Below are 72,089 nucleotides of genomic sequence, written 5' to 3'. Positions count from 1 at the left end.
TAGTAATATTAGAGTCCAATAATAATAATAATAATAATAGCAACACAGGTTTGTAAAACAATTATCTTTTTATAAGAAAATTCTACATCCATCACCTAATTTGAACCTCAGAAAATTTATTTAAATTTGATGTGATTTCCACTCTATAAAAAAGAAAAATGGCCGTTTGACCAGTTCAGAGATCTGACAGGACCACACAGAGGCAAGTGCCTGGATAAAGACGTGGCATCTACGTGCCTTCCTGGTACGGTTCCAGCTTTACTTGATACCAGAAGTCATGGCAGCTCCAGATTGAAGGAAGTGCTGTGATTCTTCAGGCACTTGGTTCATTTCTTCAAACCTTTTTAAGGCCAAACTCATATGATTGTTAACAATTATTTTCTGTTTCCCTTTAACATCTAAACATGTCTGTATTTTATACTTTTTATCAGCTTGTATGTGCTGTTCTTCTTCATGTTATGTTGTTTTCTTAAATAAGCTTTGAGCTCCTCGTAGGCTCACATGAAATCCATTCCTGTCCTTCAACACCCAGAAGTTACTATCGTGCTAAGAACAAAGAAGATTTTAATGCTTATAAAAGAGACTCATATTCACATGTTTACTGATGAACTCCTCTCCTCCAAAATTTTTTTCTGGAAAATGACAGACTGATACACGCTTGAGGTGCCTAATGTTTGCACAATTGCTCTCTGCTGCTAAGTGTGTTGTGGGTGATAAGATTAATTTTTAGAGAAAATACTTCCTAAATTACAGCATCTAACTTTGTTGAAATAAGGATGAAATAAAAGTCCTACTGGATGTGAATAGGGGTAGAATTATATGAGAGAAATTGTAGCTTAAAGGACAAATGGAAGCTGTTTGCTAATCTCCCGACTGTGTTTCAATGGAGTTATGTCTCCGCTCGCCAGTCTTTTCTTCTTCTTTTTTTAAAAGATATTTTGTTTATTTGTTTGAGAGACAGAGAGTGAGCAAGAGAGAGAACACAAGCTGGAGGAGGGGCAGAGGGAGAAGGAGAAGCAGGCTTCCCGCTGAGCAGAGAGCCCAATGAGGGGCTGGTTCCCAGAAACCTGGAATCTTGACCTGAGCCAAGGCAGTCGCTTAACCAACAGAGCCACCCAGGCGCCCCTCCACTCGCCAGTCTTACACTAAAGATTTCAATCCTGAAAATCTGTTGAAGAGCATTAGATCCATATGAGGAAGATATTTTTTCCTGTAGTACTTCTCTAAAGCTGATTTGTGACGATTAAGTGGTTATACAGAATTTCTAAGATGTTTCTTGGTTTCTGTTTATCTTCCCTCGACCTAATGTATGTTCCATGGGGATGGTTTCTGATGGAGTTTTACAGTTAGCTGTTAATTCTTCCATGTTGCTTAGGAAGCTTGTTTTCTTTTCAGTCTTTCTTTTGTTAATTATGAGAATTGGGATAAAAACCAGCCTTTTAAAGTGCTCTGGGTTGGGTCAATATGCAAGGAATGTGTTCAAAACGAATGTGAGATATAAGGTATCCTCTCATCGTATTGAAATAAGCCCTCTATTTGCTCATGCGTCTGTGATAGGTCTCGTGTTACTGAACCACTACCATCATAAAAAAGTGAAATAAAAAAAAAAAAAAATGAAGGCAGCAATGACAGGTTTCCAGATGAGTAAAGCAGAAAGCCTAGGGATCTGGGCTGGGGAAAGGAAAAGAGAGGAGAAAGCCTTTGTCCTCAGTTTCTCCATGTTGAAATAAGCCCCATGTCCTTGCCTCTGGCCCTTGCCTATCCCTGCTTAACTCAAGCCCCTGAAGAAAACCTTCCCTGTCAGTTACTAGAAGTCTCCTTGGGGGATATCAGCTGTGCTTGGACATCGGATCTCAGCAGCACCAAGTGGGGCCACAAGGGATCAGAGCCTCCCTTGGTGGCTTCTACCACGTCGTCGGGACCCTAAGCACTTGTGCTATGTCAGCCTGGGACCAGCATTTCTACTAAGTGCCAGGACTTCTGCTAGGAGGGTTTCTACTCAGGACTGCTGCCTCTGGAGCCCTTGGGGGCCATGGCATAGTGGTCTGAGGTAAAAGGAGAGAGCTCTTTTCCTTTTCCAGACTAAAATACTATAAAGAGATGGAACAGTACTATTTATGACCCCAGTGACATTTTGTGTGCTCTATTCCTTTCTGTTCCTCTCACCCAAACCAGGGGGTATTATTAGGACCTGGGGTAAACCCAAGTAACAGACATTGTGATGGGAAAGAATTAGTCTTTCTCTGGCCTGGCTTCTCTCTGGTGTGTTCTCTTCCGTGAGGCTTCTCTATCTTTCCTGTGAAAAGGATTGTTGTCATTAGGTGTTGGTCTCACGTGTACCAGTCACAGCTTGCTGATCTAAGCCTTGAAATAACACCATGTTTAGGCTCCTGTGCGACGAAGGGCAATGTTTCTGTTAAGGCAGGAAATGCTGGTTAAAATCATTCCACCTAAAAAAAATTGTTCTTTTTAGCTCAGGCTCGGAGGTCAAGGAGACCCACAGTTCATAACTTCTCTGACACAAACTAGCTACGCGGCCAGACATGAGTTATATAACTTCTCTTAATGAGTATTTCTCGGTTTGGGTTTTTTTTTTTTTTTTAAGAGATTTCATTTATTTATTTGATAGAGAAAGAGAGAGCACAAGTAGGCAGAGCAGCAGACACAGGGGCTGGCGGAGGGACAGGAGAAGCAGGCTCCCTGCTGAGCAAGAAGCCTGATGTGGGACTCGATCCCAGGACCCCGAGATCAGGACCCGAGCCAAAGGCAGATGCCTAACCGACTGAGCCACCCAGGCGTCCCTGTGTGGTTCTCATCTGTACACCAGGCTTCAAGATCCTACCCACCCAACAGGGTGACTTTTCAGATTAGAAGACACAATGACTGCATAGTGGCAGTGCCCATTTCACAGTGACCAGAGTATCATGAGATTTAATACTAGATTTAGCAGAAATTATAGTCAAAGTAGTATTTTATTGAATAGAAAACCATTAACTGAAGAAATGGACAGTATTCTTAACCACTAAAACATTAATATCCATATTTGGATAAGAAGCAAACAGAATTTTCAAATCTGCCTCCTAAAAATATCTCAAGGCTGTATTAAGGGTAAGACGGATGGGGACATCTGCTCAGTTCTCTCGTTTGTGCCTGGCTCTTGTGGCAGGTACCCCTTAGCCTCCATGGAGAGAACTTCCCACGTTGCCTTCGCTCTCTTACTGCTTGACTTCAAGTTGATTTCCTTATGCTCTCTTCTTCCTCTTTTTAAATTGTGTTATTTATATATATATATATATATATATACACACACAATCTTATTTCTAATAACTATATTATAATCCCTTACAAAATTCAAATAATTCAGAAGCCAAAATATAGTAATCCCTACTAAACCCCATTCCAATTCCATCTATCTGAGGTTTAATTTTTAAGGGTTTGGGTGTCTCCCTCACAATATTTTCTATGCTTATATAAATATTTGTTCCCCTTTGACATAAATATCCTTGTATTTTACCTATGAGCCTTTAACTTGTTTACATCAGCCAAACATTTATCAGGCATCATTTCCAGATCCACCTAGTTCTTCTAACGCAGCATTTTCATAACTATGTAATATTCTATCATGTAGTTACGTCGTAATTTACTGAAAAGTTTTGTACGGATTGATATTTAGTCTTATTTTATGTAAGGATGTAATAATGAATGTATGAGTATTCTTCTTTGGTATTATATTCGTTGATAGGACTTTTCTCTCAAAGGTATTAATTACCATTGAATATTTTTAATTGATAAGGCCATGTGACTTTTCTAAGGGTTGACAGAAATTTGAAACTCTAGTAACCTTGTGTAATGCCCACGTCTCTACACCATTAGAAGAGTGACAGTATGTCCCTGATATTTCCTTGTCATTTTCTTTTTCACTGAGGTCCCTACTGACATTGTGTGTCTTCTTCAGGAGAACTCATTGTTTGTGTTTCCTTTTCTGTGAATTGTGTGTTCCCATCTTTTAATTTTTATCTAATAAGTATTTTTCTAATAAGCCGTTTGCCATTTTTATTGTTATATGCATGATTTTGGTACTAACAATATTAAAACTTCTTGTTTGTGGTGTCTTTGTTAAGTTCACGTGTGTTAAGTAGAGGCCAGGGAAAGTGAAAAAGAGGCGTTCATTACTCATGAGTTGCAGGAGGGACTTGGCCTGATTCAAGGGGCCAGACTGGGAGGTCAAGGAAAAGTGCGGACACAGAGAGCCTAGGACCTAGGCATATGCCTCTGTGAGGGTCTGTGGGTAGAGTGCTTTGGGGTTCCTGGGCCACATGGGTTAATTCACATAAAAAAGCACGGTTTTGATTAGCTTCCTGGGGGGGTGGGGTTCTTATCTAAGGGACACAAAGGGGAGTACTTATCTCAAGGGTAGTCCAGAGATTCAGATCAAAAACTTAACATTCACTGTGATTTTGCTGGCTGTGACTGAGGGCGTGTACCCCTGGGAGGGGCTGGTGTCAACAAAGTTTACAAGTTAAAAAGGCCCTGGAGCTTTTACAAGTTCAAGGCCCTGGAGGTCACTTGTCCTCACAAAGTGATGCCGAGGCCGCACTACTATGGAGTAGTCAGATCTCCGGAGTGTTTCATGAGCCCTGCAAACATTGTCTCACCTTTGATTGTTAATCTTTTTTTCTTTTTCTTTTTAAGATTTTATTTGTTTAGTTGTGAGAGAGAACGGAAGCGGGGGGGGGGGGGGTGGGGGTGGGGGGTGGGGGAGGGACAGAGGAAGAAGCAGGCTCTCCGCTAAGCAGGGAGCCCAGTGCTGGGCTTGATCCCAAGATCCTGAGATCATGACCTGAGCCAAAGTCAGATGCTTAGACTGCCCACCGAGGCACCCTAATTGTTTATCTTTTAATTTTGTTTTTGGTGTATCTATTCCCAAATCAACCTTTTTATTTTTATTTATCTTCCTTTCTTTCTTTTTTGAGAAAGAGTGAGAGAGAGAGAGCGCACACGAACAGGTGAGGGGGGCGAAGGGGACTAAGGGAGAGCGAGAGAGGTAGTCTTAAGCAGGTTCGTGCCCAGTGGGGAGCCGGTGGCATGGCGCCATCTCAGGCCCCTGAGATCACAACCTGAGCCAATATCAAGAATTGGAGACTTAATGGACGGAGACACCTAGGCGCCCCCCCAACTTTTTAATTTTGATACAGCAGGTCTGTAACTCTTTGCTTTGGTGTCAAAGTTTTCTATGTTAAGATGGCCTATGTCAGTTTGAACTTTGCACGTCTTTTCCTGTATGTTCTTAAGGCTTTTAATATACATTTAATGTAGGGTGAATTTTTAAATCCATATGGAATTATTTTGTAAAATATATGATGCAATGGAGAAAAAAAATAGCTCTGAAAATTTATTTGAAAGAATATATGTGATAGAATTCCCAGTAAATTTTTGAAGTTAAAAAAATAAAAACTCATGCACTCTTCTACAACTGCTTTCAAAGTTGCACGTTTTCCACGTGCATTTTCCACCTTCACCCTAAAAAGAACAGAGGCCACACAGGCAGAAGGGAAGAGGCCACACAGGCAGAAGGGACCATCCCTGGGCAAGGATTCAGTCATTTCACAGATAGTAGCTCTGTGTCCCGCTATGCTGAGAACTGGTCTGTGTTGGCCACGCTTACTTATAAAATTCTGCTTTGCCTTACTCCTCACTCGCCATCTGCAGCATTACATTATTTTCCAGATTCTGGTCTACAAAATAAAAATTACATTTGGGTCTTGGTAAAGGGCTAAGAATATGATTTCCTAAAAAACAGAGATATTTCTTTTCTACTCTCTTTATTTTGTTTTATTTTATCATTTTATACTTGGAAAAGAAACTAGCCAAGATGAAAATTACATTTCTCAAATATTAATACCATCTCAGTCCCTGAAGCTGAGAACTGCAGAGGGAGCTTTTATGATTTTGAACTTCCTAAATGTCCCTATATAGGAATTTCAAAAGTACAGCCTCTCTATCCTCACTAAGCATGATTAACTATTTAACCTCCATGCTATTGGTTTATGGGACTCAAATTATTAACAACAACAACCAAACTCTAGAAACAAACAGCAAAAAGAACAAACAAGTCATCACCATCGCCACCACCTGCCATTTTGCTCGTTTGTGAATGAGAGGAAAGTCAGATTTCAGTTTTGGCAGAACCAACTAGATTTGAGAAAATCTGAAAATACAGAATCATTGATGTATTAATGGCTCTGGCATTCAATTGGCTACTTATTGAAAATATAATCATCACTTTCAGCAAGTTTCTTGGATGCTGTTCTTTTAATTACACTGTAGAAAAAAATTACCATTTCTATTTATAGACTAGGAGTTTCTTAGAAGGGAAATGTAGAAAGGTATTTGAACTGCAAGCTGAGGAGTCAGCCAGGCCGGTCAGTTTTGGAACATCGCTATCCTACGGCTGTTCTACTTGATAGCTCTGCGACTAGGAATAAACTCAACCTTCTAGAACCTCAGTCTCTTCATCTATAAAATGGTAATTGATGCCTAGACCAGAGGCTCTGCTTCTACTAAGATGTGTCACTAGCTTGACTGCTGGCTGCCTCTGCCAGGTCAGCCGTAGAAGGGCTATAAAGGGGAAATGTGAAAGTATTGAGGGGAAAATGATAAGACATCCTGGTATCGATGGGGGGCTCTTTTGGATTGACGCACATGTGTGGATTTGAGGTGGTGGCTTTCACCTCCAATGAGGAAGCAGTCCAGTAAGTCTGTTGCGAAGTCTACCCAGATTCCTACCATTGCCTTGGAACACACAGCACCTTCTCTTACTCCCGAGTAGACACAAACCTTCAACCAAACGTCTCTGGAGTGAAAGCAGGGCAGCAGCAGGAACCCCGGGCCTGAGAGGAGATGAGAAATAATCCAGGAGTCACTTTCTCATACTTTCCTCTCGAAAATATCAGAGCTGATAAATGTTAATCAAATGAGCATCTCCTCTCACTGATACTTGTTCTAGAATCCAAAGATTGAAGCCTTTGCCTGAGACCTCTGTGGGGTAAAGAGCAGCAGACAGCAAGTTTTTGTTGTCTAGGGCTCTTACCTTCTGAGCTACTCATCCCCAATAAACAGTGCTTGAAAAGTAGCTGATACAGGGGTGGGTCTATGGCAAACAAACAAATAACCCCCCCTCAAAAAAACCCGAAAACCGAAACAAAACAAAAACCTTCCCCCAAACAAAAACAAAACAAAAAAAGTCACTCAAAGAGCAAATTACCTCAAAAGGTAGTTACTGTGCTGGACTGTGAACCTCACCAGAAACAAAACTATCAGGACCAAGACTGAGAATGAGCGTAACAATCCTGGTAAAAGAGGAAGAGGTTAGCTGTCTGGATAAAGAGCAATGTGAACAATGGAATAGGAGCAGCAGTCAAAACACTGCTCCAATTCATGGAATTTTGATATATAGCAAAAGTGGTATGTCATTTATTTAGAAAAAGTGAATCTATTCAGTAGTTGGAGATGGGAGAAATAGTTATTTATAGATAAATGATATAACCAAATTCCTACTTCATACCATGTACAAAAATAGAATCCAGACATCTAAAAAATGAAAAAAAATTGGTGGACAATAAAGATAAATATATTTTAGTCTTAGATAAATAGCCTTTTTAGTCAGTAGAGTAGGGAGAGCTTTTTAAACAAGATGCAAAAAGTGTTGACAATACATAAAAAATAAAATGATACATAGGACCATATGAAATTATGAAATATTGCTTATCGAAAGACACTTTAAAAGAAAGTAAAAAAGCAAATTATCAATCAAAATACGTCTGTGACATAGAAAAAACAAATACATAAAAAATAATTTCTACAAGTGGATTTTTTAAAAGCTCAGAATTCCATAGAGAAATAAGAAAACTTATGAATAAATGTCTCACAAAAAGGAAACATATCTGGCTTCTAAGCATGTGAAGAGATGCTGATGATTGTTAACGATCAGGGAAATGCACATCTGAACCATACTGAGGTACCATTGTTATCTATTTGATGGACAAACAAAGTCTGAATACCAAGTGTTCATGTGCGGGGACTTGGTTTCTGTGGAAGCACATATAAGAGCAATCACTTCAGAAAATCATTTCTTAAATTCAGACATTTAAATATCATATTGCTGGGAATTCTCTGCCAAGTCGTGTGATAATTTCAATGTATAAAACTCGGTAAATGGAAAAGAATAGTAATAGCAACACTACTCACAATAGCAAAAACCTAGAAACAACTAGAATGCCCACCAAAAGGGGAATTGATGAGAAAGCTGTTTATATTTATTTATTGGGCTATTATACAAAATCATTGACTACACATTAATATGCAACAATATGGATGAATCTTAACATCCTAATGGTAAAGTGGAAAAAAATAATTTTAACAAGTGATAGGATGATACATTTTATTGACTATAAAAACATATAACATATTGGGGGAATTTTTTATTTTAGAGATGCATATTGAAATAGTAAATATATATATATATATATATATACAATTTATTATTATTTTTTAAGTAGGCTCCACACCCAGCATGGAACCCACCTCAGGACTTGAACTCATGACCCTGAGATCAAGAGTCAGACACAGGGGTGCCTGGGTGGCTCAGTCAGTTAAGCATCTGACTCTTTTTCTTTCCCTCTTTCCTTCTTTTCCTCTTCCTTTCTTCCTTTCTTCCTTTTAGTAGGCTCCATGCTCAGCCTGGGGCCCAGCTCAGGGCTTGAACTCATGGCTCTGAGATCAAGACCTGTGTTGGGGTCCCGAGTCTAACACTTAACTGACTGAGCCACCCAGGCACCCCTGAAACAATAAGTATATTTTTAAAAAGCAAATGGGTGATTGACATAGAATTTGGGAGGGTGTTTGCTTCTGAAAGGGGGTAGATAGGGTGGAGGGCATGTGTGTATAGATGTGGAGATTATTTTCAGGGTATTATATCTTATTTGCAGTGGTGAGTTTGTGGTGCTTATTACACTATTAATGAATAACTAAATATCATGTAAACTAAAAAAAAGGCTATGTGTGTGCGTGAGTCAATGATCATAATTAATCAAAATTTGTGCACATGAAATATTTTTGCAAATCAAATAAAAACTAACAATAACCTAATTAATAAAAGCACCATTGAAGATTAAACAGGATTGCATGTAGAAGGCACTGGCATAGAGTGAACACTCAATATATTTTTTTATATATTTTGCTCATGTTTTTGCTATCTCTTAATTGTGCGAGATTATAAATATAAGTATAAATCAATTTGTTTTGGAGTTAGTACTCTTACACTCATTCTCTATAGTCTTGAAAGAATTGTGTAACATATGCATCAGTCAGCACAGAATTGTACATATAAGTGGATGAAATTTATCACGTCAATATAATCACAACTGTGCAGTAACAAACCTCCCCCATAATTGCTGCGTGGTTGGAGGACGGGTGCTTAATTCTTGTTCACGCATGGCAATGATATTGTTGGACAATTACAAATTACTGCTAGTGAAGAACCCCATTTGTAATGAATAGATGGTTGTATATATTACTACATATCAAATTTTCATCATTTTGACAAACTTGTGAATTTGGCATAAACCATATGAAGACCCAGAGAATTGAGTTGGTGGCCCAATGACACACAACTAATTCAGGGAGATGAGTTAGAATTCAGATCTTCCTACTTTCCTTATACTTCCCATGTTTCATCTTACATCAGCTAGGAGTGAAGAAGTAAGATGCCTGTCTCAATATACAGGAATGTTCTGGAACATATGGTATGGATATATTTCACATCTTTTTGATATATCCATTGTTTGGGGTATGAGAGAGGTCTGCTCTATAATATTATTTTTAAATATGTGTATATGTAAAATGTATATCCAGATAGCAAGCCAGCTCTGTGTCTACCCTGTATTAGCACAAAAATCAGGATGTAAAAGTAAATTGCATGGATAAAGCTGTTCCATTTAGACAGTCACCTCCAAATGTACCACTTTGAAAATAATGCAATATAAACATAGGGTACTCAGGACATTAGCACTCAAAATATTAACTTTTAACAAAGACAAAATATGAGTGATAATGGTGTCCACGTTTGGTATAGTCTAGTATTGCTTAGAGGTGAAGCTAAATTAATCATGATAATTTGCTTTAGATTCTCAAAAGTTCCCATTACCATTTCTTTAGCTTTTAGCATTAATATTTTATATGCATTTTATATTGGGAAATTCTGTCAGAGAAACTGTTACTATGAAAAATATTTTTTTTACTTTGAAAATTAACTTATATAGTGAGTAATGTGAAGACCACTCTTTTAATTTTTCTTCATAATTACTTCTTAAATTTTAAATTGCCCTTAAATTGCTATTGAACAGCTAAGGGAACAGAATAACTGTTCATAACAGGCAATAGATCTCTTAGAAGGAAAATGTTGAGGCTTGGAAGATAATCATAGGGAAAGTTAGCAATTATTAAGTGATTTCTAAAAAAACATTTCATGCTGTATTAAGAGTGTGTACATATTCTCATGCTCTAGGAATGGACGGCAAAATTACCTAAGTAATGCACTTTTTGTGTATTTGTGCCATTTTATTTAAGAAAAAAAAAACAGCTTAGAGTATAAACCTTGAGATGTCTTGTAAGACCTTTCTTACCTCAAAAGCATTTTCCAGAAAAAAACTTAAGTGAATCAAAAAAAGAGCGAACATGTTCTAAAAATCTCTAATATCGCTGAAATTTACATATAATCTCGTCAAAGACCCTCTTCCCCCGAAACATCGATTCCTAGAGGGAACTAAAGTAATGGTGGTGGTCAGGGGTTAACCTTACTGCCTGGAGGAGAGAATCCCTGAAAACGTTCCTCTCAGTTCTGCACACTTACCAATTCCCCTCATGGCAGAAGAGTCAAAGTTTTGGTTTAAATTTACGGAGTTTTCTTCAAGGTAAAAATGTCCCTGATACCACTTAGCCCTTTTTCCTTATCAGTGCTTTATAGTAAATGCATCTTGGACTTGTCTTTAAAAATGAATTTTTTTAGGGAGAGCTTACTAAGACAACAAATCCTGGGAAATAGAAGTGATGAGGACAACTTTTGCTTCTTCACCAGCGTCGGTCACGTAAAATGGGGTAAGTGAACGTGTTTCTGTTTAGAAAGGTGTTGTTACAAAGGCTTGTCTATGGACGGAGTGTTTGGTTTTCAGGGCTCTTTGGGAGAGTCAGCAAGCTGTCAAATGCAAAATGATGTCCCCTCATTCATGGTGGGTGGTTGTTTCTAGGAGGCTGTCCAGCTGTCAGGTCAGGGGCGGTTTTTACAGGATTTGTCTGGCTCTTAGACCGCGGAGTATAAGACACAGCTGTGTCTTCTCTACTCTCCCATCCTGCATCTGCCAGACCGAGTTTCCAAGGAAAGTGGGAACCACATGTTGAAAGAACTTGTGTGCTTTCATTGCTAGATGTAGGAAGTCTGCCTGCCTACAAGGAATACCTGTCTGTTTTGGGTCTTTATTTGAACAAAATGTCAAATTTTATGACATTGTGATGCTGAATTGGGGGAAGGAGTGTTTTTTGCTTTTTTTTTTTTAAAGCTGTCAGTTGTAGACAAATTAATATAAACCCTATTTTAGATTCTTTTGTGAGTATGTGGAAGTTATAGGCATTGAGTAGAGTATCTTCAGTTGGCATTTGGACAGGTAATAATTGCGTGCTCCTGTGTGTTGGCCAAGCCCACACGTTCCTCCACAAGTGTGTCTTCCTAACACAGACCAGCCTTACTCTTCATGGACGTCTGGAGACTTGATTCTTCTTTGGGGCTTCGAATTCCTTTAATGTTTTCTCCTTTCTTCTAGAGATATTTATCAACTTAAATTTTTACCTGTGTTTGTATGCTTTCAGGCTTTAGTTCATTTGTATTAACAACCCAACCAAAATTCCATAACTAAATAAGACATCATATGTTAAATTAGCCAATAAAATCAACAACTGAAATAAGAATTCACTCCAGAAAAAGTTCATTCTCTGAATCAATCTGACAAAGCCTTAAAACAACTAAATTGGGGAAGCTCAATGAGATATGTGAAAGAACAGAATCTCTTAAAAAGTAAATAAAATCCTGTGAAAGAATCAGGTACAATGAAACAAAACTATGTAAAACTAGAAAAGCCCAAGCTAAAAGAAATAATTGTACAAGAAATCATATAAGTTAGTCAGTTAAACTAACTCTTTACTTAAAAATAATTTTGTAGTGTAGTTTTTATGGTTATGAAAGTGAAAGAAAATTCTGGACCACAGTAACAGATGCCTACCTAAGAGAAATAAATGGAGAATATTAAGTTTGGGTAGATTATTTTGTAGGAGAAAAAAAACTCAGTCAAAAAATATGTCCTTAGACTTTTATACTACAAAAACAATCTAGAGATTTCAAAAGAGTAGGAGGTAAATAAGAGGTGATATAAAAACTTATTGGAAAATATCTTTAGGCATTTACATGACAAATGCAATCTAGAAATATTAAAGAAGCAGTGGGTAAATAACAGGCAATATACAAAAATGAGAGAAGAAAAACATAAAACAAAAAAGTTAAGCAGAAAAAAATATGATAGCAAAATTAGATTAAATATATATGTTAATAATAAATTTAAGATGCATATTTGCAAACTGGATAAAAAATTCCCAGTGTATGTGTTCTGCTCATTAACACCTCCACATAATAGTACAGTGTACTATACTCTATAACAAAAATAGAGGAATGAGAAATATATATAATTAAGTGGCATGAAAATTTAACTCTAGAGAACAAACAGATGGTCACCAGAGGGGAGGTAGGTGGTAGGGGGAGTGAAACAGGTGATGGGGATTAAGGAGCACACTTGTGATGAGCACCAGGTGTTGTATGTAAGTGTTGAATCACTAAATTCTATACCTGAAACTAGTATTATACTGTATGTTAACTAACTGAAATTTAAATAAAAATTTGGAGGGGAAAAAAAACCCCCCAAAACTAAAACAAACAAACAAAAAAACTCAGACGAACAAACAAAATAAAATAAATGGCGTGAAAATACTATCTAAAAAGCCATGAGGACATTATTGCCATTAGAAAATACTGTATTTTCCAGATGTTGTGAGTATGACTATTTCTTGTTGAATAGCTTTTATTAGAGTGAGTCCTCCTTTATCCAATTTAATGCTTTTTATTTTGTGTATCTTATTATTTATTTATTTTTATTGGGGGGAACGGGGTAGAGGGCGGGGGAGAGAATCTTAAGCAGGCTCCATGCCCAGCACAGAGTCCAATGAACAGGGCTCTATCTCATAACCCTGAGATCATGACCTGAGTTGAAATCAAGAGTACGACCTTTAACCAACTGAGCCACCCAGGTGCCCTGATGCTTTTTATTTTAAACAATAAAAACATAGAAGCAAATATGGTGAAGCAAAATCTTACATCTACAAAATAAATTGACAAATTTATAATTATTGTGGATGTTTTAAACACAGTTTCATAAGAAAAAATCAGAAAAAAAATAATGTTCAATCTTACAATAAAACTATCCAGATTTAAATAACATATGTTACTGAGCCCAATGAATAGACATTTTTTAAAAATCAACCTAAAACTAATATATATTTTAATTTTTAATTCACACACCTTTATGTTAGGGCACTATAAGCTCTCAGAAAGGTCTTAACAAATTTGACAAAGTATGATTCAGAACATAGCCTCTTATTAAACCAATTAACTTAATTTTGAAATAAGAATTTAAAAATCTTAAAAAATCTAAATGTTTGTCTAAAAGTCTTGGGTTAAAGAAAAAATACCTTTTCTGGAGCAATGGAAGTACTAAATAGCAAAAAGTTGTGCAATGCAGTTAAAGTCTTATATCGAAGTATATTTATATCTAGATATGCATTTATTTAAAATGAATAAGAGAGATTGAAAATAAATGTTAGAAGTTCAACATAAAGTAGCTAAAAAGGTAGAGTAAATATTTTAAAAAGTATGAAAAAAGGAATACTGTTTTCAAGAATAGAAATTAATAAACCATAAAAAAGACCTAACCAAAAAACCAAATACTGTTTTTTGGGAGAAAATGCCAATACAATGGACTCAGCCGAGAGCAGGATAATTAGAAAAGAAAGGAGAAAGGATCAAATAGCAGTAATAGGAATGGAAAGAGAGACATAACCCTGAATAGAAATATTGTGAATCATAAGAGAATAGTATAAGCAATGTTATCACAATGTATTTGGATGCTCTTAAGAACTTTCTGAACTTACTCCAGATTTTAACGGTGGCTCCTGCTGGGTAATGATATGCATTGATTTATTTTTAATATAATTTTATGTATTACAAATCATTTTTACCATTAGAAAAACGTAACTGTTCAATCAAGAAAAATCTCAAAATGCAAATTCCTTTAGAAATGTAATAACGAAATAAAGTATCTCAAGAAAAGATTCTATGGTCCAACAAATGTGGTTATTTTTATCTTTTGTCATTCTTTAGTAATGTAGAAATCCAGTTACTGAAGTTATAAACCCTTATAAATCATTTATACTCTCTTTCATTCAACTGTAATCATGTGCAAAGAAAACAAGGGAGAATCTTTTTTTACTCCATTGCACAGTCTGATTCAATTACACTTATTAAAATTTTAAGTGACAAATAATATAGCTCCTTTCTTAAGAGCTTATGCCATAATCCCATCACAGAGTAGAACAGATATAATTCATGGAGCTGCTAGAAAAAAATTATATCTATTCAATTTTAGGGAGAATACTCATGCTCAATGTTCAGAAGAGGGGTGTCGTAACATCTCCAGCACTTATTTTGTTTCAGCAAGCATTAATATTAAACAGTGAACTAATATTTTTCCTCAAGTCAATGTTCTCGCATCCACTCTAGGATTTTGAAAATTGAATTAGCTGTCTTGGTATAAGGAAAAATCTTTTTCTTTATCTATAAAGGAGTTTGTTTTATTGCCTGAATGATGAGAAAAGTTTGCTTGAGGTGCTATGTGGATGGGGAATGGAAAATATCTTACTCCAAAGGTAAGAGCTTGAACATCTTTGCGACCAAATTAAATGTCCTGATTAGGAAGTTCCTCATTTTTGTAGCTCCAACCGTAAATCAGTATCTCTGAGAGTCCAGAAAATGAATCAAAATATGCCTCTAGTAGGTAGAGTTCCCTTTCACAGGCTGTTCTTCAATAACTGACTGAGTTTCTCAGGAGAAAAGGTGGAGCAACACTTAGTTTTAAGTGTAGAATTTTTTACAGTTGATGTTCAATCCCTTAATAAAAACCTGATGTCCCCTTATCTAAATGACCTTAATGCTTTTTTTTTTCCCCAATCAAGGGGCCAGCAAACTAGACCTGAGCCCTCTGTACACTTGCAGATTGATCTGTGCTTCTTCATGATATTTATCAAAACTCTGTTTATAGAGTCCATTTTGTAATCAGTTTAAAATGGGTCTTCATACCTAGTGTTCAATTTCATAAGGGTCGGTTTTGCCAACTTTGCGTCTTCTATACTTAGCAGAGTGCTGTGTTGATGACTAATGACTATTACTTTTTAAAATTTAATTTTAGCACACCTGTTAGGTGCCCCAACACAACGTATTTTTTCTCATGCAACATCTATTGGAAGATAGTTATTACCATCTCCATTGTTTTAATAAATAAAGAAATTGACGCTCAAAGAGATTAATTAACAAGGTCCCAGTAGAAGTGACAAAGCCAGCATTTGAACCATTTTGGCTGCCTGTCAAGCTTGGAGTCATTCTACTAAAACTTTATACATTTGCCCCTAAGGCCTGGCAAGTGCTTCTGTGTCGTAGCCACTCAGGAAATGAGAGAGACGATGTTAGTGGGTTAGTAGCCTTGTCTGGAACCAACCAGACCGGGAGCTAAATCCTAACCCTGCCGCTTTTCTGCCCTAAGACTTGAGTAAGGTAAAAAACTTCTCTGAGCTTTAATATCCGCATCTGGAAATGAGATGCATTGATGAAGACAATAATTACTTTGTAGGGCTTTGGGGCAAATTAAATGAGTTTATTTGTAAGATAATATTTACTTGCACTTACTAAGCGCAGGGCCTGTTCTATATGTTTTATGCATAGTGTTTGAATTAATCATTGCAAGAATCCTATAAACTACGAGGAAATAATTACTTATTCTTTTAGATTTAACAGCAAGGAAACAGGCATGGAGACATTCAGGTCCAACCCAAAGTCATGCAACTTGTAATTAGAAGATAAGGGTCTTAACAATGGCTGAATATTCATTAAAAGTTAGCCATTATTTGGTAAAGGAAAAGATGGCAAAATAAGTGGATGGATTTAATATCCACAGCCTCAATCCCTCTGAGAACTTAGAATCTTATTGGCAACTATTCAGGAAAATAAATGATTACAATGACAAAGCCTATTGGAAGATCATTTTATGTTATGAGGAGCTTACGTATGCCTCTTCTGTTCTCCAACTTCCCTACTTTCCATTAGATGCAATCATTTTTGGTTTTTTTTCACCCAACTCTTTTTTTCTCTAGCAATAGAAGTGCTAAATTGTAACTGTGTCTTAGGTAAAGGTATACATTATAAAAATGTATTATGATTATAATGAAGGCAGTGCCCTCTATTACTCTCATATTTGTTTAAAAAGAGGAAGTATATCACAGCTCAACCCACTCACCTTTGAAAATAAGTATCGCTTTACCTCTCTATTGTGGTGAGAACTACTAGTCGAAGAGTATAGGAAATTACTGTGATATTATATGGTATTTTTCATCAGAGCAAAACCTATTTTTCAAAAGACAGAGCTCCTTTAATGGACTATTATGTTACCCTTGTAGGCAACAGCACAAGAAAATGTTGGCTAAACTTTTCACAAAAGCAAAGGTGAAAATGGGAGAATGGAAATTCCTACAAAGAGCTGTTTAAATTGTATAACAATTTTCAGTTCCATTGTAGTAAGAAGTACTTAAGAAACAGACATGACAGAGAATGGAAGCTGAGTTTCCAAACTGCAGTTTCAAATTTCAACAGTTGGAAGGTAAAAGACTCCAGAAGTGATTCAGAATAGCGCCAAAGAGAGCCTTGACCCAGGAGATACCTATGGGGGCGATTGTCACAGGTCACAGGGACAGACAGATTGGGGGAGCTTAGGGAAACAGCATGTTTCTCTTACAGGCAAGAGCAGAGGCTATTCATGGCAAGACACGTACCTCCATACTTTATCTAAGGGATGACAGACTACTCTCAGGCTTGAAGATTTCTTTTATTTCCATATTTAGAACATATTACCTAAGAATTTAGTTACTTGTAAATGACAGCCAAAGGGACTCCTCTCTTGTGGATGCTTACAGTTTTGCAAACAACAATTTGAACAAGAAAAAGTCAATAACAGAGAGGTAACTGCCTCATGATCATATCTATGATCCCCACACCGAGTAACAGATCTGTGATGAAAAAATAATGCAGATGAGGATCATTGTGATATTTTGCTGAGAAAAGTGAGGTATAAACTTCAATACCACAACATGATAATTGGCTGAGAGCTATCGTAAGAAGCCCCAAAGAACGGAGATGGGGTTATCTGAGATATTACAGATCTTACATAGTTTCTGGGAAAACTATGTAAGGAACGATAAAAAAAAACCGCAAAAAACTGGACACACACATTACACACAATCATCTACAGGAAGGAAAAAAGGGGGAAGAAAGAGAAGGTTTTCAAATGTATATTTCGTGTAATCTTAACAAACGTTAAATTGACAGCGAGAGGGCCTATAGGTTTCTACATAGAGCGAAGGTATCTGTTTACTAATAACGTGGAGTAGTATTTTGACAAAACTGCTTATTTTACTCCGTTAAGATCCTGCTTTTAGTTACTCTGCCAATCCTTCAACCAAGTGCCGTTCTTATAAGGTGAATTTTCATAGTTCTAGACTGTGGATCCTATGAATGTATCTTCTCTCTCCCTCTTCCTCTCTTTCTCTTTCTCATGTCTTTTTAATATGCTTGAAGGCAAGATACTATTTCTTTATATGTCTTCATATCTTCAATTGCTTAGCAACTAAATAAATGGTGGCTGAGTAGAAAGAAATGACATATTCCTGAATAAGTAAAAATATCTCTGAATCCATCTGTTATAACTACAAGTTAGTAGTGTGTGTATGCTTTGACTTTACAATCATTTATATTTTAAACTGTAATTTCAAGGACCCTTATTTGATGACAGACTCTCAATTATCCATGCTCAGCTCACTGAATAGTAGCAAGGCACTAACAAATGAAAAAGATAAATAACCCCAAAGTTCTATTAGTTTTTATTAGCTCCTAGTTTCAACCTTTCCTCCGTTCTCACTTTCAGGAAAAGCTGCTAATAATAAATGCCATTACATGTATTCATTATACATCCTCCTCCTTTCTGGGCCTATATTTTTATGGAAATGTTAATGAGCGGCGGAATGATCAGAAGGTGAGTAATGACATACACATAGAGGAGGAAAGAAGAGGAAGGTGTCATGAAATCGACAATGTTGTACTCCCATAAATTGTGATTACACGAGCAGGGAATATGTTTCATTTCTGCCTATAATCTTTCTACCTGGAATGGTTAGAACTTAAGTTTAGAAATTTCTCCCCGGTGATTGGAAACATGATAAGCTTCTGTCAAATCTATTTCTTAGAGTTATTTCTGGCTTTTCATGCAAGCAAAGTGGAAAGCAAACTTATGGGGAGGCCCCCTTGTTAGCCGAATCTCTAAAGATAGAAGAAGAAAAACACAAACTACAAAAGGAATGCTAAGGAAAAGAACAAAACAAAAAAAATCCCTGAATTATAGACTCTTAGATCAGGAAGACGGTAACAGATCAGTGTTGGTCAGTGATTATTAAATGTTTATGTTTTTAAAAGCAGATTTTTTTTTTGAAGTGTATAAAAGCCGGTCAATGAAACAGACATTGGTTGGCTTTCTCTGGTTGAAGCTGTGCTTGAAGTCTTGCTCTCACAACACCCTCCCCAGTGGCCTCTGATGCTTCTGTACAAAACCTCAAGACTTCATAGGATAAAGTTCACAAACAAATGGTGTATCTGCATAGATGAAGAGGCCAAAGCATGGAGAATTTATATGACTTTCTACAGATGCAAGGTGCAAAAATAGGATTGTCTAGGTCCAACAAGACCTAGGATTTGAATTTTTCCGTTCATTGTCTTGTGTTCTTTCTGCTGATCCACCAGGCCCCATGGAAGGACATGGTGCTTGGGTTTTCCCATCAGGTTTCTTTTATCATCAAGAAACCTCCAGGAAGAGTGGAAAATTCCTCTTTTGTTCCTCCACTCTATCTATGCCCTATACTAGCACCCATAATCTATTATTTATTTACTTATCCATGTCTCTGTTCTAAAAGTGCAAAGCTCTCTGAGGAGAAGAATTCAGAATTCTTCATCTCTATATCCACACTATAGGGCACAGGGCCTGCCTCCCCATGTACTCAATTATATAAGCTTCCTTCCCTGCTATCTGCCCTGTTGTGACCTAAATGAGAGATAATGCACATAGCTCAAACTTTGTAACATTTGACTTGAGACCTTTTAATGGGAGAAGAGTTCTTTAGCCATTCTAAGCTGGATATAAATTATGTGTTATGAATGTAAGGCTATTATAATTTTCTCACAGCTATTATAATTTCTATTTGAGCCAGAGACTAAAAATAGCTTGTATTATAAGCTATTAAGCCTTTTAAATAAATTTTAACAATGTTACAAAGTAGGTTTGTGAGAAATAAAGAAAAAAAAAGGAAAAGGAAAAAAAATAATAGTTCAGAGCTCTCACCTGATAGTTAAATTATTTTCTGGTCTTACGAGAAACAAAATCCCCATTATGACATCATTACACAAAAAGGAGCTTTCCAGTTCTTACCAAGTAAATCAGATGTTAACAGGCATCACTGTGTTGTAAGATACACTAGGACCCCAATATAAACTGCTGAGCTGTAGAAGATAATGTCACCCCTTGCTGAAAACACATTCCCACAGTGTAAATTCTAAACTCCGTACGATGGTTTAGATAGTCTTTAATGATCTGACCCCTCTTACCTCTTTAGAGCCATTTTTCTCCACCGTGCTTGTGTTCTACCCCCTGATCTGATTCTACACTGTCCCAGGAGGGCTTCACTTAATTTAAGTCCTAAGTCATGCTATGTTCTCTGGCTGCCTGCCCATGACCATACTGAGTAGAGCTTTCCCACCCCCCTTGCTAACTCCTATTCATTTTCCCACTTTCCTTCATATTTGCTTAGATATCATCCTCTACTTGAATCAAAGTCTACTTCTATACTTCTCCTACGTAAGTTCATCATAACACTTTCTTTCCAGTTTTTAATAATAATCACACTGCTTCTAATTGAGATATTTGACCACATCCACCACTAGACCCTAGATTACGATGATAGGAATTTTATTTTTAAAAGATCTTATTTATTTATTCGACAGAGATAGACAGCCAGCGAGAGAGGGAACACAAGCAGGGGGAGTGGGAGAGGAAGAAGCAGGCTCATAGCAGAGGAGCCTGATGTGGGACTCGATCCCAGAACTCCGGGATCACGCCCTGAGCCGAAGGCAGACGCTTAACCGCTGTGCCACCCAGGCGCCCCACGATGATAGGAATTTTATTTATCTTGTGCAATCATTCTATTAATATTCTTTTGCTGCTTTAACACATTAACACAAACTTAGTTGCTTAAATAATGTAAATTTATTATTTTACAATTCTGTAGGTCAGAAGTCTGACAACAGACTCACTGGTCTGCAATCAAGGTGTGGGTAACACTTTCTTTCTGGAGGGTCCAGGAGAGCATCTGTTTTCTTGTCTTTCTCAGTATCTACTGGCCTATACATTCTTTAACACGTGGTCCGTTTCTCCATATTCAAAGCCAGAAATGTTGGGTCGAGTCCTTCCTTCTTTGCATTTAGCTCTCATCTCCACTGGAAAAGGTCATCAGCTTCTAAGGACCCATGTGATTACATTACACCTTTGGATAATTAGCATAATGTCCTCATCTTCAAGGCATACACGTATATTTGAGTATAGTTGACACAGGATGTTACATTCATTTCAGGTATACGACATAGTAATTGGATAACTTCATACATTGTGTTTTCTCCCCACAAATGTAGCAGCCACCTGTCACCATTAAATGCTATTATACCATTGACTATACTTGCTATGCCATACCTTTTATTTCCCTTGTTCATTCTGTAACTAGAAGCCTATATCTCCCAATCCCCTTCACCCATTTTTCCCATCCCCCTTCCCCCTCCCCAAGGTTTATACTTTTAGTTGTTATTCTGCCTACCATAGTGGCATAGCCTATGGTGTCAGGAAGCTCAGTTAATGTTGTGTGTTTTCGCCATCACAGTAGACTATAAAAATAGTTTATAAATTGATATTTGGGAATATGCCACAAAAGTATAATGCCAAGATTTTCGTTTGTGTTTAATGTTTTGGTTCCAAGTTAGTCACAAGGTGTTACAATAACAATCTGCAAAGTTGTCTCCGTAGTTCGTGTAGAAGCAAGGGGAGAAGTGACCCATGACAGGGTCCACGGTAGAGTACGTCTGACTGCAATGTAACGCCACCGTACTAAGTACAGGGTGCGTAGACCCTACATGTCTATTTTGTACCAAGGTCTGTGATGAATAATTTATCTTTACACTTTTATTTTAATATCACATAAAGGATAACTTATTAACTTTTTGGATCTGCCAAAATAATAAAAGATAACAAGATAAGTAAAAAAAGACAAACACAATGATAATTCTAAAAATGATGACTCCAATGATTCATCATGTTCAATTTGAAAAGGATCAAGTTGATATAAAACAAGCTATTACATCCATTGCTATCAAAGCCGCTATCGCAAATTTAGTTTATAAAATGTTATCATCAATCACATAATACTAACGCTGCTAATTAGACTTTTATTGGTTATAGCTTTCGATTGATTTAATCTGTAAATTGATTTGGTCTTTAGGGTAGTAAAAGATCTATAAGTAGAAGGATGTATTAACCAGTTTTAGTTTAAACGTATTTACGGAAACTTGCAATTTTGCCCTTAAAAGTTCTTGAGAATGATTAGTAGTACTCTCCTACAGTCTTCAGATCTCTTGTTTGGATGTACTCTTATCTGTTCTCTTATCCACAAGACTGAGGCTCAGGTATTATTGTTAAAATGCTAAATGTTATTTTTACATGCATTATATATGAGAACTGTTGCATTCATTTTTTAAAAATTTTGTGACTGTTTCACCTATCTATTCTTTTTTTATCTAATTGAAACTCATCACAGTTACATAAATTATAGCCCACAGTGCCTAATGAAATGCAAACTGTATTTACCCATTCTAAGAAACAGAAGATAAATAAAAATTTCGGTTATATTTTTTCCTGGGCAGGAATTCTCTCTCCTAGTATATCTGTGTCTCAAAAGAACATGTAAATTAATTTTTTTTTTGCAAAAATCTTAACTATACTACCACTACACTTAATTCAATCCTGAAAACAGTAGCTATCATTATTGAGTCTTACCGTGTACTGGTGTAATGCCGATCATTTTACAACCAAATTGACTGGCAGAAGAGGCAGTGTGTGTGGGTTTAAAGTGTTTTCAGCTGAGTCAAAGTTATTTTTTTTAGGTTGGTTCCTAAAATCTGACTAATTTTTCACATATGCCATATTGTAGGTGATTTAGAATCTCCAAAACACCGAGTGACAGTTCTCTGGACTCTTCTCCATTTTCCCTGATGCGTGGTACACAAGCAGATTCAAAACCCCTCCATTTATTAGCAGCATAGAGCCATCGGAGACAATTTCAAGCCTTATGTAACGCTATTATTCAGTTGTGCAGTCCTCTCATTTGCTCTCGGTAACATAACCGTAAGCATTTGCAACATTTGCATGCCACCTTTCCGGTACAGCAGAGATATCAAATGTTCTGATAGCTGGGCTTTTGCCAACTCAAAGAGCGTCTCATGCAAAATTATTTTGTAAATTAGATCAGGTCTCTGTAGAGTAGTTTTCTGAATGTTGAGTTTCTCACATTTAATCCTGGTGATCCATCATAAAACATTTTTATTACCTTGCAAAATTTTCCTTTTTAAATCTCATTTGGTATTTCCTGTTGTAGTGCTTTGAAAGAAATTTACCACCTAGGCATGTTTCCCAGAACCTGGGCTGAAGCTATGATTATCAGTTTCAAGTTGTGACCTATCTTTTAGGTGCAGAAAATTACAATGTGCTTCATCATTTTCGTCTGGGCTTTGGATCATTAACCTTATGGACATTAATATCTTTCTGAGTCCTTGTAGATCTAGCTTCCCTGTGGTGTTTCAGTTGTTGTAGGTTGAGACCAAGAAGGGAAAAACTTTGGCTTATATAACTCTTTAACTTTCTTATCTTTTTGGATTCATCTCTATATTATCAGGGGATTAAAAGACAAGTTGTTTAAGCTCCTTCTATTTCTAACACTGACAGTTTCCATATCCAGTAGGTCTCAACAGCATTATCTCTATCTGTTATCCATGGCAACTTGGTGTTTCTCAGATTTGAAAGCAACTATTTAGTATTTTTCTTAATGTGTGGTAGTCATTTGTTTACTGGAGGCTGAATTCATCAAAAGTTCTTTTTTCATCTCCATAAACCCAAGCAATGAAAACTTACGTTAGATCTGTTAAATATCTAACATTGAATTTACCCAAAGGATACCGAATGAATGGATATAGAAAGTAGGCATGTATTTAGTGGAGATAGTCAAACGGGGTGGGGGAAGGGCAAGTCTACTCTTACCCTTACTGATCTGTCTTCTTGCTCCCACAGCTCAGGGATCAAGGGCTACTCCCATTCCATATATCGAGGAAATCAGGAAGGTGTATTCTTCAAGCCAAATCAAGGAACACATCAAGAAACAAACTTTGACTTCACTCCCTACTCACCTCCTACAGAGAAGAGAGTCCTCAAACATAAATTTACTCCTATTACCACATGATTCTCTGCTCTGAGTTGTATGCCCACTTGTTTTCTTCATTTCCTCATAACAGGAGTTAAGTGATTGTCCTTCCTTCCCACAGTACCCTGCAAGGCTCATTGTCTCTCTTCCCTGATTCCTTTCATCTGGTGTCTTTCTCAGTTATGTATCTGACCCCGATACCTTTGACTTCTCCCTTTCTACTATTATTTCCCCTACCTATGAGACATTTTTAACTTTTCCAATTTAAAACATTTAAAAATTAAAAAATAAAGAATATCCTACAGCTTCTTCTAGTTAACAAGCTACTGACTTTCCCTTTATAGTAAGTTGTTATCTATAGTTACTTTTCCATGTGCTAAGCAAATGCCCTTGCCTTAAATCCAACATATTATCCATCCGCTAGTATTTTATAAAATGTTTTAAGATAATTAGTGACCTATTAAGTTCCAAATTAAGTGGTTTTTTTTTTTTTTTTAGTCTATTTAATGAACCTGAGGGTTTGGTTTTATTGAATATGTTTCTTGAAGTTTTTAACTTTTGAAAATAATTGTTTAAAAATCCTCCAATAGGGACTCCTGGGTGGCGCAGTGGGTTGGGCATCCAGCTCTTGGGTTTGGCTCAGGTGTGATCTCAGGGTCCTGAGATTGAGCCCTCTGCCCCTCCCCCATCACCCATAAGCTCTCTCTCTCTTAAAAAAATAAATAAATCTTTTAAAAAAAAGAAGAAATTGGGTGGATTGTATTACTATTAATCGGGATGAAAACACAAGGGAAGAGATAATAATCGCAGACACAACATGGTTGTGAATACTATTTTAACCTCTTTGAGTTTGAGGTACTGGTTAGCAATCTCAGTGGAGCGGTCTGGAGGGAAATAGGGTATGGAGTTTTCAGCTTTCAAAGAAGTAGATGGGCTGGTGATTCTGATGTAGAAGTTAATAATATCAGCTGAAACACAAATATCAGCTGAAAAAAATTAATTTATGATAAGGAAACAGCAGAAAACAACAGTTTATTTTTAAAAACCCAACTGCAAATTCTAAGTGATGAAAATATATCCATATCTATAGAGATAATATTGCTGTGACTTCAACAAAATAGTAATATCATTAACCATCAATTATGTTCCCCTTCTGAGATATCATAGTCAATGTTGACTTTTGCAATCCTTTGATATTAATTCAAGTCATTTCCTAAAAATAAATTATTTTATTCAAATCCTATTTTAATGAAAACAAAATGGATTACTGAATGTCAACCCAGAAAAAACAAATATAAGAACCATTTCAGGAAATTCAGAGCATCAGGATAGTGGGAACAGAAAAGTCTTGAAGAATATGAAGTATTTCTTCTTCCACAGATAGGGCCAGGACAAGGCTGGGGCTGTCCGAGATCCTAGCTTTCACTGGGTTTGTTCCAGGACAGAGAGAGAGCTGTCTGGGGATATCCATAGTCACATATGATAAGCGTCCATTTGGGAAACAAGCAGCCATTACACACCTTACTTACACTGAAATCTGAAATTAGCAGTACAGTGTTCCATTCAGGAGACTGCCATGAAGTCAGGCAAAATGGCAAGCATGTCGCACTGACTGCATCAAATTTAGGCATTACACTTGCTGCTCCTTCTGAAATTCATTTTCCATGTGCTGCTTATCAGCCTGAAGCAGAAAGCTGGTGAATATAGAGAATCATCATCATTACTATTAGTAGTAGTAGTAGTAGTATTTTTTGGTTGAAGGTTCAACTTGGACAGCAAGAGTTGCGACTGAAAGATACATTTTTCAGGAGCAGAGCTCTTCCTAAAGGTAAAGCCACGGGAGTGTCCGCTTAGGAACAGAGCTACTGTTGTGCTTGTGTAAAGGGGATCTAAAGATTCCTCTACATTTCAGAAGAAAGCTCAGAGGTCAATCTTGACCACTTTGTACCCAAATCAGCAGTCATGGGGAAATCTGTGCTAAAAACCTGAGCAGGTGCAAGGCTGAGAAGGTAGGGAGATAGACGCCATTGGTGTTGAGTAGTAATGGTGGAACACACTTTTTAAGAATCTGTTTGGGCCCCTGGGTGGCTCAGTTGGTTAAGCGTCTGACTCTTGATTTAGGTTGATCTCAGGTTCGTGAGCTCGAGCCCCGCATAGGGCTCCATGCTGAGCGTGTGGTCCGCTTGAGATTCTTGCTCTGCCCCTCCCAACCCCTGCTCTCTCTCTCTCTCTCAAATGCATAAATAAATAAAATCTTAAAAAAAAATAAAAATAAAATAGAATAAATATGTTGAGGTCAAAGAGGAAAAAAGTGCTTTTCCCTTCTTTTCATATTACCTCCACCTTCCTATATTCTCTGATCCCCACCCCGCACCCCCAGCAATGGTCTCGAGTGTCCGAATGAAAACAAGACAGGAAAAACGGTGAAACAGAGGAAGGATGTGGCACTACCCTCTGAGAAGGCTGGTGATTTTAAGGTGGAGTCCATGAGACGCAGTAGGGCCAACATTTGGAGGGTACAGTTTGTGACCAGCTTTGTGTTCCCTTAAACTGTTAATAATACGGGTTAACTGAATGCTAATATGTTTCAGACATTGTACTAAGGGCTTTATGAACATCATCTCGTTTATTTCTTACTCCCACTGAAGTAATATGTCTGTTTAACAAATGAGCAAACGCAGTTTATGAGGCTTCATGGACAAATGGCACGAGATCTCACTCCAGGGAAAGGACTGGGCATGAGAATCTATAATTTCCATTCTACTCCCAAGCCTCTGTTCCTGCGTGCTCAGTTACACGGCTTACTAACTCTGCCATGTGCCTTGTCGGTGTCTTCACACGCAATTCTAAAGCTGAAACCAAACACGCCTGAGCCACTCCCTTGGACAACACTGAGTAAGAAAGAACATGAAGTTCAGAAGGGATATTAAAGATGAGGAAAAGAAATATCAGGACTTTTAGTAAAAGGATGTAAAAGGACATGTCTACGTTCTCTGGGGCTGAAATGCTCTCATCAAGAAATAAGAGACTTGATGTCTCAATCTAACAAATTTCCCAGTACTTCAAAAATCAAAGTCCCAATTTATGTCATTTTGCCTCTCTGACAATATCCTTATTGTGGAAAAAGAAGGGAGCATACGTTAGGCCCCGGTACTTCTTTTCTAATGAAGGCCGTGGTGAGTGGGGAATACTTTTGTCTGGGGGCAAGTGGCTTTTGGTCCACGGGTTTTAGGCACTAGTACTCACCCCCTCCGTGTACACATTAGTGATTAAATACTACACATGGTTCCTGCCCCTATACGCTTGGAGCTGTCAGCAGCTGCTATTGTTCCTTTTTTTTTTTTTTAATCCCATGTGGAATTATAAAGAGAACAGTCATGCCCTGGCCACGTAACCTTCTGCCACATACTATTGATAGAGACAGTTGGATACGTTTCTTAATGTTCCCACTTTATATCACCATTGACGTGTTCAACTGAGCAAATGGGGAAAGTATTATTAAGACACAATACAATGATGCTTTCAAGATTTCTGGAAAGTATCCTGAATGCATGGTACTTTAGTATCCATGTTTCCGCTAGAGAGAAAAAGGTATAGGCACTTTGTCAGCCACTTGGGAAACTAGAATATCAACAAGAAGAAATATCACCTCAAGAATCAGTCCATGGAAGTACTCAGAGGGGCTTTTAATCAGGATTTCATAAAGCTAATAGAAGTATCTAAAGAAAAAATTGACTCCTTAGTATGAAAAAAACTATGTCCTGATAGTTGAACCACTTATTAAACTTGACTCTACTCAACTTTGTACAATATGTGGATAATGTATCTTCGAGAACATCTTACTGTCTCTGTCCTTTGCTTCAAAGTTAATCTTCAGGTACTCTATCTACAATCTCTCCAAATAAGTGGATGTTTATATTTATATATTCTTTTATATATATATTCTTTAATAATACCACTTTGATTTTACTTCTGCATAGAGCCATACAAATAATAAAAATATGACTTTCAGTGGGATATTCTGGAAAGTGTTTGCTTTAATTTATCTGCCCTATGGTAGTAGTAGTGGTTTTTTTGATAAATTTACCTGAATTTTGTTGAGACAAGCATCATCTCTATGTTTAGTGTTTTCCTAAAATATTTCTTTACTCCAAATTAACCCTTGGCTTAATGGTTAACTCCTGGTTTGTGAAATCAAATATTAAACCCAGCAATTCAGCTACAGGTAAAGACTTGCTTTCTTGATAAAATTTTACTGCTTTACCTGGAAAGAATTGCTTGTAAGGAAATAGAAAATGTATGCTTTGAGAATCATCACTTCAAATAATACGTTCATGAGGAATACTTATATATTTTTTTAATTCCCCCAGGAATGGCAAGCTGTTATTGAGAGTTATTACTGAAATGATATCTTGCCTTATTCTCCTTGAAAATTATAGTCCATATTAGAAATGTAAAACTGAAAAGAATTGACCTCTCTTCAGGCAAGAAGGCTCCTTTTCTTTATATATTATCTTCATTGAGAATAGTTTATGCAGACAAATAAAAAATCCCCAATTGTCTCCTTGAAGATTATACATCTTGCTAGAAGGAGTTTCATGGGTGCAGTCTTATAAGCTCTGGTTAACGTCTCAGCCGGAAGAGCCTTCAGCAGTCACGGGAATTTTCTATCTGGGTCATTGCCTTCAAACAAAGGGCTGAGTTTATCCTGATTTTGTCATACCAAAAACTACCTTAAAAGAGAGAAATAAAGGATATCATACGACTCTTAACCATCAAATGACTTTATTTTGCAAAGTCAGGATGACCCCTGTCCGTCCTGACCCACCTTAAGGTGGTCCTGGCTAGTGCCCAGTGTCCTGGACTGATGATTAGTAGTGCCCACTCTCACTCCCAAATATAGGTCGGGGTGTGTGTGCTGGACAATGTATTGTATGGTCACCTACCCAAAGGGACACAAAAAAAGGATTTAGTTAGTAAAAAAGAGGTAGAACACTTGCTTTCATTAGCTGTCACTTAATAAATGGACTAAATCGAATGTTCTTCTACAAATGTGACTTCTTTTCTAAGTTCATTCTAATAAAGATTCTATAATGAAAGGAGATGACTTCTCTGCCCATTGCGGTTTGGGGCCATGTTGCAGACACCAAAAGAACCTAACATTAAAAAAGAAGGAGACAGCACAAGAGAGACCCCGTTTTGAGCTCCGACTCCTGTCTTGTCGCAATTTCTCTCGAGCACATGTTGTATTTATTACAGTTGCAGCTTTTCAGTCTCCGTCCAAGAAAAGCATTTCGGTTGTAAAGCATTTAAGAATAGAAATGGAAAATGATTCAGAGTTGAACCAGAAAAGAAGCAAACTAGAACAACCTTACCATCCCCCTGATGATTTTATTTCTAGAAGGAAGATTCTGGAATACGCCAGACAGTGGGGGTCTGAAGCATCCGTAAGACGAAACCTCCCGGGACGTCATGGGTTTGCAGCCTGCAGGATCCTATCCTTTCAACGCACGTTATCCTAAATAGCCGCAGAATGGCGTTGCTGTTTCGTGTGACTTTAGGGGACAGGGGCACGCGGACCGGGGTCCATAGTGTGAGGCCAGGTGGGCAGGAGAATGCTCTGAAAGCAAGCATTTTTCTCTTCCTTGATACTGACATTTCTCAGTTGAAGTTACAGGGAGGCCTTTTGGCATCAGGACGGGCATAAAAGTCTTCTTAAACAATGCTAGTCATAAAGATTTTACAAGGAAAAAAAAAGTTGAAAAAAATTAGAATAGCAGCCAAGTCGTATCTGATTTGCTGTGGCACAGAGTGTCCTTCGTCTGTCACTTGAGTCTCCGGTCACTTTAAATTAGAACTGAAGCATATTGCTACACTCAGAGTCTAGAGCTGAAATATCTCTTGGTGACACTAGACTTTATAAATTGAATTCATAATTAAGCTTAATCTTTTCATAGATGGTAAAATTCGCTCTTGCTAAATGGGTCTCATAATTCCTTTTTCTTGCCAATAGGTGATATTGGCCTGAGAGGAAATCTAAAACCTTCATCATTTCTGACAAGGGGAGCCACAGATTTTTTTCTTTCTTTCTTTCTTTTTTTTTTTTTTGATGAACTTTCTCGGTCAGCAAAAGCTGTCTCTAAGGATGCCACCGGGGCTTCTGAACTAGACAGTAAACATGTTTCTATTCTCTATGCTCTCTATGCACATCTAGACACAAACTAAAAATGATCAGAATTATTTTGTTTATATTATTAAAAGAATTGTAAATATAGGGTTTAAAGACATCTGTTTAAATCTCTGCGTTTTTCAAATAACAATTTCAGAAATGATGATGATTGATTGTAGTGACTGGTGGTGTTGATGGAAGCCAGAACCAAATTTTCCCCCAAGTATCTTTTACTCATTAATAGTGATTGCATTTGGATTATCTCAAAGACTAAGGAACTAAGTCTCAAAATCTATATGAGAGAGAGTGCAATGTATTGCAAGATGAAAAGATGTATTATCATCAAGTCCCTAGCTTTCACGTATTAATGATAAGTAGAGGTGCCCTTAATGGTGAGAAAATGTGTGTTTTGTAATCTAGAACACTTGCCAGAAACAAAGGTCTATGAATAAGTCACTGCGATGTCCAGTGATTGTTCTTTTATTTTTTTTTTTAAAGATTTTATTTATTTATTTGACAGAGATGGAGACAGCCAGCGAGAGAGGGAACACAAGCAGGGGGAGTGGGAGAGGAAGAAGCAGGCTCCTAGCAGAGGAGCCTGATGTGGGGCTCGATCCCGTAACGCCGGGATCACGCCCTGAGCCGAAGGCAGACGCTGAACCGCTGTGCCACCCAGGCGCCCCTGATGGTTCTTGATCTCATTAATTATGAAGCTTCGTCAATTAAATGATCCTTATCTTTCAAACTCTTGAAATAAGTGAAGAGCCCCTTTTGTGTCAATTTCTAGTAATAAACAATTCTGGTGGAAACGTCATCAAACAAATACATAAAATAATTAAATTAACCATAATAATAACACCAATTGCCATTTACCAAGGGTCTGATGTGCACCAGGCACTGTTCTATCGCTTTGCATCCATTATTATCACTAAGTAAGCCTTCTAACTTCTGTGTAAGTTACAATCCTCCCATTTTACAGATAAGGATTTAGAGTATTCCGATTAGTAAAAATACAATTTTATTTTATTGTGAAGATGATGGACTTTTGCTATAGGAATGTGTCACCTCAGAGAATTCTGCTTTTCAAACCTCAAACCTTGTGGCTAAGAAAAAATTAGCAGTTCTTATTAAACAATTTTTATATAACTTTTGTTAGATCCTACTGCTTTATCGATATTTACTGATTTTAACTTTTTGAAGTGGTGGGCCTTTTTTGTTTTGTTTTGTTTTTTTCTGATGCCCTATTTAGGGACAAACATCTCTCCTACCCTTACTTCAGCAGTGGGGCTGCCCCCTTCTCCAGTGTCACGGGTCACCTCACCTGATCAGTCTGTGCCCTGATCAGTGACGATGGTTCAATTTCACCGAAGGACACAAATTATAAATGTGCACATAGATAGAGCATAAGACTAAGTGCGTAATGTGGTTAAGGGACACATAAAACTAAAAATAATGATGATAATAAGACAAAACCCCTCAGTAAAAGTAAGCAAGGCATGAGTCCTAGTCACTGCTTTACTTATCCTGCGAAAGTGTGTTAACTTCTATCCCCAGGTTCTCTCTAAGGATACTTACCTCTTTCCCCTCGAAAGCTTTTCCTTCCTCCTTTTGTTGGAATCATCAGACCAGGAGAAGTAGGACCTAAACTCTGCATTTGGTCACTTTCTGAACAGTCCTTGGAAGTCTAACACCCAAAAATCTGATATGAGTACTTAGTACCAAGACCTTTCCCTGACTGCCAGCTTCCCCAATGGCCCCATATGTACCTGTGACTTTAGGGAACAGTGACATAAAGCAAGGGAACTATTGGCCATTTGCTTTGGCAAGAAAAGAATCCCTTGCTGTCATTTTTCTGGATTCCAAGCAAGAGGTGTTTTTTTTTTTTTTTTTTTAAGATTTTATTTATTTATTTGACAGAGAGAGAGACAGCCAGCGAGAGAGGGAACACAAGCAGGGGGAGTGGGAGAGGAAGAAGCAGGCTCCCAGCAGAAGAGCCCAACATGGGGCTTGATCCCAGAACTCGGGGATCATGTCCTGAGCCAAAGGCAGACACTTAATGACTGACCCACCCAGGTGCCCCAGCAAGAGGTGTTAACATGAAAAACTTACATAAAGTAAATTCTTATTGAGAAAGGCTTTTGCATAGAGACACCCCCCCCACTTTTATTCTTTCGATAACTCAGTTCTCATCACCATGAGCGCACTCAGTGCCCTTCACCTCTTTCACCCATCCCCCCACCGTCCTTGTGGCCACCAGTTTGTGCTCTATGCTTAAGAGTCTGTTTTTTGTTTTCCTCTCTTTTTGTTTGTTTATTTTGTTTCTTAAATTTCACATATGAGTGAAATCATATGGTATTTACATTAACGTTCAAAACTTGTATAAAATGAATTCTAGTTGAGAAAGTCTTTTCCAGCTGCTTTCGCGTAAAGACAGCTCCCACCCCTCCTTTTTTAATGCTCAGTTATCATCCCGCTTGCTTCTGGGCAATTGCCCGCGTGCTTCGGTGCTGTTTTTCCTGCTGAAGTCAGTGGGAGGAACATCTCGCATTGTGCTGAGTCACAACGGCCCCCAAGACGTTCTCCTGTGTTGTGTCAGGTTGGGTGAGGACAAGGACTGAACAGAGGCGGCAAGCCCATCTTTGGGGAGGCTGACAAGCTGACTCTGAAACCAAGGTCGCCCTAAGTTCCGATTTCAATCACAGGACTGTGAGGGAGGGGCAGTGCCAAGCCTGCTCCGCACGGCTGCGACATTTGGACCCACCGCAGATGCCATTTACTGGAAAGTGCATTTAGTGTCCTCCTCAAGCCATACTTAACAACTAGTGACAAGACAATATGGTCCTGGCGCCTTGCCAACCCCCAGCACTGGCCCAGTCTTTGTCAGAACATCACTTTGCAGGGCAGGAAGCGTGAGGGGAGCAGCTGACAGGAAGGGGTGATGAGGCTGTCAAGTCTGCTCTTGAAGAGGTTGAATGCTACCAAGGAGGGCAGAAGGGACGCCTCAGAAATAGACCGAAGCCCAGCTCCAAATGCTGGAGCTGAGTCACGGGTGGCTGACCTGCGGCAACCGGACGGAAACACTGGCCGACACTTGACAGCGAGGAATACATAAGGCTTTGGGAGGGAAGCATTTGGGACCATGGAGCCTGAATCTTCCACCGTCTCTGACCTTCACGGCTTAGGCAACGCCTACACTGTCCTTGTACTTGTAACAAGCGAGCACCTCCGGCGGGGATCCCGCTCTGCAGGCTCTGCTCTTTAGGGCGTCTGTGTGTGGCTCGCCTGGGTGTCCCCATCTGGGAAACGGCATGTGCTGTTTTGAGCCTCACATTCTGGAATGAATGAAAGGAAATAGAAACAATTTCTTAACATGTCCTGAGCGTGTTGTGATTACGAATCAGTATGCAAACAGGTGTGTTCAAATGGTCCAACTTTTATTTATGTATTTTTGACAAAACGAAGTTCCTTGCAGGTGCTCATGGAGCAGGGAAATAGAAAGGAGACATCAGGTTGGCCAGATAAACTGGTCAAAATACCTTTAGCAGCAAAGAGAGTCATTTCACAGCCAGATTATTCCCATAGCCTGCAGGTATCCAGAGGCTTTAAGAGGCACTTACAGAAAGTCCTGTAAACTCTTGGGTCAGTAACGCCTAGGGAAACGTCTGACTGATTTGTCCCAGAAAACTGCAGTTTAACAAACAGCCTTAAGCACATGCCTTGTGATTCTCATAGCAGCATTGAAGTTTTATTATTGTAAGCAGTTCTATTAATTTTAAATTGTTAATTTCATAAATTATTATTTCATATTTGTTATTATTCTAAAGGACAACACATAGATTTCCCAGAGTTGCGTTGTTCTGTACAGAGTTTTGTTCTCGGGCTCCTGGGCTCGGGTGGGCAACTGTGGCATCACCCAGCTTCTTTGAGATGCTTTCTGTTCATTGGGGTTTACTCTGGGTCCTCTTCTCTTGGGCACAATTAATTGTTACTGATCCATTTTTGCCTTGACTATTAATTTTTGAGGTTTTGCATTACATCAGCTACTTCTATGGTTCAAACTGATCTTATGATACCTCTTTCAATCACTAACAACCAAATATGTGCAGTACTGGGCGCCTGGGTGGCTCAGTTGGTTGGGCATCTGACTCTTGATTTTGGCTCAGGTCATGATCTTAGGGTGGTGGGACTGAGCCCAGCATTCAGTTCTGTGCTTGGCATGGAGTCTTTGTCCCTCTCCCTCTGCTCCTCCTTCCACTCTCCCTCTCTCTTTCTCTTTCTCTCTCTCAAATAAATAAATAAGTACATAAATAAATAAATAAAATCTTAATGTGTAGTAAAAAAATCATTTCTCTTTATTTCCATTATATTTCACATATACAATATTATATATCATAGAAGATATATGTGTCCATATATGTGTACCGTCTGTGCAGACATAGTATATGAAACGAGCTTCCAAAGAAAAAACTTATATAAAACAACTAATGGATCAATTCCGTGGTTATGGGGTGGAGAATATAAAATCTCTCTTTGGTGTTGGATGACTGTCTAGCTGAGTTATATCTTAAAGAAACTTCATTACCCACAAGCTTAGTCTAGGATACTTTTCAATGTCTCATTACAAAGCCCAACCTTCTCCACTTGACTTCTTATCTAATTGTACCTTCCAGGACCATAATGTGTTTGCAGCATCACCGAAGTTTAGCTGATTAATTTTCTCATGTGCACTTACAGACAAATCAGACTTTCCCATTGAAGAGCACCCAAAGTAGCTACGGGGTGGGAGTAACTCCTACTCCCTTGATAGAGGCAGCTAGCAATAAAAAAAATCTCCCTCCCTTTACGTAAAGTATCTAATGGGAGTTTTTCCAAGTCCCACCTCTCAAAAAACAATCTCAGTCTTGCCAAATTATAACTCCACTCCTTCCATACGGAATTAACCTGCTGCCCTTTCTGTGCTCCCTTAGACCTGCTCCTAGTGCACCACAGAGAGTCAACAGCAGGATAACATTATTAGAGCTCTGATGTCCTTCTGGAAGAGTCACGGGCAAGACTGTCCTTCTCCCGTTTGTTTTCCTGCCTCCAGCATTCTACTCCAGGAGCAACCTTCTCTCTTCGCTTGTCTAGGATCAATAAGCAGATAGGAAGCTATGTATTATGTCTTTGGTTTTACCTACCCAGTTTCGTTAATTGACTTTAAGCTCTAGGAGGCCTGGATTGCTATGTCTTCATTCTCGATCTTGCTCAGCATTGCTCAGCATCTACCACTGTGTCTGATGAATATGAGACTCAACAGAAATTTAATATATGGGTTAAAGAATTACCAGTAGGAATATTTGTAAATATTAATGGTCTTGAAAAGCCAAAGAGTACTTAAAACTCTTTTTTTTTTTAAAGATTTATTTATTTAACAGAGAGACAGCCAGCGAGAAGGGGAACACAAGCAGGGGGAGTGGGAGAGGAAGAAGCAGGCTCCCAGCAGAGGAGGGAGCCCAATGCGGGGCTCAATGCGGGGCTCGATCCCAGGACCCTGGGATCACGCCCTGAGCCAAAGGCAGATGCTTAACGACTGAGCCACCCAGGTGCCCCATAAAACTCTCTTTTTCTGTGTTAGGTGCATTCTTTCTTCGATTGTTTTCAGAGGCCAGAGCACTTTCTTTAACACTTGCTTTTCTGGGTGTGGGAGTCTCAGAATTTACAAAGTGTGTTTCCAAGAAGCACGGTCTTCATCAACTACCCCTTATCTATGAACTGAAAGGTGTTCTGCACCCAGAGGAAATGCTCCCCTGACTACTAATCTGGTAGCTCCTGCTTCTCCTTGGTCTCCAGGCTTTGGCATCTCTGACTCTGGTATATCTGAAGCCTGGTTCCCCTCGCGATCTCTACACTTTGGACTTCGTATATCTTGGAGCCTTATCTAAGACAACATTTTCTAGTAGAGAAAGTTTTCTTCAGTTTTTTCTTCTTTGTTCTCTAAAATACAACCATGAGAGTTAGCTCTTTTGAAGAGAGATCGGCAGATACGTAGGTAAATAGTTTGCAGTAAGAATTTGCATAAAGCTACTATCTAGGGATGTTAATATGACATATTGCTTAATTAGGATAGTAAGCCTTTAGCAGTAAAAGCTCATCTCTACAATTACTTCTTTGAATCAAATATGCTCACATACAGTTCAAGGACTTGATATACCATGCCGTTTCTGAAACATTAAAATGTGTTCATTTCATCTTTTATTATTAGTGTTTTATATTAGTGCCCCAATGTACATATGCTTGCCTCCTAAGGAGAGGAATTTTTAATATAACATAACTTAAATATAAACCACACACATGTGGCCCTTGTCTTATTGCCCCCCTATATTTTGAGAAAGAAATAAAAGATGCTTTCCCTGTATCATTTCCTGTTTCCCATACTTGCTTTTCTACATCCCTCTCTCCTCTCCTATTTTCTCCCTACTTTGAGACAGCAATTTCTGTTGATAGGATAGATTTTTCTAAGGAAAATGTGTTTAGTAGTTAGGACTATGTTTTGTGTTTAGTGCTGCCAGGGCTGATAAAAGGTTAAATTAAATTTGGCTCTAGAGCTTGAATTGGGTCAGGGTAGTAGGAAGTTTTCTACCTGTTGCAAAAGCTTAATTTCCTTCTCCTTTCTTCTTCTTCCCAAAATTATAGGCATTCAAGAATTGCTAGGCTGTTTTTCTCTAATAATCCACGATTCCCAGGGAAATCGCTGGGGTAGAGCTATATAATCTGGCTCGGCTTCTTGCCAAAAGTCAGGATACTTCATTCTCAGAACGCAAAGAGAATGACAAACATGCATATAACACGGGTTTTTTTTTTTTCTTTCAAACTAAGTATGATATTTAACGTCAAAGAATGTAAGTACCGTGTATGGCCAAGGACATTGAACGATGTAGTCATTTAACATGGTGGATGTGTGTAATGCTTTTCTTCTTGAGGAAGGACATGAGTGAAGAGTAGTTTTTCAGTATTTCAGAAAGTAGGAAAGTAAGTGTAAAAAGTTAATGAGACAGCTCCCATTTCTGGAAATATGACTAACTGAATATCCTGAAAAAGCTATTTTAGCCATATATATATATATGAAATATATCTAAAATATATCCTGCTGGGTGAGCTACAAATAAGAGAAATAGCAAAGGACAGAATCCATTAGGTTATCCAAGAGAAATAAACAGGTGCTAAAGTTGATGACTATCTGGGGTCATCGACAGACTTCTAGCATACTAGAACTTTCATTTAATAGACTTAAGGATGGGAAGGATGAGACAGTTGACAAGGCCTGTGACCCATCTAATGTGATGAGCTATATCGAAGGCACCATATAAAGTGGCGTCCTCCCCAAAAGCCAAACCTACTGTACGTGCACTGGAGCAAAACCAACGCACCAAAGGGGGATAATATGAAAACATGCTTGTTTCAATCTGTATTCTCGGTGGAGGGAAAAATATCTGCCATGTGATATTTTCATCACAAGCAGCCGACCTCATGCATGTATGCAACCCATAATCACCATCTCTGTGGAACTCAACAAACCCCAGAGCACAGCTAAATGGGAAGCAGTCATCACCCAGTGGCGATGCTGGCACTTGGGTGGGACAAATACATCTATTCTCTGGAAGAGTATTCTTAGATATTCTTAAAGCGAAGACATGAAGCATTCCCCCAAATGAAATGTCAAGAGATATGAGTTCAGGACAACAGTGAATCACAAAACACATGACCAAAGAAACCGCTGACAGTGTCAGGGCCACCAATAAAAAGCAGAATCAACCATGCCAGTGATACACTTTGCAATTAATGGGTAAATAATAAACATGAATATACGTAGCTACGTATTAAATATTTAAACTTATTTTATTTTTACAGAATTTATTTTTGAAAGTACCATAAGGATAGTAAGTTTGGGGATACTGCTGCTGTGAACTAAATATTTGTCTCCTCAAAATTCAAGTGTTGAAGCCCTAATCCCCAGCGTGTTGGTGTTCAGAGATATGGCTTTTGGGAGGTAATAAGAGTTAGATGAGGTCAAGGGGACAAGGCCTTAGTCTGATGGGATTCGTGCTCCTAGCAGAAAAGACAGCAGAGAGCTTGTTCCCTGTCTCCCTCTCCACCATGTGAGGACGTGGCAAGAAGGCAACTGTCAACTAGCTAGGAAGAAGGCCTTCACCAGACCTCAACCACACTGGCCCCTTGAACTTGGACTTCCAGCCAACTGTCTGTTGGTTAAGCCATGTAGCCTGTTGTATTTTGTTACAGCGGCCCATGGAGACTAATACAGCTGCAAAGACTGTTTCCTTCCAAAGAGGATTTGTGTTTACTTTTACTGGAATCCTTGGCAACAATTTTTACTTTCTTATTTTCTGGTCCATATTTGCTTTATATAAACATCCTAGGCCCAATTCCCCATATTTTGACAATCATAGCTTTATCTTCTGACCTCCACACGGCTCTTAAGGTAACAAACCCTTAATGAGATCATCACTTCTCACTTCTCCATGTAGCCAGATCCCCAGCACAAGGCCTCCACCTCTGGTTTCTATCAACTTCTGTATTTTAGTACCTAAAGGTTGGCTTTGCTTTCTTAAGAGCTCAATAACACATTTTAAATAATTCTTCATTCATTCATTCATTCACTCACTCATTCACTTATCACATAATCACACATTTAACCAATATTTAAATATTTAAAGTCCAAACTATGTAGCAGACACTTAGGGTATGTCAGTTGACTACCACTGCCACCACCACCACCACTGCCACAAAGATATCCCTGCACCTGCTCCCCCCCGCCCCGTCTTGTGGTTATATCATTATTTTACATTATAATTCAGGGAGATGTGCAATATAGAATAACCTTAGCAACTAGTAAATGAATTTTCAAACATCCTAGAAAGTGAAATGCAGCATAAGAAAATTATACTGGGCATGTCATAATTTTAGTAATTTGAGTTGATCATAATAGATCTCATTAGGAAGATGACATTTGAACAGAGACCAAAAAGAGGCAAGGGAGTTGTCTTGCCCGTTTCTGGGAGAAGAGTGCAGCCAGCAAAGCAAATAGTCCTTGCAAGGGCCCTCAGGCGGGAGCATGCCTAGAATGTTCAAAGAACACTATCAAGGCCGTTGTGTTTGGAGGCTGAGCAGAATGTGCAAAAAGAACAGCGTGAGGAATAAGAGCAGAGAAAAGTAGCAGGGACAGGCAGAGGAGAGAGAGTTATCAGGGCTGGGTCGAAGAGTCAGACAGGTGTTTTGTTTGTTTGTTTGTTGTTTTGTCCATTGCTAGGGTTTTTGTTATATTTCACCGGCATTTCTAGTTGCTTCTAGGTGGAAGTCTCCATGATGGTTATTGTTGCCCTAAAACATTTCTCCCGTTTTTCAAGAAGGCATCTAGTTTATGGTCCACAGTTCAGTAAATATTAATTCATGACAATATTGTTCTGTTACATTTAAGAGGGTGATATCAGGATAGGTTAAGTAACTTGGCTACCACATCTTATTAGGACAGGAGTGAGTGCAGTGATCTTTCCATGTGAACATAATACATCTTTACAATTACATTTTCAGTCTCCTGTGGGAAGGGATAGGATGGAGTGTCAGCAGAGATAAGTAACTGACACAGAGAAAATGAATATATTGGAAACTGAGCAGACTTTCTGGCATTTCTATTTTTCTGGAGCCATAGAGAGTAAATCTTATCTCTGAAAGATATAACAAATGTTTCATTATACACTCTCATCATTTTCTATTTACCTTAAGGTTGCGTGATTTAAATAATATTCTCATTCTCCTCTATGCTCTCACTGTTAATGGATCTTTTCTGTGATACAAAACTGCTTTGTGCAACAGTTTACATGACTTCCTCATCCAACCATAAGCACCTTGAGAGCATTAATGGTACCTCGTTGCTATGGACTGAATATTTGTATTCCCCCAACATTCTTATGTTGAAACCCTAATTCCCAATAGGGTCGTATTTAGAGGTGAGGCCTTGGGAAGTAATTAGACTTAGATATGGTTTTGAGGCTGGCGTCTCCATGATGAGATTAATGCCCTTATAAGAAGAGGAAGAGATCAGAGCCCCAGATAGAAGGATGCAGCAAGAAGCCACCCATTTGCAAGCCAAAAAGAGAGTTTTCACCAGAACCCCACCATGCTGGCACTCTGGTCTTGGACTTTGCAGCCTCCAGAACTGTAAGAAATAAATGTCTATTGAAGCCACTCATTCTACGCGATTTGGTTATAGCTGCAGATATTAATTATTGTTTTCCTGTACTTCATGCGGTATCTGGCTGTAAGTATCTACCCAGTACTGTGTGTTTTAATGAACGATGCTGTATTGAAACCAAGTCGTAACTCTAACACTTGATGGATCTGGGGAGGGAGTTCAATGAAATGAAAGGAGGTAGTTGCATTGAAGACATGTTTCCTTTTGTACATTTGGCTTAATATCATTCTGAATACCACATTTTAGACATAACTGAATGAAAACTACTAAAAATGGAAAATCTTCAAGACAAATATATTTTGGGTGATTACTTTTCTTCTAAGATAGAATTTGCATTTATTTCGTAAGTTTTTTGATGTGATTAAATTTTTTTACAAAAAGATTAACAGAATTTATGCCAAAGTTACTACTTAAAAAACAATCTAACAATGACAATCTTTAAATGAAAAGGTTAAGACAAAGTAGCATTCATTCATATATTCAAATAGCAAAAATATCTGTAAAATGAAATTTTCTCAAAGGAAAAATTTTACTAGAAAGCTTATAAATGAACACTTAAAAAATAAAAAGTACTCATTATTTTCTTCTAGATGTTTTATTAGACATTTTGAAAAGGATAGCTATCTTTTATTACCCCCCACAGCTTTATATAATATATTGGAATTTTGTCAAAAGAAGATGACATCCTATACTTACTTATTTTAGCCACCACACTAATATCAGTCTATTTCTAGGTCTCCTGTAGTATTATATGACCGGAGAGAGAGGCATTCTTTTTTTAATGACATACGATTATGACGATCCCATCACCACTGTTTTGGGGACAATTATAATGTTAAGTATTTTGTCCTACCGTCACTATAAATACGTGTCCTCTCATTAGACTGATAGTTTAACATAGGGTCAGACAATATGGTAAAATGTTTGATATAAAGAAGCAAAGTAATCCTAACTCCAGTGGTATTCATTTTGGATTATCACCAGAAAACTCAAGCTTAACTTGTCTTCTCTCTCTGGCCACCTACCCCCCCCTTTAACAGAGCAATTTTCAAAGCCGGGAATTTTCCTGAGAAATTGAAGCATTGAGTTAAGACGATTCCTCTGAACACCTTTTGCAGAACTTTTTGAAATCAAGAAAGAATAAAATTCTCACATTTTGTTACGTGGAACTTGAGGTTTCCTTAAAAATCAGGCATACTGGATGCTCATGATTTAGGCTTCGCTTGCAAAAATTGCTCTGGACATTTCAAATATTTTAGAACAGAGATAAAGGAAATCACCAGTAGACAGTATTTATTTATTTATTTTTCACGTAGCAGCATAAACGTTCTCCTTTACTATCACTGAGCACAATACAAATAGACTTTTTAAAAATGCTTCGCTAACTAAGGGACTATGAGCATTGTACTAGCTTAGTTTTTCTTCCTCTTTCTCTGTTTTCTTTCTGATCTGATACATGATGGCATGTTTTTTAGTACAAATTCTGAATCAGGATTTTTCTCACTAATGTGTAGCTATGATTCAGTTCTCCAAATTTCAAATTGTTCTGTCTGTGGAGAGTTAGCGAAGTACTCCATGGTATTGCTGTTGCGGTGTCCATGCGGTGTCCATGTTGACTGGCCAAACAGCCTGCAGAGACCTTAAACTTATAGGGGCCCCCTATAAGTGCATGTGCAAGAGCATGCCCTGGAGAGCGACCACAGTCCCATGCAAATACAAGCTCCTGCTAGGACTTCTCAACAGCCCTTGAGAGCAATAGTCGCCCCCCTGCCCAGTGCCTGCATGCCTTAGATGCCCCTACATAAGACCTCTGTAGAGCTTACAAAACCCCACTCTTTGGGTTTGAATTGACCAATCTGGCCAGCACTCCACCCACAAACCCTAATCAAAGCATGTGCCCTGGTCCTACACTCCCTCTGCACTCTGCTCTGACGCCCCTGTGTGGCCTGCCAGGTATTTTCTCCAGGACCTGTGAGTAATAAACCACTCCATTCCAATTTCTCTTGTGGTCTTTTGTTGAATGGAGACTTACCATCCAGCACCCATTTGGCCCCACCCAACAAACACCAATATGACAGAGTCATGACACCATCAGAACAATTTCAGTATATGCAGTGATTAACATTACAATAAATAGATGTTAAAATTGAGCTTATTAATACATATCAGTAAATATCTTTACAATCTACTTATTATGTTGAGAAGACTATGTGGGAAGTAAGTATTCACCCCTTCCCTCTCCCACTGCAGGCAGAGTGCAACTCCCCATCCTTTGATAATGACTGGAACATATAAACGTACTTTGGCCAATGGAATTTTAGTAGACACTACGGAGGCAGAGGCTTCCATGCACCTGCTATATTTGGTTCAACTGTGAAGTTCTGGCAAGTGATCAGGGAAACTTCCCTGGGGTCGCTGCTACATTTTCAACCCGAGTCTCAGCATAAAAACAGGTGGAGCAATCCTGGACCCAACCACAGCCTAGAACCATCCCTGAGGAGACTCCCTACCTGTGTAGGACCACTCCAGGTGACCCCACTCTCACGCAAAGGAGACAAAGAGCTTATTGTCTTTTGCCACTGAGTTTTGGTTTGTTACTCAGCAAGTTTGGGTCAATAGATGAGGGAAAACACTTGTGAATAGTTTTGAAAACTACCACAATAGAGCAAATAACTTTAAAACATTTTTTTTTTTTTGGTAAAAGCTAAGAAAAGGAAGGAAGGAAGCAAGGAAGGAAGGAAAGAAAAAAAGAAGGAAGGAAGGGGGAGAAGTAAAGGGAGGAGGGAGGGGCAGTAGAATAAGTAAGAAAAGAATTAGAGACCATTTTTTAATACTTACATTAAATACAAAAAAATAAAAAAAATATCTGATTGGCCCTTTCAAATATAATCGTAGGGGAAATGCTAAAATCGGCTGGCTTGGAGAATTAAACTTTAAAAATATCTTGGAAATTTAACAGAAGTTTTAATATTTCAGTAGTAAATTTATGAGAAAAAGCTGAAGTGGTCTTTTGTCTTTTTTCAAGTCTTTGTTACCTTAACCACCCTAGTGTGCTGATAGGGTAGAAAAATCCGATGGCTCAGAGAAGATTTTCTTTTAACGCTTATAAAATTAACCTAAGGCATCTCTTTCTATGTTTAGGCGGTTATGTTATTACCTTGTTATGTGTATAGGCCCTGACTTTTATAACCTTAGTATGCTAATGATTCCTTCACTTGGGATCCATAAAAAATATATGAATTTCTTTCCCATTAACTACTAGTCTTCCCAGATTTTTCTGGTTTTCTGAATTATTAATAACACCCTCCTCTGCTAACAGTCTTGTCTTCACCACCAAACATTCATGACGCGCAAGCCTGCTCCCGTCTCTGTTAGGTGTTGTACAAAGCCAGGAAAAGACACTCCCTGCAGTCCGCGAAAAGTCAGTCCTGTAAAGAGAACTGTGAGTGACACGATTAAAAGGAAAAGCCTTCTTTTTTTTTAACTTGTGAAGAATAAAATAATCATTCTATGTAGAAGGAAGGAAATTGATTTTTATGTGGCAGTGGAAGGTGGGCCCTGGAAAGACGCTTCATTAACCTAAAGAATATGTTAGGAGAGGTTTGGAGGGAAATATTTTGGAGCTAGAAGACACGGAGTCGCTTGACAAAACAACACAAGGTATGCATGGAGAGGCTAGTAGGAGGGGAATACGTGTTTATGTCAATCAACCATTATTTATTCAGTTCTCAATAGAATGACAGGCTTTGGAAATTTGACTCTCAAATTACTATCCTTGGAAGACAAAGTAGAAATTTTCACCCTTTATGACTTCGCCGAAGCACAAGCACGCATCTATGAGCACGCAATGAAACGAAACAAGCGTTCTTCTTTTGCCCGAAGTATTCTGTAGCTGGTGCGATGGGAAAAACCCCAAGAAAAAGCCTTGATCCCATTGCATATTCTCTCTGGCACCATCAAAAGGGAACAGTTACGATAGTTTTGACAGATAATGAAAGTGTTGATGAAACTTAACAGTTTACTAAAAGATTGAAGATGACATCAGAGAAAATTTACAGATTTGTCTTCCCATGAAAACTGGGAAAACCAAGGTCCTGAAGTAAGTTCTGCCTGTGTCGCCTTGCTTCCGCCGGATTTCACCCTATCGGAGAACTTCTCACGGATCGAAGATGTGTGGTTCCTGGCGTTTGTGTGTTAAATGCTGTTCTCTTTGCTTTGGGAACCAGCGCTGGGCCACAAGATCCTGTTTAATTTGAGGTTAATTTCATCCTTGATATTTCTAACCTTTGGAAATTTGAAATAAAGTCTCAGCTTTCCAGAGAGGAATAAACCAGAATATTTCATGCACTTACTTGAGACAGCATTAAAGGGAGCTGAAGCCATGAATGTGTCATGATGCAATTTAGTGAAAATTTATCTTCGTGGGGAATTGTTCAATTACAAGCGAAATGAGATTGGAAATAATCTTTTCTTCTATAAACCTTACACCTCAAAGACAATACATCTGTTTAATATGTTCTATTTATAAAATTCTGATCTGTACCTACCAGATTGAATTCAACAGCCGTCCTATGTGGTATTACTGACACCTTCCCCAAAAGCTGAAAAATCAGTGAACAAATCTTACTCATTTGTTGTGATTTGTTGTACTCAAAATATACCAATGGCTGTTAGTATACTTTATGAAAACATTTAAACATTTGAGGTTTAGATATTTTACATTTCAGTTTGACCCACAAAAACCTTTTATTTTCTCCTGTAATCCCCAAATGCAGGCAAACATACAGACACGTATATAAATATAAATATCTTTAGTTTGGGGGATATCGGTATTACAAGTGTTTTTATAATTTGTTCTACTGTCTCAGTGATCGCCACTATAAGACTGCCACTTTATTTGAAAAACAAAAAACAAAACGGAAAATGAGAAGTCATGTGAAAAATCTTCGCAACTAGGCGATGTCAATAGTATTGTCTCTATGCCCAAAACTTCCCGTAAGACCTGTGAATGGAACCAGTGAACTTCTACCCTACTTTGCTACCCTTTCTTCTATTATTTCCCAGCATCTTTGTATCAGCAAATCGGGTCCCATGGCCTGCCCTGCACCCTGCAGGTGGGGACCCTAGTCTCTCGCTGAGTTGGCATTCATCTCATTTTTCAGATTTCCACTTCTTAAGGGCATACGGACTTTTTTTATGTTCCCACCAACCAGTCCAGGAAGGAATGTTTTGTAAACACTTTGCTCTCCAACTGAATGTAATTTTGCCCTTAATGGAAGTCTCAAGCTTTCTGTGTACCTCTTTATATTTATTTACGTATTCCTTTGGTTACTTTATTTGTTTCTATATACTGATCTTTCTGTAATGGTTACATGTGTACTTGTACAATAGATTAGGTTATAAATTTTTAAGTTTGAAACTGATTTGTTATGCATTACAAACCTTTTTCTGAACTAATCACAAAGAAATTGTAATTTACGCTAGTTAATACTTAAGTAAGTAGGAATAACTGTTACAGATATTGGTATTGTTGATAAGGGTATTGCTTAGCTCCGTGTAATTATTCTATTATGTTGTTTCTAGCGAAATACTAAATGCTAGCTACTTCTTTACTCCAATCCCTTAACAATATCACAATGTCATCAAAATTATTTTATTATCCTAGGTACCTATATTTATATTAATTTGGGAGAACACATTTTTCCTAAAAGGGAAAATATTAATTATGGAACACATGCCAATAGACAAATTACTAGGATTACTAAACATTTTTAATGAGGCAATTTGCTTGCCTGTGCCTGATTCTGGAAGCCTAAATGTTCTTAGATTGTTCAGTTTCACTTTGGTACCATTTTAAACCCTAGGAGCTGTTGTACAATGGAAAGTTCTTTTTGGGAGGACTCCAGGTGAGCAATTTTCTTCCATTCACTACAGAAGAAGCACAGATAATTTGGAAGGTAGACAGTCAGCTTTGTGTGAGACAGAGAATTAATGACAGCACCTAAATGTTCCTTTCATTTACTATTATAATTTCAATGAACTGGGGAATAGTTAGAAGTGTATTAATGCGAACAGAGGTAAAAAATATACTTTTGCAGTTGTTACCTTTCGCAACAATGAAAAGGGATTACCTGAAGATGCATTCTCCTGCTCATGGCAAGCAGACAAAAGAATTATTTATAAAATGTACAATTTACACTTCACATGAATGTATTTCTTTGTTGATTTTTTCTGGGTAATGAGTTTTGTTCATTTTGTACCTCTATGGAGTCAAAAATAATTTTGTCATTAATATTTTCAGAGCCAGTATCAAGCGTGTAAAATTCCCAAGTAAGAATTTGTACTTTGCTTATTCCTAAACTCTTAACGTCTTCAGCGTGGGTTTTAGGTGTCGGCTATGGATGTTGTCAACATCAGGTGTTTCTAAGTATTTTAGACTAAATTAGACATCAGTTTTGCCCTCTGGGAGCTAAAGAACACACTGTCAGCACCCAGGGTTCAATTATAAATTAAAACAATTGAACTGAAAAGGCTGGGAAAGTCGTGAGTTTTATAGGTCTCACAGATCCGTATAGGGAATATACATAACATTTAAAGAGTCATTCTGAAAGAAAGACAACTGGGAATTCCAGAAAAGAGCTAGGCAAGGATGTACATATATTTTGATCAAACATTTTAGTTGCAAGTATTGGGCACCAAGTGGACAATTACTGAATGGGTTAACCAACTTTGCCTTATTTCAGTCTTGGGCTTCCCAGGAACTTACTTGTTTGGAGGCTTTATAGAAGGAGCAGGTTGCACAATAGATATTGATGGCCAGGTTAAATGTTAACATACTTCATGAATATTCATGTCTTGCCTTTTTATTCTTATCTATACAAATCACAGGTAAAGCTATCTTTAAGAAATACATGTGTTCCCAGAGGATCAGGAAGGACTGGGAGACTGAGTCTAGATGCCTCCGATGCCTATTTGTTTTCAGCTGCTCTCATCACGGGTTTTGTACATTACCTAATAATTACTCTTTCTATTTCTTACCTGAGTTTATTGTTTTTGTTTTAGCCATGTAATCAAAATTGTCCTTCCTTGTGTATGTAGGGATCTGAGCAATCCTGAACCGAATCGAAGTCTAAATGCCCAACAATTTCTAGGAATGAGAAATTCCTCCACTGCATACATTTCAAGGTAATTGTGAGACTCAAATGAGCTTCCTTTGTTAAATGAAAAGTAAGTATGTAAACATCAGGTATTTTTACTCTGAATATCCAAATAAGTAGTCTGAAAAAAAAAATGGAAACAAGAATTAATATTTCCAAAGGATCTTGCAAAAGAAACAAGCTTGTAAATTTAATGAACACTAATTATAATTTATATGAGCCTTAGAAAAACAAGATTTGACTGTGCAAAATCGAGCATGTGTTTACTTGAAACTTCTTTGCCCATTACTTTCATGATACTGAAACCCTTTTAAAGATCTTTTGGTTACTTGTTTCCATTCGTGAAGTCTTATAGATCAGTACATTTTCTATTGGAAGTCTTCGTTAATTCACCATATAGTTCCATTTCCATTCTCTTTATAGGATTAACTGTTTCTAGCTGAGCTATCATCCCCGTAATCTCATTCTTTCCACATTCCTTCTTGCTCCCAAATGCTAAACTATGTCTTCTCTCACTCTAGTCACTTTTTGCTCCTTGGAGTTCTTTTCTGGGCCAACCAAAGAGCAATGGCTGACTTTATTCAATACAAGTTCTTTCAATTGGAAACGCCAACATTTTCTTCATTCACTTTACAGATTTGTTCCTTTACGCTGCTCAGCATGTATTGCTTTCTATTTTTTCAATTTTTTTTTTACATTGGAGATCTGATAGTGAAATAAAACAAAATTTGAGACTTTATGAAAAATAATTACCTCAAAGATGTCTCCAGAGATGATGAAGAAAGACTTTCGGGGCGCCTGGGTGGCTCAGTCGTTAAGCGTCTGCCTTCGGCTCAGGGCGTGATCCCAGGGTCCTGGGATCGAGCCCCGCACCGGGCTCCCTGCTCCGCTGGGAGCCTGCTTCTTCCTCTCCCACTCCCCCTGCTTGTGTTCCCTCTCTCGCTGGCTGTCTCTCTCTCTGTCAAATAAATAAATAAAATCTTTAAAAAAAAAAAAAAGACTTTCATTCATTTTTTTGGCAACTGTGTTTTCTTTTGTTTGTCTGTTTTAATTTGTGGAGTAAAAAGTAGTTTCCAAGAAAAGGGAAACTAATTCTCAATATTCAAAGGAATTTTCTTCCAAGTTCAAGGAAGATGGATAATTATATAAGTATTCTGTATCAATACAATTATATATGGATCTCAAAGAAGCAGTAATTAGATATGTTAAATTCTCTAACTCTGAGTCTTTAGATACAGTTTTAATCCTTTACTGTTTTGGTTTCCTCTTTAACAGAGACGATTGAAGAAAACGTTGGGGGACAATATACCTGTTTATTTTCATTTCTAAGCACTGAAAAATCGCACATTATGCATGAGGGTTCTCTTGAAGCTATGACAGAAGTGAAAGATTAGTACTGGTGTGCTCAAAAGTAATGCAGACACATCAGAATTGAGCTGGGATTTGGAAAGTAGAAACTTGGACTTTAAGACGTTATGATGCCAAAATAGAAATGTGTAACATTTCCTTTTTTTTTTTTTTGACTAATTCATGTAAATAACAAGTTGATCATGTATCCTAATTTCCTCCTACTTCAATCCTGGTAGTCAAGAAAATACAATTTTAAGATTAAAAAAAATCGTTTCTTAAATATAACTAAGTGCCTACTAGATAAAAGGAAATACATGCATTTATATTCTTCTCTGAATGTAATATGAATTTTAACCTTCAAAATTGTGTTGATCCTTCTTTTGTGGATAGTATCTAAGTCAGCACAGATGACAGCACAGTTTACAAACAAATTGGCAGATTTAACCACATTTTTTTAGCCAAAATGATTTCTTTAAAATAATATCATTGGTTTTGCCAATGTCTCTACTGTTGGTTGCTTAACCCTGTCTTAAGATTCTGTTTTTATAAACTCACTTTTTTACAGTAAAGGATTTTTTGCAACCACAAAACACAAAAGCTTATGAACTGAAAAGAATAACCTGCCATTCTCAGATTTAATACTTTTTCAGGAGCTTAGCAAAGATGAAAACAAAGAAATGTATATTTGACAAATTTAATAACCGAGTTCTTATAATTATTTTTGAATTTTCTGTTAAGTAGGATCATATTACATTCCCTTGACATAAAGTCATTTTCGAAGACTCTGCTTGTGTAGCAAGTACATGGAAACAGAACAGTATGGCGTCACTGCTGTGGCAACTGAAAATAAAAGTTCTTATTGTGTTCTGAACTGGAAATTAGGCTAGGAGAAAAAGAACAGCACAAGGAGAAAAAAGTCAGCTATGTTACTCCAGAGAGGTTATGAAATTATTAGAAAAAGATAAGGAACAGGATTTGATAAAAGAGAGAAAGAGGATTTGGCAATCACACCAAAGAGACCTAAGTTCTAAGCCAAAATATACTCAATGACATTCAGTTCCAATGTGAATCTTAGGGGCAACCTGTATAAATGTGTATTGGAAATCAGATGGGAAGAAGATATAATTTTTAATATATTACCACCTGGAATTTTAGGAGATAAGGAGATAAGTCTTTTTTGTCAATATAACAGTAGTATGGATTTTCCAGATGCACATAAAATTAAAATATATATACTTAAAAATTATTTATTATCGTCACTACTTCCAAAATACTTGAGCACTCTTAGAGTACATGACATCAAATAAAAATGAAAAAAAAAAAAAGCAAAAATGGAGCAAGGGAGGATGGTAATAAAGGAGAAGGAAAATAAGTATATGAGAAAATTCAGAGCAAGAAAAACTAGTGAAATTGTGTGTAAAACTAAGCTCTGCTCTTCTAGGCAATGAAACAGTTAAGGAAGGTGAAATAGATTACATTTCATTATATCACATGAGTCTGTCAATTTCACAAATATTTACTAGGTTCATACTGCCTAAAACTATCTTGTGCGCTAGGCAAAGATAATACAATACGTAGCTTGCCTTTAAGGGATACACAATCTGTCTTCATTATTTTATTTCCAAAATTTCAATATAACCTTCACCTACCATTTTCCAATGTAACAGGTTGCTAAGGCTTTTACTCTGTTAATCATGGATTCCTTTTTGATGACACTATTCAAAGCTTCAATCTTATAAATTTAATTTTCTCTAAGTTCAAGTCTTCCAATTAAATATGCTTAATTTGTAAGATGATGTGTCCATGGTGGTGGAAATAAATCAGTTTGCCAATGTAGCTTCTTTACCAGTGATATTGGGTGATCATATGAGTTGGGAAAAGAGACTCTCCTATATGCATATTGTGTTCCACTTCTAAAATATGACTGTGTGACATACCATGGTGGTATAGTTAAAATAAGGAACAGCCCAAATTCATGGTATACCAGCAATACGCCTCCACTCCAAGTTAATGCTAAAAGCTACCACAAGGTGAAAACAACCTAAGAGTGAAAAAAGCATATGAGCGTTACCATGACCAACCTGCTTTTTCTAATCTTCCCATAGTCAGTGAATATTCCTTTGAACTTCATTGTAGGAGAAAAGAATGGAAAAATGGGGTGTGGTTTCTAAGATGAATGTAATTATAATTTGAGAAAGTGTGTGCTTTTAATTATATATATTCTTTCTTCCAGGTCAGACCATAGCTCTTTCAGAGTAGAACCACTTTTTTGACTTTGTAATTCTCCATCCAACTTAGAACCTCTGGGAATGCTGATGCTAATTTATGCTGATACGAGCACACACGGAGTAGGGGAAACACAGTAATATATTAGAGAAAGCAGAATGCCTTTGCCATGCAGCACTCGCAGCGTTGGAAGGCTGAAATGAAACATAAGACAGGTAAACTCAGTGTGTCCGTAAGATAAGGCAACTCAGACTGAAAGAAAAGGTTCTTCTTTGCCTAAGAGCCAGGGCTGCATTCAGAACAGTCCCATTTTTTTTTTTTAATGTATTTGGCTAAGGATCCTATAAGCAGAATGTTAGAAATATTTGTTCCAGTCTTGTGAATAAAGAAGTGCTCATAAATATATCTTTTGCATACACACAAAAGATAAAATTCTAATTTTTAGTACTATTTAAGAGAACTTTTCAAAGAATACAAATAGCTAGACTCTTAAAGGTCATTGTATTAACTAATAACAATTTTTTCTAGATCTTCATTTTGCATGTTTCTCCGAAGCATAAATGTCATTGACCACCTCCTTCTTAAAGCATATCTTCCTTGGTCTCCACAGCATTACATTTTCGTTGTGTACGTGTGCCTTCTTTGGCTCACTCTCTATGCTGGCTGATATTTCTTCTTCGAACCTGGGCAGGGCTATTCTCTGTTTATTCATCTTCAAGTATTTAACTTCTTCTTCCTCTTCTCCCTCCCCCCTTCCTTGCAAGCCTTTAGTCCCAAATGCTCTACAGATCAGCACTCATGTATATAGTTTATGTGCCCTTAGCATTTCTCTTTTTACCCTGTCCTCACAACTATCCAGGTTCAGCAACTGTGATCCTACCTAAAGCCAACATCTTCCCCAAATTTTTCTTCATAGAAAATATTTCTACATCCTTCTCCCCTAGCTTACTTACTTCCACATCCTGGTGGAGCCTATTACCTCCTTATGTTAATGTGACCATTTTGTCAAATCATGTCTCCCATTCACAGATTTTACTCAATGTGCCTTTTGCATCATATTCCAAGAACAATTTTAATTTGATTACACATGAACATAATTTAAAACAAAGCTGCAGTTACATTCCTTTATTGTGGTCACAGTTATTATCATTCTTGAGAAAGCGATTATCAATCCTGTGGTATAGATATTGAACATAATATAGGGACCAAATAAACAATGAATAATTTCCAAGTGTATTTTTGTCAATTTTAAGGGCAATAATATAGTTCTATGTATTTAATATAGAATAGTAATTAAAAAGGAGGCTTTGGAGTCCTCCCAGGGTTTGTATCATGGCTCTGCCATTACTCACATCTTAAAGTAGATAAAATGATTGGTTGAGAGCCTAGCACAAAGTAAATGTTCAGTAACTGATAGGTGTTATTGTTATTATTATTGTATTCTCTCTCTCTACACACATACACACGCATATGTATTTACATTTATTTTTCTGGGCATTACGATGTTTAGAAATCTTTAAAAAAAAAAATCTTTCTGACTGGGAAAAGACTGCATCCAAAGGGTCTGGCAGAAGCAAGTCTGTGACATGCAAGCAAATCAATCCAGAGCCATAACTCCTCTATCTGGTGCAAATACTGGAGACAATATTTGTCTGCATGTAACTACCCTGCGGAGGGGGGGGTGGCAGGCAACTAGGGACCCCCCCCCGTAGCTGAGAGCCCACCCACGTTATTCAAACTAGCCAATCCTAAACTGTTGAGTGTCCTGCCTTTTCCGAGGAAATCTCAGTAAAGGGTCCCACTTCTCCCATCTTCTGCCTCCTGACTATGCTGGTGTCTTTCCTAGGTGGCCCCCCAGGTGCCACATCTCCTGTCCCTAGGACCCGTGAGTATAATAAACTTTGTCCTCCTGAGCTTCTCTTCTGTCTCCTCTTGTGGCAGTACCTCGCTGACCATCTCATTAAAAAGCACAAAACATTTACTGTGCTGGGTTTGGGGAACAGCTTTTAGCTGTGAGCCATTATAACTCTTGTGGTCTGATGTCCTGCAAATTTTCCAGTTTCTCTCCCACTACTTTGCTGGTTATTAAATGGTGTTGCTTGTAAATGCCAGTTTGTTGCAGAGGTTTCTTTTCGAGGCAAAAAGTTTTTAATTCCTTGGAATATCTTCTACATAACGGATTATCCTAATGTCTCCGAGTACCAGACAAGGTCAGTAGAACAACGCATCAGAACCGGATGCTGAGTCATAACAAAGGCCGATGCTCTGTCAAAGAAAACCACACAAAAAACTACTTGTTAAAACTACTTACAGTATCAGCAGGAGTTTCAAGTAACATATACTTCATTCGTTGACATGTCAAGGATACAAAAGCCATTCTCCTGTTACTCTGTTTCTTGTCTTTCCCATTCTAATATTTTTCTCAGATACATTGTCTGCCTGTATTCCATTTCTGGCCTTAAGAGAAGCAAACAAAATATAGAATACCTATGATTCGCTGGGTGCTATACGTGAGCGATGGATCACTAAGTTCTACTCCTGAAACTAATATTATACTCAAAGTTAACTAACTGGAATTTAAATAGAAACTTGAAACAAGCAAAAATAAATAAAATAAAATCAAATCAAATCAAATCAAATAAAATAAAATAAAATAAAATAAAATAAAATAAAATAAAATAAAATAAAATAAAACACATATGATTATTTCTCCAAGAATCTTGAAAACAGAACTCGGTAAACAGTGATATTAATCAGATTCTGGCTATTAAGCTGTTACTAAGTTGGTCAGCTCCCCCCAAAATTATTTTTTTATCATAGTTTCATTAAACAGAAATATTCATGAAGATTCTCTGGATTTTTACATATTTCAAGCAATCGGGTAATACTTCTAAACAAGAAGGACTTCATTTGGTAAGCAAAGAAAAACTTACTGTTTATACATAATACTACCAAATTTCCATTACATTTGAAAGGATTTCATATCTTTTTTTTTTATATTTATATTCTGTCGAGAATACCCCATTTTTCTTAAGATTTTATTTCTAGGTAATCTCTACACCCAACATGGGGCTTGGACTCACAACCCCAAGATCAGGAACTGCATGCTCTACTGACTGAGCCAGCCAGGCACCCCTTAGAATACCCCGTTTTTGTTTATCATGAGTTAATCATGTTTTTATATATATGAACCCTCTTTAAAATAGTATTTTTATATAAAGTGAAATGAATAGACCATCAGATTTGGACAGAACATTAAAAATTAGTTAAGCTAACTTCTAATTTTTAGTCTGATTCGATTACTATAAATTTTGTTACAGACATAAGGGATCCTGTAGCAATATGTTTTTAAGTCATACCAGTGGGAAAACCTAGGTCATCGTGGACGTATAAAACAAATGGACTAAACTGGAATTTTCCGTAAGATGGAGAAGCAATCATGCACTGCGGAATCCTTCTCTAGTTGATAGACTACTCTGCTCTTCCACTCTTGAAATAGCTAAGTGCCTTAGAACTATTGATTTATCAAAACTATCTGACTCTTTTCAAAAGAAAACAGCATGTCCTCAAAATGATTAAAAGTCTCTGTGATTCTGAGACTGCCCAGAAAACATCAGAGCTAATTCTGGCAACATAATTTTGGGTGATTTCTAATTTTAAAAGTGCAGATTACTTCTAAGGATGGAGATTGTTGAATTAGCTCTCACCGGTCATGGCTAGGTATTAAGGTATAAAGCATTTCTTAGGTACTAAGTACACCTTGCTTGCTACATAATAAATATAGGAGCCAGAGCACACAATGGTGGTATCTAGAGAGGTTTAAATCATGTTTCCTCTAGTGCCTGTGGGGCATTCAGGGCATTCGGCTTCCTTCTGGCAGCCTTTCTTCTCCTTGACTTTTAGTCCTTGTAAAACACAAAGCAGACACAGTAGTCAACAAAATCAATTTATGTCACTCAGTGAAGATCACAATTTTCCTAGGTTTGTATATAAATTGGAATGCTACCAGACAGAATATTTATGGAAAATTTGGAAGTGTCTATATCCCTATGCATATTTGTGTGGGAGAAGTTTTATGTGACATGTACAACACAAACATATATGCATACATGAGACGATACTGTATACTATAGACATGCTATATAAGACGTAATCATGTGGTTTGCATATAAACCTTAATCTCTCAGTATTTGGTGTATGGAAAATGCTCATAGAGTTAGGGTCATGAGCATAAAATTTGGCCATTTTGAAGGTTAATCCTAACTTTTTTTTTTTTTTTTTTTTTTAGGATTTTATTTATTTATTTGACAGAGAGAGACACAGCCAGTGAGAGAGGGAACACAGGCAGGGGGAGTGGAAGAGGAAGATGCAGGCTCCCAGCGGAGGAGCCCGATCCCAGAATGCTGGGATCAGGCCCTGAGCCGAAGGCAGACACTGAACGACTGAGCCACCCAGGTGCCCCAATCCTAACTTTTTTTTAAGACTCTTCAGTGGGTTAAAATGGTCTGGACAATCATAGGTGTTGTCATTTATTTAAGGAGAAACTTGTTTCATCTTTTACAAAGATATCTGCTGAGATACAGCTGGGAATAATTTAATTTTCAGTGATTTGAGGAAGAACAGTGGCTTGAGTCTCTCTGTTCTACTGCTTTTCTCATCTTGATTAGATCTTTTTGTGTGCAGCTTGTCTGAGACTAAACCAATCTGTCATTGACTATCTGGTGCCTGCAAACAGCTTTGTGGAAGGCTAAAACTTTTGTTAGATGGTTTCTATTGTGAATTCTGCCACAGATGCCCAGGTCCCTGTCCTTATTCTATTAAGCTTCTCCTCTTGCTTTTTTGAAATGAAAAAGTAAACTATGATAGCCATGTGATATTTCTGGCACTGTATGTAGATATTACAACACTAAAAATAAAAATAAATCAGCTTTAAATTTTATCTAAGTGTATTCTTATGTTTCTATACTACCCTGCTATACTGGTTCTCACATCAAACATTAAGTTTCTCAAATGTGAGAGCTAGCTTCCTTCTCCTCACTGTTCTCTGCCTGTATGGATTATGCAGCTGTGTTACAAACCAGAAGAGCAGTATTTGCTACCCCCTGAAAGGTGAAGGTTAACTTGGAGTGATTTTGTGTTGAGATGTTTATGGTTTAAAAATCTCAGAATGGAAAAATAAAGGTAATGTGCTCAAGATTTACCTACTACATAACTTTTCAATTCTATATGGTGACTTTTTTTTTAAAGCTATAGGTCCTTTCTTTGACCTTCAACACATTGTTTTTCCATAAATGAAAATATTTAAAACTTGGTTGCTGCATTTGTCATGTTTCATTAACAATGTTTCATTTAAAAACAAACAAACAAACAAACAAACACAACAAAACAGTGTCTCATTCTGGAGACAAAAGTAGTCCTTGAGCCAAGTGTGTGCTCTCGAAAATGGTCAGGGCCTCTTTTATCAAGATGCCAGGATGGGATTAGATTTGCAAGAAATTTATTGGGGAAAACATCTATGATGGAAGAAAGAAGAAACATCCAGAGTCAATCTTTCATAGCATACTGCATGTCGAACCTCTGGGTAAGGCGAGTGGAAGAAGGGAGGATGGGTAGGGAGAACCTCAACATAGTGAGATCTGAGAAAGTTTCAGCCAGGCCCACCAGGGATCCTGAGGTAAATGTTTCCCACAAGATGACGCCCACAATGATGGGGAAGAATAGTCCATTACTACCCTCCCTGCCCTGCTCAGTCATTGGCTGGAAGCGGCCCAGTGGAGGTGTGGTCTTGGGGTAAAATACAAGATGCACCCAAAGGTATGGCAGCTGGAGCCTGTCTCTCAGCCACATTCCACAGCAGATTCTCCTGAGGGGGGGGGGATATTCGTGGACTGTCCCTATGACCAACTCCCTCCCAGAGATTGTCCTTTTCCTTCCATCATCCAGATCCTTATCACAGTATTTCACAGTATTACGGAAGACCAACTTACATTTCTAAGTATTATACGACAATGTACCAATCTTTCTACTCATGTATATACCGAAATGATTTGACCTAGCTTTTATGTAAAACAGAGGCTTTGTTCTCCTGTCATGGCAAAGAGGAAGACAAGTGTACATTTTGATAACATTAGTTTAATATTCTACTTTAGAAAGTCACCTCAAGAAACTATTCAGTATCAATAAGGTGAAAGGAAATTTAAATTTTTTTCTCAGGAAGATCTTCAATATTCGTCTGGATATCATGAAATAATGCCATTGAACAGTTTATTTCACCTAATTATAACAGTATGTATCTTGTACTTTATATCCTTGTAGAACCACTGACTTGAAGACATTTTGCTCGCAGCTTAATCATTTTTATAAATCCGGCCAAGGTTATTTTATCATACTGAGGTTGAACAGTAACACTTGTCCTCAAAACTTTCCATGCCAAGGCTGTAGTACGGGACTTGGAGCTTTAGTCAAACCACTATGAGCAGTAAATAGGCTTAAGCCATTATTTTTAAGGGAACTTTCAGACCTGTCCGCAGAAAAGTGTGCCATCACCTACAGGTAAGAGGTGACCCTCTATCTAAGCCTGAAGTTTGCTTTTCTTAAGAAAATGTCAACTTTGGGGGTGCCTGAGTGGCTCAGTCATTAAGCATCTGCCTTCGGCTCAGGGCGTGATCCTAGCGTTCTGGGATCGAGCCCCACGTCAGGCTCTTCTGCTGGGAGCCTGCTTCTTCCTCTCCCACTCTCCCTGCTTGTGTTCCCTCTCTAGCTGGGTATCTCTCTCTCTGTCAAATGAATAAATAAAATCTTAAAAAAAGGAAATAAAGAAAGAAAATGTCAACTTTGAAATCTGTATACTTAGCTTATAAAGTACATGTTTTTTTAAAACCACATGTCCATCTATAAGTCAAATAACTGAATTTTTGTTATATGAGAAAGCTCTATTTGAAATTGTTTGCTCACCACCTTCTGTCATTTGACAAATATCTAAATGGAGATAATCTAAAGGCTATTTAACCACTCAGCTCTGAATTCAACTAAACTCTATTCTCATATATTAATCATATATGAACTCTTGTGATAAACATATTCAAAATCTCTGTGGTTTATATATATTTCATTACAATTCTTTGCAGATTTTGGGGTAGCTTTTCTCCCACACTATCACTGGGTTACTGAACTATTTTTCATGTACCCTGGAGCTCCAGGGGTGTCCACAGGAGCTGAGAAATGTCATCCAATGGAGCGCCAACATCTTAGTTCATTAGGTGTGCTGTGACAAAACGCCACAGACTCAATAGGTTTATAAACAATAGACATTTTTGACTCACTGCTCTGGAGGCTGGAAGTCCAAAATCAAAGTGCCAATATGATTGAAGTCTGGTGAGAGTCTTCTTTCTGGTTCATAGCCAGCACCTTCTCACTGTTTCCTCACAGGGTGAAAGTGGACGGGGATCCCTCTGGAGCCTCTTTTATAAGGGTACCAGTTAAAGGCCCAGAGATCCCACCTCCTAATGCTAAAACATTGGGGTTTAGGATTTCAACATATGAATTTTGGGGGGACACATTCAGACCATAATAGCTGGGACGAAGCAAGGGTTGCTAAGCAGTGGTGTTCACCACAACATTTTGTAGCAAATGAGTTCGTCAAAATGTCTCATATTACTTCAGTTTTCAATAAAAAAAAATCACAGAACTATGACTTCTCTTTCACACTTTTATGTAATTTTAGCGTAGTATGTAGCTACAAAAATGTAGTTCTTAACCTTTCTGTATTTGCTGTTGAAGATATTGGCAATGTTTTTCAACTCCGTTTTCATAACAAATTGTGGTTGTATGTTTTATTCTGTTATACTTCAAATTACTTTTTAAAAGCAGAAGCCCATTAAATAAATAAATGCTAATTGTATCTTAGTTTGAGGAAACTTTAATTTTAGATTTTTGGAAAAATACACTGTGTATCTGGTTTCACACTCTGTGAATCTATATAATAGGATAATCATTGAGCAGTTTATTTAATATATCTGCTTATCAAGAAATTAAATAAGGGGACATTAAATGGAGAAGAAGTTAAACTTATCTAGATTCTGAGAACTAGAGTTTTCTCTTAATTCAGAGATGTTGTCACTGCCTTACAACCAATAGGAGACAGTTAAGGAGAAAGAAAACCTATGCACAGTGTTGTTAGAAGGAGGAGCTGGAGAGGGATTTTTCAGAGCTGGCCATAGGCTCCTCAAAAGCCCCGATGCTCTCTACCACTAATTATACCCTGTTGTATCAGTCAGTGTAGTAGGACAATGTGCAAAAAGGCCTTCATGCTTCTCTCTTATCCAGGATCATTTCTACTGAGCAAGGTGGCCTTACAGTCCTTTGCAGCTGGACTAGATTTTAGACTCTAAACTCTGAACCTCCCTTTTCTTAGAGCATTTACTTTAGAAAACTTAGCTTTGTAAATTCTTCCTCTGCCTCTTTGAGATGAAAAAATTTTATAACCCATGACTGTCTGTCTTTTTCAAGTCTTTAGGAGCCAGAAAAATAACACCTGTTCTCCCAGGCTCTGTGGGAGGGTAGGAGCTCACTGCGATGGACCCCAGTTAGTAAACACAGATGGTCTCACACCCACCCACCCCTACCCTATTTCTTAAAAACTCTCCATCCTTTTGTTTGAGCAGAATTCAACTCAGACGGAGTTCCGCTTGGGAAATTCTCCCTCCCCTATTACAATAGCTTTGAATAAAGTCTTCCTTACCTGTTTAATGTTGTCTACTACAGGTTTTGCTTTGACACCGTTTTTGGTTATCCGTCCATTCAATATTCCCTAATATGTGTATTAAATAAGATTGTTGGTTAATGTTCCTTTTAAAACAAAGGCTAATATCACATACAGATTGAATGATATGATTCATAAAAAGCACACTTGTCTCAAATAAAGTGCTTTATTTTTATTTCTGACCTGATGCTGCAACTTACTTTCACAGATTTAAAAGTCATTTAATGGTTTCAGAGACATTACAATTAAACCGGAAGTTTAAAGATTTTATTTTTCACTGAACTCACCATCATTTTTTTTTTTAAATTCTCTTCACAGTCCCTTTACTTTTCCTCTCTAGGCAATGATTACAGTTATGAATAATAGGAGACGTTGTTTAGAGGTCACCTTTAAGGTTTACTTTTAATGGTCCAAAACAAAGCTGTCCGAAAACAGTGAGGGCTGAAAAAGGCAACATTTAGTGAAGGATTGAAAGAAACTACAATGCATATGACTAAAAAAGATGCATTTTTATTTTCAGTATTCATTACAATTCCTGTTATATCTACCAAATTTGATAACATACATGCAATATAGGAAAGGATTGGTTAAAATTTGTAAGATAGAATTTAAAAACATTGAAAAACGAGGGTAAAACATCAAGCAACCACCAAGTTATTTAACTGATTAGTGGTTAAAAAAACACTGGATCAATATTAATTGTTTTTGTTATTTTATTTTAATTTTAAATTGTTTAAATTCAATGTGGTTAACATATAGTATACTATTAATTTCAGAGGTAGAATTTAGTGATTCATCAGTTGCATACGACACCCAGGGCTCCTTACATCAAGTGCCCTCCTTAATGCCCATCACCCACTAACCCCTGGCCCCCAGCCACCTCCCCTCCAGCAATGCTCAGTTTGTTTCCTAGAGTTCAGCATCTCTTATGGTTTACCTCCCTCTCTGTTTTCATCTTATTTTATTTTTCCTTCCCTTCCCCCATGTTCATCTGTCCTGTTTCTTTAATTGCACATATGTTAATTATTTTTTTACCTTGCTTGGCTATTTGTCAGTCTTATGTTTCCATACTGCATATTGTACAAGGAAAGAATGCTGTTTTCAAAGCCGCAGAAAGCTGGCTGCCAAGATTTACATATTCCAAAGACAGGAAATTTTAAAAAGCTTGGGAATTCTCAAAAATGAGCCAATGACTGTTCCTGAATCTTCTGGTGCTCCCCAAAGAATTTCCCTGGCAGGCACCTTTCTTAGTATTTTTATTTAATAGATAACAGTTGTGACAACTGCAAATTGACAAGTAGAGAACACATTGTAGGCTTGAGTTTTTCTGGGGCTATCAAATCTCTTCTGGTCTTTCGGTTATGCAGATTTATTTGTGCAAGAAGATTGTTTGTGAATGGAAGCCTGAGCTTTGTGTACATGCAAATTATCAAGTTCCCAGGTGCCAGCATTAACTGAGCGGGCACACTTAATTGCTTACAATGTTAGAAACTTCAGACTGGGAGCTCCACGGGGTGAAAGAACGCTTAATTTATTGCAAAGCGTAAAAATCATGACTCCTATCCCTTGTTTCTCATATATCTAGTGGCTGGCAATTTTTAATTGGCAAAAAAAATTTAGTTTTTAAATTTTAACTGGAGCCTTTTGTTATGTGCAGTCTACAATGAAGAGGCCATGTTGTTAGAACCATAGACTCTGGACTTGAGTTGTTTGCATTCAAATGCTTCTTAGTACTCAAGGTTCAGCGGGATTTAAAAAATATGGTTATGAGATTACACTGAATCAAAATCCTAGATATTGAAAATGAAATATAGCCTTTGTATTTGATGACTTGTTACATTAAAATATTTTCATGACTGGGAAACTAAAGCTAGACAATTAACAGGATGCCATGAATTTCAATACAGTAAGTCCCTGATACTATTTGTCTCCTAAGTTGATAACAAAACCATGTTTTATTTTTCTCAAAGTTAAAATAAATTAAGTGTAGGAAGGATGGAATGACTGTGTTGCATTTCTTTATCTTCTTATCTAACATTAGTTTGCATTTAATAATAAAAGCAAAGGAACTTTTCCGTGTGGAATTGTCCCTCCTATTTCAACATAATATTCCTATCTTTTGTGTTGCTAAATTGGTGGGTGGAATTGTTATGTGGTTTCTCTCTGTCTTATGGAGTGAGCTCTGGAGTAGCATTACAGCTAAGTTTATCCATAAATGTAGAAACTTCATTCATTACCACCCAGCTGTGTTTGTTTAGCCAAGTGATAATAATGGATTGCATTGGAATGCAGAAACAATCGCCTTATGGATTGGCTAGGAAAACAGAAAGCTAGTAAAGGACACATTGGAATTCAATTTGAAGTTTTTAGCCTCAATTAAAATGGCTAGGAAGTAGCAGAGCAAATGCATCATGCTGGGATGAAATCATCTAAACTGTTTCTAGTCTTTAAAGTACATCAGAGTTCTGACAAAACACAAGAAACCGAATATTCACAGTAATGGATTCTCAGACTCCATATATTCATTTATTCATTTGTTTGTTTTTAAACAAATGTTTATTGGGCCTCTCCTGTGTCTCAGGCAGTGTGTTAGAACCTGAATAGCCATAACACTTTCACATCAGTGTAATAATCTGTGGCAAAAGATCAAGATATACCTCTTTTACAGCAGGCTTGGCCAAGTGCAGGTGTTCTTAATCGAATTTTTTTTTCCTTAGAATTCTAATTGCACAAACCAGAATTAACTGCAAAGTGCCCAGATTCATCAGGAAATGTTTTCATTGATTACTTCCATCTTATTACAGTAAGACCTCAAATCATCAGATTGACCATTAATCTTCAGAGCAGCAATGAATGGAGCAAGTACTTTTTCCACACATCCATAGGAAAACTTAGCCCGCGTAAGGATGAATGGTATTAAAGTACAGTAAAATCTACTCCGATTATCTCAGGTTGCTAATTAGTCTGCATGGGCTGCCAGAAAAGTTCTCGTTGAGTTAAGAAATGCCGAGAATATGAATTTTTTTTCTTGGAAACTAGGTGGAAGTAAGTTAGCATTCAACCAGGTACTTTTCCTTGCTTTGTGTTACCCACACCTGCAAAGAGTAAGGCAGCTCTATCATCATTCACCTCTGTGAATAACTCTGTTCAGATCTATCTGCCCATTTCAGGGATAATCTGTATTGTCTACCCTTGTTTTCTGTCCTGGAAAAGCATCATATCCCTAACGCATCAGGATGGGCCAACATGAAAGCTTACTTCCAAACTTGTGAGGCATGACAGAACAGAAGCCGCTTCAGGGAAAGTTTGGCAATGACCTCACCTTTGTGGGTTTGCTCTGAGGTCCTTTTGGGGCATTTTTTATTTTGATGTTGCATTTGATATGAAATGACATTTGCCTTTAGCTTTCTTCTGCTAATGCTGACGCCACTAGGGTTGTGTCCAGAGTGAATGGGACATGGCCTTTTGGGACAATATTTCCTTTAGAGGACTCTCAGTCTCAATTAAACAAGGGAAAATAAAATACTGAATCCGAAGTGCCTTAAGGAAGGAGTTTTTGGAGGCGTTTTAACAAATTTTAACCTTTTACGATTCTTCTGTTTTCATGTTTTTAACATGGATCTATGATTTCATTTTGAGAAATTTACACAAAACATATAATATTTATTCGTTCACTTATTCAGTTTTGAGGATCTATCGTATTGCACAAACTAGCTGCAGACAAAGTTACAAACGGCCTCCTTGAAGAGCCTATAATCTTGTGGGTTTTTAGTTTGTTTGTTTTGTTTTGTTTTTGAGGGAGGAGGGGCGGAGGGAGAGGGAGAGAGAGAATCCCCAATGGGCTCCATGCTCAGCGGGGAGCCCTAACCCAGACTCAGCCTCTCACCCAGAAGTAATGACCTGAGCCAAAATCAAGAATTGGACATTCAACTGACTGAGGCACCCAGGCGTCCCTCATCGAGTGTGTTTAAGTAAATCTGACAAGAAAACAAATTACACATCTCCTCACAGTGTTTCAAGCACTGTGCTGCGTAATAGCATTAGTGGGATGAGGGGTATTTTTGCAATGAAGGTAGAATTCATACGTAATTTTACTAGATTTCAAGTTTTTTCATCATGACGATGAAACTTAAAGCATTCCGCATGAACAAATAACAGTAGCAAAGACAGATTCATAAAGATTCACAAATGTTTATAAATTTGAGGGAAGTCCTAATTTAAAGTAAATACCTTTAAATCTTTCATATAAATATATTAAAAAAATTAACACAAATAAGTCACAGATAGCATTTGGAGGGTTTCCAGTTTTCTATGTTAAAACCAGCCACCTTTAGTAAAATCACTCCATTTCTTATCAAGAACCATGGAGAAAAAATAATGAGACCAAATATAAATCACCCCAAATTGGTGTCTTGGGTATAACTAGAATAAGGAGATTATATGATCAAGCAAATACAGATGTGAACAAGACCAGAAGAATCGACTGTGGACGATACACCACGGCTGGGTTTTGGGTGGCACGCAGAGTGAAGAAGGCAGAGGGATTCTTGTAGTAGAACAGCCCAGACAACAAGAGAGAGCTCACTGAAAGACAGAACTCTTTAGAATTCGCTGGACAGGTGGCTCCTCAGAGCAAGTAAATGAAAAGGGTAGGATCTTGAAATGTTCAGGGCATAAGCAATCGTTGTATTGCAAAGACTGCAAAGATTCTGCTTCTGGGGAAGGCATAGACTCCTCTTGGAAAGCAGTAGCTCTTAAAAGCAGTATCCCTAATGAAGGACAGAAAAAAAACCACACACACAACAAAGTGGTCATTAATGAGGCTCTACAATACAAAATCTAAGAATATGTAATAGAATATAGAGTTCATATATATATATATACATATGAATAGTATATTTTTAAAACAGACCGTATACACTTGTACCTATACACACACACACACACACACACACACACACACACACACACACACACAGAAGGGAACATATCATAAAGAAGCTGCTCTACATCCTAGCAACAGACCAATGAACCACTTAATCAAGAAAATAATAAAGAAAACTGAACTGCTTTCCCCATATTACCTGCAAGACTCTCTTGGTAATCACTAGTTCAAGGAATTCCAAAACATTAAAAACCTAATAAGAAAAATAACGTTCAGAGATAGCTAATAATACAGTATGTGATGTAATGTAATGTGATATGATCTGATATAATATAGCATAATGCATCAGTAGTCCCTTCTTATTTGTGAGGGATACATTCCAAGATGCCCATTGGATGCCTGAAGCTACAAATAGTATCAAATCCTATATATGGTATATTTTTTTCCTATGCATATACACCTATGATAAAGTTTATCAATTAGGTACAGTTAGAGATTAGCCACAATAACTAATAATAAAGTGGAATAATTATGATAATATACTCTAATAAAAGTCATGTTAATGTAGTTGCTATCTCTGTCTCTTAAAATCTCTTATTGTTGTATTCACCCTTCTTCTGATGATGTGAGATGACAAAATGCCCGTGTGATGAGATGAAGGAAGGTGAATGACGTGGCATTGTGATGTTATGTTAACCTACTCTTGACCTTCTGATGATGCCTCAGCAGAAGGATCGTCTACTTCCAGACTGTAGTTGACTTTGGGTAACTGATTTCACAGAAAGCAAAACCATGGATAAGGGGGAAGTACTGCAACGTAGTATCTGGGAAATATAAATACTATTAAAATGTATGTATACACTATTCAAATAATTATACACACACACACACTAGAAGAAAGCAAAACAAAAGAACACTAGTAAAAACAAAAGCAACAAAAAAAATGCTCCAGAAAACCCTTATGGTAGACAAAACACCGTGGAGAAATCCAGCAGCAAAACAGAAAATGTACCATGAAATTCCAGTATCATTAGAAAATAAAGACACACATTATTGCAAATACAACAAAAAGAAAACATAACGCAAATACAAGATTTCAGAAAATATGGCATAAACTAAGATATATTTGGTACAGTGAATGACAAAACCCAGGGCATAATTTGAAGAAACAATAAAACATTCTCAGAAATAAATACTAAATTCGAGGTACCCAAAGGAAAATAGATTTGACCAGAAGTATAATAAAGGACATGGAAAGTATAAATGAGGAAAAACTAAAAAGTAAAATTGATATAAAAAAAAGTGATTGAAAAGGTTCAAGGACAAGGCAAGTCTGCACCCCCTTGCATGCTGTCTTCCACACACTTCTCACTGGATGCAGATGAGAGAGACGGTGGATAGAGCGTCTTTCAGAATGGAGTGCGTGGAGGAGGGATTGTCCACCTTGAGAAGAGAAGCAGGAAGCACTGCCCTTCCCTCCTGCTCCGATGACTCTCTCAAATGTCTTAAGCTTACAATGAGGGACAGGTGTGTTGCTGGGCAGAAGATCTGGGAGGAAACCAAATGAAGTGGAGAAGAAAACTCATGAGCCTAGGATCCCAGATAATTTCATGAGAGATACCCTACTGCAGACAGAGGGGCACGAAAGTCTGCAGGACAAGCTGCATTTATATAACAAAATCTACTTCCCAAATTAAGGAGAGGTAGAAACACTGAGAAAGCTTCACTGACATTTATTAGAGAATTCCAACCACCAACAACAAGATCAACACTTTTTTTTTGGAATAGGCTTTATTTTTTAAAGCAGTTTTAGTTTCACAGTAAAACTGAGCATAAAGAACAGAATTCCCATCTCCCCCTGTTCCCACGCCTGCACAGTCACACCCCCCCAGTAGAGACATCCCCCACCAGAGTGGTCCATTCGCTACTCTTTTTAAACCTGCATTCACATATCATTATTATTCAACATGTATCGTTTACATTAGGGTACACTTTCGTGTTGTACATTCTATGGATTTTGACCAACGTGTAATGACAGGTATCCGCCACTGCAGTATCCTATAGAATAGTTCCACTGCCCTAGGACCCTCCGTGCTCACCTAGTCAACCTTTCTTCTCTTCAACCCCTGGCAACCCCTGATCTTTTCACTGTCCCTGTAGTTTTGCCTTTTTCAGAAGGTCATATAGGTGCAATCACAGTTTGTAGCCTTCTCAGATTGACTTCTTTTACTTAATAACATGCATTGACATTTCTTCCGTGTCTTTTCATGGCTTTATAGCTCATTTCTTTTTAGCTTTGAATAATATACCATTAACTGGAGGTACCGTAGTTTGTCTAGTCACCTGCTCAAGGACATCTTGGTTGCCTCCAAATTTTGACATTTATGCATGAAGCTGCTATAAACATCCAAGTACAGGTTCTTTTGTGGACATAAATTTCCAACTTATTTAAGTAAATGCCAATGAACACAATTGCTGTATTGTATCATAAAAGTAGGTTTAGTTTTAAAAGAAATTGCCTAAATGATTTTCAAAGTGGCCATATCATTTTTGCATTCCCACCAGCAGAATTGAATGAAATTTCCTGTTGTTCCACATCCTCCCTATCGTTTGGCGCTTACAGTGTTTCGGATTTCTGCCACTCTAATAGATATATGGTACTGTAGTACTAGCTCGTTGTTTTAATTTGCAATTCCTTAACGGCATATGATATCGAGCATCTTTCATATGCTCATTTCCGTGGTGAAGTATTTATTCAGATCTTTTGCCCAGTGTTAAATGGGTTATCTGTTTTCTTATTGTTGAGTTTTAAGAGTTCTTTGTGTATTTTGGATAATAGTTCTTCATTTTTATTAGATGTCTTTTGAAAAGATTTCCTCCTAGTCTGTGGCTGGTGTTCTCTTCCTCTTTACATTGTTTTTTGAAGAGCAGAAATTTTTAATGTTAATGATGTCCAGTTTCTCAATTATTTCTTTCACGAGTCATGCCTTTGCTATTACATCTAAAAAGTAATCACCATGTCAAAGTCTCCTAAGATTTCTCTTATTTTATCTACCAGTGGTTTTATAGTTTTATATTTTACTTTTAGGTCTATGATTCACTTTGAGAGGTTTTCTTGTTTTTTGGTGGTTTATTTTTTTGCATGTGGATGTCCAGTTGTTCTAACACTATTTGTTGAACAGGAAAAAAAAAAAAAAAAGCATTTCTAAAAAAAATAAAGAAAAAGAATATTTCTCCATTGTATTACCTTTGCTCCTTTAGACAATATATACACATCATAGGTGATACATATACATTCTTTTCACATCCACCTGGAACATTTAATAAGATAGAGCACATTCTGTTCCGTCAAGCAAACAACAAAACATTTTTTAAAAATTAAAGACATGCTAAGTATTTTTTATTACAATGCAATTATACTGCAAATGAATGACTGATAGCTAGAGAAAGACCCCAAAATGTGAAAATTGCCCAACTTAAAAGCTACCTATGTTCAAAAGGAAATAAGAAAAGAAACAAATAATATTTTGAATTAAATGAAGTAGAAAACACAATATCTCACGATTTCTAGTAAACAGCTACAGCAGCTGTTTTTACATAATTAAATGTTATAATGTAATACAATAGATCTTATTGAATTAAATGCTTATATTGGAAAAAGGCCCAACTTTTACAATATAAGCTTTCATCTTCACAAACTAAAAACAAAGCAAATTTAAAAAATAAGGCAGATAGAAAGAAAAAACTAAAGGTAATATAAGAGAATAAAGTTTAAAACAAGTAAAACAATGAAGAAAAAGCAATGAAGCAATAGATATGTCTTTGCAAAGATAAAATGTATACGCTTCTAGCAAGATTGATTTAAGAAAAAGAATGAGGAAAAATCATCAATACTAGAAATGAAAGAGGAGAAGTCACTACAGCCCATAACATTAACATAACAGTAAGGATACAGGGACTCCCAGGTGGAGCTGTCCCTTAAGCATCTGACTCAGGTCTTGATCTCAGGGTCCCGGGATCAAGCCCTTGGTTGGTCTGGCTCCGCACTCAGCGGGGAGTCTGCAGGAGATTTTCTCTCTCTCCTTTTGCTCCCCCCTTCTCCCTCTCTCATTCTTTAAATCGACCAATCAATTAATCAATCAATCAATCTCTGAAATAATAGTAAGGATATATTATGAATGACTTTATGCCAATCAGTTTGATGACTTAGATCAAATAACAAATACTTTAAATGACGTTAGGCTTACAAAGGCTTACTCAGAGGAAAATCGGAAACTGGAGTATTTCTGCATCTATTAAAATAATCAAAATTTTAGTTAAATATAAAACCACTTTCAAGAAAGAACACTCCATGCCCAGATAGTATCACTGGCAAATTCTACCAATAATGTTATGAAGATATTATGTCAGTTCTATACAAACTCTTCCTGGCTTAAACATATTGGGAACATTTCCTAAATTATTCTAACAGATCATCATTAAACTGATAGCAAAACTGGACAGAGATATTGCACAAAAAAAGGAAGACCGATATCTTCCCTGAATGTAGATGTAAACATCCTCAACAAAATATTAGCACATTGTATTAGACAACATATTAAAAAAACAATACATCATGACCAAGTGGGAATTTTTCCAGTCAGGCTGGTTTGCCCAACATTAAAAATCAGGGCGCCTCTCAGTCAGTTAAGCATCTTCCTTTGGCTTGGGTCATGACCCCAGGATCCTGGGATCAAGCCCCACATTGGACTCTCTGCTCAGCGGAGAGCCTGCTTCTCCCTCTCCTCCCCACTCGTGCTCTCTCTTGATATCTCTCTCTCTCTCTCTCTCTCAAATAAATAAATAAAATCTTTTAAAAAAATAAAAATAAAAATCAGTCAGTGTGATTCATCCATAAAATTGTGAATAAGAAAATGATATGATGATCTCAATGGATGCTGAAATACCATGTGATAATAGTCAGTATCTATCTTAAAACTCTAAGAAACAAGTACTGAAAATCTATAAAAAGTCTACCATTGATAGAATAGTTTCTTTTTCCTCCTGTTTATAAGTTGAGAATGGTCACCCTCATCAGTCTTATTCAACATTTTCCCAAAGACCCTTGCCAGGTAAATAAGGCAGGGACAAAAAGGGGGACAGAGGTATAAGATTGGAAAGCAAGAAATAAAAGTGTTTATATTTGAAGATAACAGAATCATCTATATAGAAAATGTCAATGAGCTATAGAAAGGCTTCTATTTCTAATAAATGAATTTATCAAAGTTGCAAAACATAGGTCAATAAAAGTATCAATTGTATTTCTACACACTAAAAATGAACAATTAAATTTTGAATTTTAAAAATACCATTTACATGGGGTGCTTGGGTGGCTCAGCTGTTTAAGTGTTCAACTCGATTTTGGTTTGGGTCATGATCCCAGGGTCCTGAGATCAAGCCCCGCATTGGGGTCCTCCCTCAGTGGGGAGTCTGCTTGTCTCCCTCTCCCTCTGCCCCTCCTCCTGCTCTCTCTCTCGAATAAATAAAGCTCTTAAAAAAATTTTTTTAAAAAATACCATTTACAATAGCACCAAAAATATGAAATACTTAGGTATAAATCTAACAAAATATATGTAAAATTTGTATTCTGAACACTATAAAACTTTACCGAGAGAAATAAAATAGAATATAAATAGAAGGAAAGATACCTTTCTTCATGGATTAGATGGTCAATGTCATTAAATGCACATTTTCTCCACTTTGATTCTTAAATTTTACAAAATCCCAATCAACCTTCCATTTTTTTAAGATATTGAAAAGCAGATTCTATAATTTACATTGGAAAGAAAATGAGCAAAAGCAAGCAACACAATTTTGGAAAAGAAGAACAAAGCTAAAAGACTCAAATTATCAGAATTCAAGACTTATTGTAAAGCTATAATAATTAAGATAGTCTGCCAATTCATATGCTAATCTCATCCGGAAACATCCTCACAGACACACCCAGAAGTAATGTCTCACCAGCCCCGTCAAAACGACACGTAAAATTGCTTATTACAAACGTTAAGCAGGCAAAAACATATAATCATTATAGGAGCGACTCAGATAAGAAATGTAGGGAAGAGCTTTCCAAGCAGATGGACTGGTATATGCAAAGTTCATACTGAAAAAAGAATACTAGTGTTAAAGAAAGATTTATTTTTAATAGAGACCAGGTTAAAAGTGGCCAAAGAAGAAATACAAGAATACACACACAAGATCTCCTAGATACCATTAAGAATTTGGTTTCTCTTCTGAGAACGAGAATGCATTTTCAATATATTTTGTTTTAATAGGGGGGGTAAATTCAAATTTGCATTTAAAAAGGGTTACTTTGATAGCATGGAGGGCAAGAGCGTCATAGGCATTTCTATTTGGCAGCCATCACGGGATGCCAAGGCAGGAAGTCATTCAGCTGCACGCAACACAAATTTAGCTTCTAACCTTGTTATGCCTTCTACCGGGTTGGCAATGCTTTCATGATTTTCTTTTTTGTAGTCCTCCCAGATCATGATTCCTATTCCTTCCACCTCTTTGTCTCAGACCACCTTGGCTAAACATTTCTCCGACCTCGGCTTGGCATCAAGGATCCATTTCCTGAGTGCAATGCTCCCGCGGCTGTTAGGTAGCCTGTCAGATCTCACACTCCCCACTCAAGAAGCCCTGGGCAAAACTGGGGAAAGCTGAGACAGAAATTGGAAGATCTCTCTTTGACATTTTTTTTTTTAAGTAGGCTCCACACCCAGCATGGAGTCCATCCTAGATCTCGAACTGACAACACTGAAATCAAGACCTGAACTGAGATCAAGAGTTGGAGGCTTAACCCACTGAGCCACCCAGGTGCCACCTCTCTGACCACTCTTAAATCATACTTTTGTGGTCTGACAGCTGCTTAAGTAGTGGAATTAGGGCAGGGTAAACTGGAAGACTAGAGGAGATGTGGGAAGCTAATTAAATCACTTAAAATCAAATTCTGATGGAAAAGACTGTAAGAATTAACAGTCGGATGTTCTCTATTACATCACCTCATTCCCTCCCTCTTTCCCTTCTCGCCTACTTGTCTTCTGTTCTTTCTGTATTGCCTATTCCCACTCTCACACCCCCCACCAGGGTATTTGAGCTTGAATCCAGAGGTTCAGTGAGATATTTTTAATATGTTTGTTATTCCATTTTACCCATATTCTATTCTCTTTATTCTCTGCCTGTCCATCTCTATCTTCTCTCTTTACACTTTCTCTATCAGC

This window comes from Ursus americanus, chromosome 19, assembly GCF_024610735.1.
Source record: "Ursus americanus isolate L20-20 chromosome 19, mUrsAme1.1.p, whole genome shotgun sequence".
NCBI classification, from domain to species: Eukaryota; Metazoa; Chordata; class Mammalia; order Carnivora; family Ursidae; genus Ursus; species Ursus americanus.
The sequence above is the reverse complement of the archived record's forward strand: the minus strand, read 5'-3'. Positions refer to the sequence as shown.